Source organism: Sciurus carolinensis, unplaced genomic scaffold (assembly GCF_902686445.1).
Source record: "Sciurus carolinensis unplaced genomic scaffold, mSciCar1.2, whole genome shotgun sequence".
Lineage (NCBI taxonomy): Eukaryota > Metazoa > Chordata > Mammalia > Rodentia > Sciuridae > Sciurus > Sciurus carolinensis.
Window position 1 is genome coordinate 5,820 of NW_025920378.1, and position 72,089 is coordinate 77,908.

Here is a 72,089-nt window from a genome sequence, read left to right on the forward strand (position 1 = left end):
TGCCCCATCAATTTGGGTCCTGATGGGGCTGAAAAACTTTGGATTCCACCCCACTTCCAGACCTCGCCCTTCTTAGGAAGGCATCTCAGGATTCTGGACCCAACTCCTCTTACTTTGAAGAAATACTTAACCAATGGTCTGCTAATCATCAAAATCCCTTCGATTGGCTTACTGTCCTCAAAGCCTGTTTAATTTGCCTGCAATTTTTGCAATGGAAAAACTCCTATGAGGAGGAAGCCAAACAAACAGCACAAAATAATTTGGCTTATAATATCCCCTTAACATTGGACATGCTTGCTGTGCATGGAAATTATGTTAGCCCACAAGACCAGTCGCAAATTGGTAACCTTATGTTTTTTGACCAAGTTAAAAGCTTGACCATGAAAACCATAAAAAAAATTACACTACCAAAAGCAGAGGAACTATTTTGAAATTTAATACAATCCCATAATGAATGGTTTCCTGACTTCTTGTCACGGGTTACAGAGGCCGTAGTGAAGAGAGTTCCATCTGGCCCCGCTCAGGATTCCTTGATAAAACAATTGGCTTGGGAAGGGCAAATGCTGAAACAAAACATGCCATAGCCCTGTCAGGAATGAGGCAATCTCAAAATGGATTTCAGCTACGAAGGAGGAGGTTACTCCTACGGCACGCCCCACACTTGCACTAGTAGCTGCTCAATAAATTGACCCTTCAGCACAGAGAAAAATCCTCACATGACAAGCTGGGGTCTATATGCTGGGACCATAATAAAAAATGACATATAGCAAAATAATAGATAATAGGCTTTCAAACCCCAAAACTCTTGCCCTAAATGTAAACAAGGATATCATTGGGCAAAGGACTGCAAAAGGAACAATTTAAACTTAAAAGGGGGCAACCCTCAGCTCCCCAAGTAAGAGGGACCACCAAACATCCCCAGGTGCATTAGACATTGCCAATCCTGGACACAAAACCTAGAATGACCATCCACTTAGACAGAGTCCCCATTAAGGGTCTAGTGGATACTGGAGCACATATTACCATCATTGACTCTGATACCGCCTCAAAAATGCAATGGAAAATAATAGCTGGCCCTAAAATTCAAGGAATAGGTGGTGTCCAACCCACTCGTCAAGTGTCCTCCTCTATGATTTGGCAAGATCTCCATGGCAGAAAGGGCGCTTTTCATCCCCTAATTGCTGATGTTCCCAACACTTTATGGGAATGAGATATATTAGGAATGATGGATACTATTTTGACAACAGATGATAAGACCTTCTATGATGACATAATAGTACATGACAAAATAGATCTTTCAGGCACACAGCCCCCCGCAATCCTAAAGGCCACTGTTCCACCCCTCCTGAAACCCAAACCCATTCCCATACAGTAGGACTCCCAAGATGACATATGGGTAGAACACTGGCCTATTCTAGAGCCTAAACTCACCATCCTAAAATTGCTAGTGGAAGAACAGTTAAAAATTGGGCAAACAAAGCCTTCCACTAGCCCACATAATACTCCTCACTTGGTCATCCCAAAAGGGTATGGTAAACATAAACTCCTGCAAGACCTTACACCTATTAATAAACATGAGAAAGATGGGATCCTTTCAATCAGGACCCCTCACCCCGCTAGTATTCCAAACAATTATCATGTAATTACCCTTGATATAAAATATTTTTTCTCAATTCCTATTGCACAACAGTACAAACCATATTTTGCCTTTATGGTTTGGGAACCTGATACCGGGATCCCAGCACAAAGGTACCAATGGATAGTACTGACCCAAGGAATGAAGAATAGACCCCCCTCATGTGTCAACACTTTGTTTCACATGCAACCAGGACTGTCATTAAATAATATTTAATAATGCACTATATGAATATCTTACTTGCCCACAGAGATAGCGCCACATTACTAACTTGTCTTAAGCAACTTTTGGCCAACCTCACTACCTTGAGGTTACATGTGGTAACTGACAAGGTTCAGTACCAACCATCCTTTGAGTTCTTAGTATTTAAAATTTCATCAAAACTTAGGCCCCTCAGACCAACTATACTTATAAAACCTAAGTAATCCATAAATGAATTAAAACAGCTTTGTGGACATGTTAATTAACTAAAATCCTTTCTGACCCCCTTATTCGACTTGCTCAGGCAAGACTCCTGCCCTTCAGAGAAAATTACCCTAACTCCACAAGCTCTGGAGTTCATCACATCAATAACTATCCTGCTGACCTCAAAACACAATGTTATGATGAATGTCATCCCCTGCTAGGGATTGTCTTGTTGTCCCCAGGGGCACCCCTTAGTGTCATTTGGCAGCAGGATGGCCCTCTGTTCTGGGTACATCTTGTGTGGAGTCACTGCCACAAAATCACCAGCACACTGGAAAGCATTATTCTTACAGTGCTCAAGGTAAGATATTACTGTAATAATGTCTTCAATGCTGAACCAGATACTCTGGTACTTCCATTAACACAAGTTGAAATCTTACACCTCATACAGAATAGCACTCAATTCCAAACCTTAATCTCTGACTTTCCAGGCAATTAGATAACCATCTTCCTTCTAACAAGATGCTTCAGATGCTACAATTCCTAGACACTTCTCCTCCAAAAAATGCCTTCCCTTCCTCACAACCCATACCCAATGATCCATGTGCATTTACTGATGCCAATAAGGAAAAGTTTGGGGTACTTATAAAAACAGGAAGTGGACCAGACATCACACATCTAGAGAATCATACAGGGTCTGTTCAACTAGGTGAATTGAGGGCTGTAATTCAAGTATTTCTTCTATGCCCAGAAACCCACATTAATATATATTCTGACAGCAAATACACTGTACAAGTGGCAAAAACACTCCCCTTTTCTGTAGATCAACCAATAAACCCATTGACCAAGCCCTCCACACTTTAAAGGAACTTACTGAAAGAAGACAATTTTCACAGTGTATTACCCATGTGCGATCCCACACAAATCTGCCAGGGATCATTGCTCAGGGTAATGATAAAATAGACAAACTCATGTCATGGTACTCCATTTCATTGAGTGCCTTAGAGCAAGCATGCATACTACATATTACGTTTCACATGTCATAAATGTTTTTTTAAAAACAAAGAACAATAACAATTGTCATGAGAGCATGCAAAAGTATAATTCAGAAAAGCAGCAACTCAAAGGAGAAATGGAAAAAATCAGGCAATTTTAATACATAAAACCACACAATTGCAAAATGAACATTAGAGGAAGAAAGAAGAAAGAATTGAAAAACAAAAAAACACAAAAACAATAACCAGGAAAAAATGAACAAAATCACAGAAGTCCTTACCTAACAAAAATAGTCTTGAGAATGAATGATTTAGTATCCTCAATTAAAATGTTTAAACTACCTGCATTAAATGTGAATTAGTGGAAACACTACCTAATGATTTACTACCAATAATAAACTCACTTCCCTGGTAAAGACACAAAGAGACTGAAAGTGAACGTATGAAAAATGATATTCTATGCCAATAGAAACCAAAAGTGATCAGGAGAAGCTATACATGTATCAGATAAAGTAACTCTTAAGTCAAAAATTTTAAAAAGACACAAAAAGCACTATGTAATGGTACAGTGATCAATTCAACAAGAGAAAATAAATATGTATACATCTACTGACAGAGCATCTAATTATGTAAAACAAGAATTATTCAATGTAGAAGGAAGGATGGACACCCATACAGTTATTCTTGGGGATCCCAATAACCTAGTTTCACCAATAGATCTTCCAGACAAAATCAACATAGACTTAGGAATTATATACCATACTAAAGGGCAAATGGACCTAACAGAATCTATAGAACATTTAATGAAAAAAAATGCAGAAAACATATTCTCTTCATAACTGCATGGAAAATTCTTCAGGATACACTCTATGTTAGGCCACACAAAGCATTTTACTGATATTACAAATTGTTATCATGTATCTTCTCTGACCTCAATAGAATAAAATTACAAATCAAAAACAAACACGTATTGGAATACTGTAGCCCAGAAATTGCACAATTATAACTCAAAGTTCAAAATGTTTCTAAAAATCAGACAGAAAAATTTAGAAATTGTACAAATACGTGGAAATTGAACAACATACCTATAAACAATAAATGGATCTATTATCTTTTATTAAAGGATCAAAATGGACCTTTTAAACTTCCTTGAAACAAGAATGGAAACACAACATCTCAAAATCTATGGGCTAAGTCTTTGTTGATTTTGTCTGGAAGATCTATTGGTGAAACTAGGTTATTGGGATCCCCAACAATAACTATATGGGTGTCTATCCTTCCTTCTACATTGAATAATTCTTGTTTTACATAATTAGGTGCTCTGTCAGTAGATGTATACATATTTATTTTCTCTTGTTGAATTGATCACTGTACCATTACATAGTGCTTTTTGTGTCTGTACCCATATCATGGCTTTGTATCAACACAGAATATACTTCATGAGAAAATGATAAATTGCTTCTTCAGTATTTCCTGGTGTAATGGTCAGATATGTGTGCTCCTATGCTATGGACAATATTAATTTGTCTGTTTAACTGCCCCACAGCTTAAAAGATTTTTGCCTTAGCTTGTGTCCAGATGACAATTTTGTTGAAATTATTGCCCACATCCTAGGCCATTTTCCAGAAATGTAAGAGAAGATGAAATTATCTATAGTTCAGAAATTATACTGCCTGGTGTTTCCAGTTGAACAAACTGATCCATGTAACCCAAGTAAATGTCTCATCGTGGAATCTGTTCTTTTCTGTTAATAAGCCCACGGCCAAAACTTGCAATGTCCCTAAGGGAAGTAATAGCCTCCCATGTTTTCACTCACAGATATGTATTGGAGGACAGAAATTCATCTGTTAGGACAGTGGTTCATGACAAGTGTAAAGACACACTGAAATAATCTTTAATTTTAATAAATATGTCCTTTGCCTATGTTCATATCAAAAGCCAAGTTCAACACACATACAAAAGATTTCTAAAAGGCAGGAGTGGTGTATGCAATTTTTGTTTTTAGAACACACATTTAATTTCTTTCAGGGTCTTGTGTGGCAATATGTTGATCTTTCTGAGATCTCAAATGATTTACACACTCCAATAACTCCAATTGATACATACAAAAGGTTTACTTGGTAATAGCCTCAGTTTGGTCCTCTCTCAAAACCCAATATTGAGTGACATCAGCAAGCTGGCAGAATATGAAGCCATGGGTTCCTTTCTCCAGCACACCAATTCCACAATGATTTGTGATTATAATTTTTCCTTTCTGGAAAGGCTAGAAACTAAATGAGAGGGTTCTGTTTCTCAAGCAACTGTGAAATGAGACATCAAATTTATGAGGTAAATTAGCAACACCTTCTCTCTAGTATCCCTACCCCTAGCATAGCAACATATGATTAAGAGGAAACCTTCTTGGTCTTAGATTTTCCAAGAAGGAAAAGAGTTGAGGCATGTGTCCAATGTCCCAACTTTTCTGAGACCCAAAAACTGGATTCTGTCTTGCTTGTCTTGGAGCACTAAGGAACTGGTAGAGTATAGCTTCCTGGGCCCAGTGAAATCCAGACAGCAGTCTAATCTAGCATAGAGTTTGTCACCAGAGAGCCTACCCCAGCACAGCTCTGAGTGGACAGGTGGAAAATGCCATGTCCCAGCCTCTACTTGCTGAATAGTGTCAGACACAGCATCCAAAGATCCAACTCTTGCAGGTGCCACCCAAGGAACTAGCCTCATCTTCCTGTCTCAGAGCACCGATAGGATGCAGCATATACTAGAATCCTGAAGTCTGCTAAGAAGAACGTTGGGTGTGGCAATAACAAGAACCTCAAATGTGAAAGATATTTGGTGCCAGGGAGTATCTGTGCAGACAGTGTAAACTAAAGCTTAAAACTGGCAGAACAGAACTGATGGAAGTTTGACATTGACCATGTTGCCAAAAATTCCTAAGGAAAAGTGAAAAAAATCTCTGGATATTAGAGGTAAGTAAATTCTCATTACACAATCAAAGTTTATTTTTGTCACTGTTTGTATTTGATGTGGAGCAGTTTTTCATTGATATTTGTGGAACCTAACCCAACAAAAGTACTAGAAAAGAATTCAGGTTTTTCAATTGAATTGTAAAGAGTTTTGGAGTTTCCCTACTTATAGCACAGCAAGCAAGAACAAACTGGAAAAACAACTATTCTAAATTCCATTAATAAATCAAGGTCACATAGCAAACCACTACATTTAGACAGTGCCAGGTTCCAGCCCTAGTGTGTTCGGGAGTCCTAGGTGGATGGGAGGCATCGCCATGGTGGAGAAACAGCAGACAGAGACTCCAAGTGTTCTGAGGCTGAATCTGTCTTTATTTTTCTACCAGCCTTTTTACAGATATTTTTCTTTAGTAATGATTATGTCATTTTATGGTTAGTTTAAAATAAGAAAAACCTTCAAAAGTACAATCTATACTTCTTCCCAAAGTACACATTCTCTCGGTATGACAGCCCAGACCAAAACAACATCACTTCCCAACTTAAAACAACCTTGTCTCCCAGCTAAACTGAGGGCACCATGATCTGCCAACCTTCAACCTTCAGAACAAACACATCACTAGATTTTCTGAGAAATCACCCATACCATGAACTCCAATATTTAACAGTGAAAAGTTTTTACTATTCTTAATAAAGGGCAAAGAAATCAACTTATAGTTAATATTTAGCCCATTTTATTTCATATAATGGCAGACTACAATTTCATTTTGATTCTCAAAGAATTAGACTAAACATAGGAAAAACACAAATTATATTAATGACTAACCAAAATATTTTTATTATGTAAAGTATCTCTAGAATCAACTATTGAAACTAGGAAAGCAACAAAGGCTAAACACCACATCCAAGCTCAGTCGAATGCCTTTTTATCCATCTACATTCAGAAATTATTATACTAAAGCAATCACAGGCTCTTTGTAACTCGAGCATAGTTACAATTGTTTATTTTTATATATTTTATCTATGTATTACTACTAAATTTTTATTGTGTACTATTTTGTGTCCCAATACAGTGAAACCTTCCCAATGTATTTCCAATAAGTTTCTAATGGTATAATGATTATTAATATTAAAAAGCAACTACACATAGAGACATGCCATGCCTATGGCCCCCAAGAGGGAGGATGATCAACAGAACTGTGTCAAGTGTTGAGTCCTCTACTCACACAGAACCATGTCAATGTCAGAGTGATAGGAAATAGATGTGGCAAGACAGGAGACAACAGGCTGCAGAAAGTCACAGCAACCAGGAGCAGATGTCCAGAAGAGAAGTCCACTACTCAAGCAGCTCTGTAGAACCAATTTATAACTGAATCAGTAAGTGGGCCTTGTTGTGGGCTAGCTTGACAATCATAAACTCCGGTGGGAGACTGTCTTAGGGAGGGCCCCTTATGTTCTTGGAACACCATCATGTCCTTGCTGTGTAGTTAGAAAAATATTCAGTCTACCTTCCTGCATGTTTCATGGGCAAAATAGCCATTTTAAAAGATGCGAAGAGCCAGAGCATTTATTCTTGGTTTTATTGTCTGTGAGGAAGATAGATTTCAATAGACACTACAGTACAGAGACTTTATCTGACCTGGGGGAGTGAAATTTGCCAACCATAACCTTCCCTAGGATTTATATCTAATTACAGGGAAGAAAGAATAGACCAACACTTCTGAAGATCACACTGAGGGATTCTGGTCATCTTAGTAACACATACGTAGAAATAATATTATGGAATAACTTCTATTTCCAGTATCCTGCCACCACATCAATAGGACCATGGGGAAAAAATGGTGAGTTATCACCAGATATTTTATTTAGCAAGTACTTCAAAGAAATTTGTTAAAACATGCTCAAATAACTTAAGAAATAAAAGTAACAATGACTCATGACAATTCCTGTGAAGATGTAGGTATTCTAAATATTTTCATATGGAAATTTGGGAGTCAAAATGGAAAATAAATGCTGTATAAATTGATGTTCACAACAACAGATATGAATTCGCAGAAAAACAATCAATGTATGAGAACATAGAATAATGCAAGTTATAAAACAGGGAGAATAGGAAAAAATGAAAGAAAAATAAATAGAGCACATAAAACAGACACAGATCATTGTAGAAAAGACTGACAGTTGAATGCTTTCCTATAAAGTTCAGGGTACAGGAATGTCAGCTCTCATGATTTCTATATGAAACTGTGATCTATTTCTATCAGCCAGGCACTATCTGCCTGTTACCACTCAGAACCCCACTCATATTAATCCATCAAATGAATTAAAACACCAATGAAGTTAGAGCTCTCATAAAATAATCATAGCAACTCCGACTATTGCTGTGTTACCTAGCATATGAATATTTGTGGGTACATCTTGGGCCTAACCACAATACTTCACTCTCATTAATTTTACTTGGGATGGTTTTCATGACCTCTGTCATCAAGATTTAGTACTCATCAAGTCAAACATTTTTTCTCACCTTCTCTCATAGAAAATCAAACACTTCAATGAGTATTGCAAACAACATATTCTGTAAAAAATGGCAACACACTTACAGAGATACTCTGATTTGTTTATACAGTATTTAGAGATCAGTGTCCAAAGTTGACTGCAGTTCCTTGCCCACAACAAGAATTTTCACAAAGTAGATCATTAACAGATTTAATTGCAGAAAGCAGTTCACCAAATATCTCCCTCAGTGATTTAAAGAAAAGAGTAACCTACATAACTTCATGATGACTAGGGGATACTAGCTGCATGGACTTGCCAGTCATGAAGAGGGACCATTAAGGAGAAAGTGAGTTCAGGATCAACAGCCTTTGCTCTGTCACAAGGAAAGACAATAGAACACTTTTCTTTGAATTTATCTAGATACAACCACTTTGCCTTCAGTCAGGGAGAGTCATTCAGCCACCATGGCTTTTCAGGACCTCCTAGATCAAGTTGGTGGTATGGGGAGGTTCCAGATAATTCAGATGGCTTTTCTTCTTCTCTGCAATGCCATGGTATTCCCTCATGTTATATTGGAGAACTTCACTGCTGTCATCCTTGGTCATCGCTGCTGGGTCCACATCCTCGACAATGACACAGTCTCTGACAATACCACTGGGACCCTCAGCCAGGACACCCTCCTGAGGATCTCCATTCCACTAGACTCAAACCTGAGGCCAGAGAAGTGCCGGCGCTTTATCCACCCACAATGGCAGTTCCTTCATTGGAATGGGACCTTCTCAAACATGAGTGAGCCAGACACGGAGCCCTGCATGGATGGCTGGGTATATGACCGAAGCTCCATCCTCTCCACCACTGTGACTGAGGTAATAGGCTTCATTTTCCTCTCATGAGTGCTTGACCTGGGTGTGTAGAAACAATGAAAATAATGAACATGCTTTGAGCTGCTGATCACCACATGAGTGCTGGTTTTCCCTTTTTTTTTTTTCTTCCAGTACCTATTGATTCTTTATGCAATATGGGACACATCCTTATTGTAATGATGATAAATAATAAATATGAACTGACTGTCATGGTGCTTTTATTCACGTGAATATCACAATTAAAGCAAGTAAATCACATGTCTTGTTAAAAATGTTAGGCTAAGTCAGTAATACCCTGCCTTGATTGCCAATTGGATATATATGGCGAGGTGATCAGAACCTGAATAACGAGACTGGACTCCTAGAGTAATCCCATGAGAAGGTATGCACTGATGTTCAGCGTTCAGTACATTCTCCAAGGTCCTTGAATGGTGGCCAAATTTGAGAACTTCTCATCATGGGTTGAAAGTGATCATTAATGTAACCCACAGGTAGAAGGTAGTCTCCCTAGATAATATTTTTTAACGGAGGTCTGGATGGTATAATTCAAGTATTTTTGAAGAGGGAAGCTGTAGAAGAGGACAGGGTTCGGATCTATTGAAAACTGCAGGTGGTGTGAAGGTGTTTTGTTATGCTGGTTTCCTTGTCTTCCAGTGGGACCTGGTGTGTGAATCTCAGTCACTGAATTCAGTGGCTAAATTCTTCTTCATAGCTGGAATATTGATGGGAGAGATTGTATGTGGCTATTTGACAGACAGGTGAGTGTCTCTGGTTCCCAACTCTCTCTTCCCATGAGTACTCTCATTGACTGATGAATCATTTCTGCATATGAAAAAAAATTAGTGTCCTAGGGGTACCTTTTCTCCAGGGATCTACAAACACAAATGCTAAATTTCCTTCAGTATGATGAGTGCTACTTTTAAATGTTTGAGTCCTGAGTGCAGATGTGGAGGTGCTTTACTACAGGGTTTCTAAAGAAGATGTCACAGCATGGGATTTGAAAGATCACAGAGTTAACAATGGGAACACAGAGGAAGATGTGTCAGCACATTGGATCCAGCTTGTTTGAGAGTGCTGGTAGGGAGAAGAACATTGTCAGTGTTGCCCAGGAGCATCATGCTCAGTCCCTTGGGGATACTGCACCAAATGCTTCTGGTGGCCTGAGTGGCCAATGCAGGATGGGTGGAGTGTCCCATTCCTTCTGCAGATTCCATAACAATTCAGTTGTGGTGTGTGGGAACTCATGCCAGTCGTCTTCAATTTTGCTTTTGCCAAAACAGTTTTTGAGAGATGACTTTTTCAATCACGTAGTATAATGAAGCTTTTGACAACAGGTGTCACAATTTGCGGTACGAGAATCTTGATCCTGTGCCTTTGAATATCTGTTTTGAAATGACAGCCATTACCCTTATTCTTTATTTTGAAATGAGACAACCATTGCCCTTATTCTTTATTGCCTATTACTTACTTTTCAAGGCTATGAAGTAGTCATTTGTAGCTTTAACTGCCTTGTACTAAGCACTACTATGTAGAATTTCTTTCTTTAAGGAATTAGAAAAAAATTATTGACTATGAAGAATATTCCTGGTGTTTCAATAGTCACTTCTATGTATATTATTAAATCTTTATCATATCCTGAGGTTATACACATCTTATATTTTTAATCTCACATAGAAATTTGACTAGGTTAGTTACTATGCATGTACAATAAATAAAGTTGAAATCCTCAAAATATAATGTTCTCAACAGTAACCCATTATTGCATGAAAGCAAGCACTTGTGGGACTAGAGTCATGTCTTATGTATTCCACACATCCTTTGTCTATATTTTTGCCTAATTTTTTATCCCTTGCCTTATGTTCATAAATATTGGTAAAACACATCTTCAATTTACTTATATACTGACTTTATGAACTGCCTTCATGATAAATTCACAAATAAAGAACCATTTCATAAAGAATAAATTCATGAAAAAGAATAGTAGGAACTTCAAGTTTGAGGAGCTAATAAATAATACAAAATAAAAGTAAATTGAAAAAAGTCACTAGCATGCAAGGTACTTCCAGCACACCAAGTAATTCTCCCACATATGAGCTATAGGAGTCTCAAAAGGAGAAAAGAGAGAGAGTAATGGGCAGAGAGAGTATTCAAAAAGTCTTACCATATACAAATATCAGTGGTTCTAGAAGTTTTATCTTAGATCCCTAACATTTTCTATTACATGGTTGTATCTTCTGCAAATAAGTATGTTTTAACTTATTGATTTTGCATCTTCTGCCTTTGACTCTTTTCTCCACAGCAGCTAGGATCTACAGAACAATACTAAATGACACTTGTAAGAGCTGACATGCTGGATAAATTGATGATCTTTAGTGAATGTACCATGCATTTCCCTCCTGAATATGACATTAACTATATAGAGGTCTAGTAGGTTCCCTTAAGTTTCAGGAAGTCTCCTTTATCTCTAGTTGTTGAGTGCCTTTCTAATGAAAGACTTTGGATTTGATATCCAATCTTCTTTGGAGAATAATGTGTCCTAATCCATTCTGTAGGTCTAGCAAAATACCTGAGACTGGGCAACTTATATATAATTGAATTGTGTTTCTCACAGATCTGGAGACTGGAAAGTCCAAGGACAAGGCACCAGTTCATTGGGTCACTGATAGGGTCTTCCTCTCTGCTGTTTGATGGCTGCTTTTTGCTGTCCCTTCTCATGGCCCAGAAGGCAAGAAGGTGTTCTCATATTGTGAAAGGGGCAATATCTCATTCAAATGGGAAAAAATTATCATAGGAATGATTTCTGATGAAGGTGAGGCATCAGAATTCCTAGACAATCACTCAAATAAGTGTGTCACATATGGAAAAAAAAGAAAGTGGAAAAGGAGATAAAGAAAGGGAGTAAAACAAAATATGGTGAAGTTATCAATAATAAATAGGAATTATACAACAGGAAACAAACAGAAATCTGCAAGTGAAAACTACAATAAATGGAAAAGAATCAATGTATGAATTTGAATAAAGAACAGTAGGAATTATCAGTCTGAGTTGCCAGAAAAAAATACTAAATTATAATTAACAGTAGACTGAAGAAAGTGAATGGAATGCAAGGTCTTTCAGAGCACCATTCAGTGCACCCACATATGCACTATGGGAGTCTCAGAAGGAGAACAAAGAGAATAGGGGTCTGAGGAATGATAGGACAAAAATCTACAAAATACAAATCCAATTGTCTCAATAAAATCTAATCCGTGAACTCAAGGACCTTCACTATGACACATTATAATAAAAATTTTTATCTCAGAGTAAAAGAGAGAATCTCCAATGAAGCAATAAAGGAGTGCTTTTTCACATACAATAGATCTTCCAAAGAATGTTGGATAAATTTCCTTCAGAAAACATGGAAGCATCCCAGCCTCCTCCTCTCACTAAGGGTCATTCTACTGTGTAATCTATGCATCTGCAATTCCATGTTTTACAAAACAAGACAGATGGACTTATGCATCTTAATTTACATTTATCTGTGCTGCCCCTTTCTCTTCTTTCGTTGACTTACCATTAATTTGGGGATACAAGCACATTGCTCTTTGTATTGCTACTTCATATTTCTAATTTCTACATACTGCTCCATGCTGGGGATCCAAAACAGTGTTTGTGAGGCTTCTATGGGGAATGAACAACCAGATTACCGCCGAGTGCATCATTCCAAACCTAAGGAAAAGGTCAACTTTATATGGCTATTTCCTGTGAGAAAATACATGTTATGTTTTTACATATCTATTTGTTGCCCAAGGCCAACAAAGCCAAACTCAGCAGATAGGGACTCTTGCCCAATCCATCAGCAACCTGGATGTACCACATCACAGATGTTCCTATTATGTCATGTTAGCCATAAATTGTAGAGTTCTAGAGTCCCAAGGGCTGATTCAAATTCTTTATACACAACATTGACTCTTCATAACGCTATGTGTATGATTTAGTGCAAGAGATATTTATGATGTGTTAATATCTCTAACACTGCAGCATGACTTATATAGCTTGAATTGGTGTCAAACTACTGGTAACCAATTTAAGAATTCTTGGTCACACAGTACCTATTTAAAAAGAGGGAGATTTGCTTGAGAATATATGCTGCTAATCCTTTATGGATTTTTTTATAGGTGTGAAGTGCCTTCTTTGTCCCAAGTTCTACCAGTTGTTATTGTTCCAAAATCCTATCTTTCCCTTTTCCATAGGTTTGGGAGGAGGTTAGTTATGACATGGAGTCTATTACAGCTGGCCATCGTGGAAACCTGTGCTGTCTTGGCTCCCACCTTCCTGGTTTACTGCTCACTACGCCTCCTGGCTGGCATTTCCACCTCAACCATCCTGACAAATACCGTTCTTCTCAGTAAGTTGGCACTGACTCTTGGACATTAACTAATCTTTGACTTTGACCTTGGTATTCTACCTTTGCTTCAAGTAAACACTCAGTGATGTTTTCTTTCAGTTGTAGAATGGACAACTCCAAAATACCAAGCTACAATAACAACATTGGCAATGTTTTCTGCTAGTATTGGACAGATCATATTGGCAAGCCTAGCTTATGGTATTCGAAACTGGCATGCTCTCCAGCTGGTTATGTCTATACCGATTTTCTTCTTATTTATTTCCTCAAGGTATGAAACAAATTTCCTCTTTCTCTTATAGGTTCATGGAATGGGAATGTGGGTGACATTGGGACATAAACATTCATTTTGTCTTAGTTCTACACCTGAGGATGTGCTCTCAGAACAGGTTTCTATGTGTGATTGAGAAGCAGGGTAAGTAGGACTGTCAGATAAAATTGAGGACGCTGAATAATTTTTCTTTCTTTCTTCAGCAGCTTGGAGAGGAATATATGCTTATAGGGTACAGTGAAGACAGAACAAAGGCTTCTACCCCGGACTAAGTGGGTCTGAGCTAATAAACCTTCTTGAATTATTTGCCTTTGACAGATTTTTTCATAGGAGCAACTTATGCTAAGCAGGGATGATTGACAGATTTTGTGCCTTGCCCATTATCTTATTGCACATGTGCCAAAATCACATTCCTGGATTTTACATTAGACACATGAGATGCAAGTAATATGTTTGGGATCTTAAACAGAAGCTTCCCTTGATTTGGTTACTCTAGTCAAACCTGGGTCTCTGTGCATGTTTCATGGAATGGTTGGGAAATCTTTGAAAAATAGAATCTTACTGTTGATATTTCAGGGAAGATTGCTCGTTAGATAATGCGAGGTGGGGTAAATAAAGAGAGGTCCTTAGGTTCACATGCTCTTTGCTAGAGGAGGAGGGTGGGGTCTCCTGAGTAAGGGTCCCCAATTGTTCCTGCCTAATTCCCCCATGACACACATTGCCCTGAAATTCCTAGAGGAATGATAAGGGCAGAAGTTTAGTCTTTTGAATATTCTTCTTGTGGATTTGGATGTTGTCCCTGCCTAACTTGATGCCTTGACTCTTTTCTATACTAGAATTTTCTTAAGCCCTGAAAATGGATGCCCAAGTGGCCAAGGGATTCAGTCAGTGGTAGGGATGTGAGCAAATTCATGTGGAGTCATCATCTGGGGGAGGATAGTGTATACATGGAAAGAAACAAAACAAAAAGGCAGGCTAAAACACAAGGGGTAACACACAAGGGAAATAAGCAGGAGGGAACCAGGTGTGGGAGGATCCATGAAATTATGCACTGACCCAAGAGAGGCAAAATCAGCAAAAGCACTTGTGGTTAAATTGACAACTTAGGTCATCACTTGGTTATTGCATGGGAGGGCTTGGCATCAGTCTGGAGTATAAGGAAGTATGGGAAGGTTCCTGTTGGGCACAGTGTGAGTATGAAAAACTTCATCCTTGAGGGATGAGGCAAGAATGTGCACACAGATAATAAGGGGAAGCCACAGCAATGTTACTACCCAAAATAAATGGTCTCTAAATTTCTGTGCATCCACACTGATCCAGGAATCTGGATCAGAATCTCTGGGTTGTTTGTGACACAGTGGTTTTAGATCTGCTCACAACTGTAGGATAGAGTGGCTTCTCTTATGGTTGGAGCCAATCCTGGTTTGAGTCTGGACATATGGACCCAAGAGGGCATCTGCCAAGTGTGGATGCATTCAGTGTGGAGAGGAGAGCCAGCCTGCTGGTGCTTTTGCACTGTTGTCTCACCTCCATCTCTGGTAAGTCTTAGAGTGAATTACAGAATATCAGTTAGGGTTCTATGACCAGAAACCAGATAGTAGCATAAAGGTTGTCTGCCAACTGGAGAGCTGGAGAAACCAGGAAATGCTCAGTCCAAGAATCAGGAGCCTCAGAACAAGAGGGGCCAATCACATAGCCCCAGGTCAGAACTGAAGGTCTAGAACTCCCTGGAGAGTCACTGATAAGAGTCCACTTTGGAAAAGAGAAGGAGGTGAATTCTGATATCCTTGGGCAATGGCAACAGTCATCAAAACACCCATTCAAGAATAATTGAGCTTGTATCTGCAGCTGCAGTCTTGTTCTTCCAAATTTTGGTTCATATTTCAAATAAAATAACTAGTAAATACTTGTGCAAAATTATATCTCAAGTGTTGCAAGATATATTATTATACCAAAAGGTATTCTGTTTATGTGAAATTTCTATTTAACCTAGTGTTATACTTACTATATTAGACAAAATGTAAGATATATCATTATATTCATGTTACAGATAAAAAATAACTTTTAAGACTTTGTTTAAAATTTAAATTAACTATGAATACTCAGATTTTATTTTCAAAGACAAGTGACCACAAAAGCAGAATAGGAATAAATTCTAACCTAAATATTCAGGAATTTCCAATTTGTTCTTGCTTGGAAACTTTAATTGGCAGTGTGCAAATAGAATTTTTTCAAACACATTTTCCATTACAGCAGAGGCACTTGAAAATTAGCTTCCACCATGCCATATATTTGTGTGCATGGCTTTGCAAAGAAATTTCCTACAGAGATTTGGGTGATTGTCATTCTTGGAGGTGATAATGGATGAGAGAAAGAAGAAATTTCCCTCCATAACTACTTTTGTGGGTTTGAAGCGCCATTTTTCATTAGAGCATTACTGTTAAAAATAGTAGTTGGGTTTATCCTGACAAAATCCTACATGCATTCCTCCAGAGCTCTTTAATGAAGGAACAGCACTATTTCTTCAGTTGGAGTGTAAATGCAGACTAGAAACCTTACATAGTTGTTCCGGGAATCTCCTTTCTTTCCTCTTTATGAAGACTTAAGACTTAAGACAGGCTTGGATGTTCATCCTCCCAAGAGGCTGGTTCAGAAAGGAGGCCTATTTGGTGAGAAATGACTCAGAGAGATGATTACAGATTAATACAGTGAGATGAGTTCTGGAAGATAAGATGGTGTACCCTCTGGTGCACTTATTCATGATGTCATTCAACCTCATAACAAATCTGCAACCTGGGTAATGTTACTGTTCGCACTACACAGACAAAAGTGTAGAGGTAGATGGAGCTGCTGCTGTATACAGATTCCATCACAGTGGAAGGAGCAGGAGTGCTTCTAGTCTGCATGGACCTTCAGTAAGCAAAAATATTTTGGAGGTGCTTATTTTAGGAAAAGAACATGCTATGAATAAGTATTTCTCATGCCCTTTCAAGGAATTTGAAGATGGTCTGAAGAGCTCAGTGCTTCTCATGCCCCAGTGCTCTGAGCTCCATAGTAATGTGTATCCAACCAAGAGGGGAGTTGATAGGACTCATGTCTGCCTTCCCAGCTGTGCAGGTGCACTGCATGCAGGCATCATTTCCTGTATGCCCCACTGTGGTACCAGGCAACATGACAGTATGTTTCTTGGCTTAACTGAGCAAGTGGTAGGTATTCGATGGAAGGAGAATGAAGGCAATGTGGAAAATACCACGTGAGAGCTGACAACACTTCCATCATCTTTGATCAGGTGGGTGTCAGAGTCAGCTCGGTGGCTAATTATCAACAACAAACCTGAGGAGGGCTTACAGAACCTTAAAAAAGCTGCACAGGTGAATGGAATGGAGACTTCTGCAGACACCCTAACCATGGAGGTGAGCAGGATGGGAGGTGCTTATGAGACAGGGAAGACATAGCCTGACATATTATTAATTGGTTTCCAAAGAGGCAATATGCTGTTGCTGAAAAGCCTGGACATAGACATTTTATTCAGAGGAGAAAAACAGTTGATTTGTTCTTCCATTTACTCTTCAAATTCAATGCATATATCTCCCTCCTCAGGATTTTATTCTTTATATTTGATTACTATATAAATTTACAGATAACACTGTATGTTTTAGTCTTTAAAATGCGATGCTCTGAAGTACATATACAGGGTTGAATGATAGATGCATTACCTAACATATTTTTCCAGAGAGAGCAAATAACATATACTTTACGTTTTTAAAAGACTACAATATATTGTCATTGATCCTACAATAGTTCTGAGAACTTTGACCAACATCTTCTCCCTTTCTTCCTCCCCACCTCAAGCAACCACAGTCTCTGGAAACCATCATTATAGTTTCTTCTTCTATAAGATCAAGTTTCATAGATGCACTTATAAGTGTGATGATATGACATTCATCTTCCTGTTTCTGAATCATTTCACCTCAAATAAAGTCCTCCAGGGTCATCCTGTTGTCATAAACAAGCAACAGGGTTTCATACTTTTCCATGAATGAGTAGTATTTCACCACATGTAGTCAGATCCTCCTCTATATGCTCTGGAGTTCCAACAGCTTTTGATGGTCATTAGCATTTTCTCTTTATAAACTGCAAGCAGGGTAGCTTAATTCCTTTCATCTGATGTATGGCTTTTATTTCTTTCTCTCTCCTGCTAACTCTGAGTACTTTTAGTTCTATGAGAAATAGTACTGGTGGAGTGCCATCCCTGTCTTATCTATACATTACCAAGGAAGATGTCCGCTGCACTGACACCCATAAGTGCAATGTTAGCTGTGGATTTATCACATGTGACTTTTATTGAGTTGAGGAATTAACCTTGCATTCCTAATTAGTTGAGAGTTTTTCTGATGACATGATGTTTAAAATCATGATGTAAAATTATGTCAATTGTACATCAATGACATAATTTGAGAAATAAGAAACAGTTTTTGGTGTCCTCTATGATCACATTCATAAACATCTTCCCAAATCTCAGTTGATTTGTTTTATTTCTCTACTGGCTCTTGAATGTAGCTCTCTCAGTTTCTAGATGCATTCTGCCTTGGGTCTGTGCCTTTTGCCCTCCTTCCCATGTCTTTGTTTCTTCCTTTATGAGCATGTTCCATGACTCCCTGTGACAATTCTTTGACAGATCAAGGATAGAAACTTTAAAAGCTCCTGTCTTCAGAAAGATCACCCACACGGACCAGGTCAGTGGGTTTTATAAAACTGAAACTCCTGAGCAGGGAGCAAAGTGAATCCCAAGGTTGGAAACCTAACCTCGATGTAGGGATGGATGTTCTGAATGCATATTGAATGTTGTAGTGTGTGAAATGTGTCTTTGAGTTTAGGGTAGAACTAGCCATACTTAAATATTCAGGGATATGTTTCTTTGTAGTTGAGTCCAGTCCAAATGGCTTCAGATGGGCAAGGTCAGTGGTGCCCTGGTGAAATGTTTAACTCCAACATTTGAAGATTTTGAAGAATTCTAGAATCCAGAATCGTGGCGATCATTAATTTCTGTGACTTGTTAAACTCCACCAGAGTTTATTTCCACTTAAACTTATGATCTCAACAGGCTCTTAAATCATTTAAAAAGTTAATAAAGAGCTCTTTAAAACATGAATGAAGTAACTACAGGTCTCCTATGTAGCCAAGACTGGAGAGCTGAGACTGCTTCATGCTTTTTCCCAAAGCATGGCATGATGATTGGCATAGAACAGAAGTTATAGAGAAAGATGCATGTGTAAAACATGAAGAACAAGGAAACAACCACTTGAATACATGGTGCTTCCTCCCCAAGTAAGGTTGACCAGGAAGAACACACTAGGAGAGGTCCCAACTGTAGCTATCATCACCCACCTAAATATCTCTGGAAGCTCCACTCATTTCTCTTAGTGCATCAAAACAGAGTTTCTACTACCAAATTAAACCATCATACCCTGATGTTTCCCAGTAATATTGGAAGGGCTTGAAGGCCACTCTTAGGTGTGGTAGCCCTCATCTGACATGGATTTAAGGACTTCTTGGAGGCAATTCTTTTCTAGTAATAACACAGTAAAAATGACCAGTGATCATGAGTTTATATGTGGGATGCAGAGAGCATCTCCAGGAATGCCTCTCTAACACAAGCATAAAACCTGTATTCTGCTGCTGAATCTAGGGCTACAAGCTGTAAGGCCATTCCTAATGGTGTAGGATTCCCCAGGCATGGGAGTAGCTCTAATTTTCAGAATTCCCTTCATCATGGAAGCTTTCTAGTGACAGTTGTAGTATTGTTGCATTTGTAGAGGAGACCTGACAATGGAGTTAATATTTCTGAATAACTGATAAATTAATAAGTAGAAGCATTCTGGTAGAAGTGTTTGATATGCATGTTTATAACCTACTAAGTGGCCTAGAAAATTTTTGAAAGAAATGAACTATTGTGTTGTTTGTTTTCCTACTTCTCCTGAACCTGATTCTTTTATTTCTTCTTCTTCTTTCAATGACAAGGAAATTGAGCTATACCAATATCTGTCACCTTGCCCAGGTATACCACTATTAAGTGGAAAGGCCAATGTAGCATTTCAATAAAAAACCGAGTCTGAGTTTAAATCAAATTAAAGCAAGATCCCCCTGATTCCAAACTCAAGTTAATTCCAGGCTCCTCTTTCATGGAGACACATCATGCAAGGAATTCTACAAAATAGGATGACTCAAAAACAAAAAAGGATGACAAAAAATAAAGAAAAATGAAAAAATAATTTGATGGGAAATGATTCTTCTTCCTGAGACAGTAAATCCATATCCCTACCTTTAGTAACTAGTGGAGAACAAAACTTCATTGCTGACTCTTCTATAGCCCTCTGATATGAATGGGGCTTGGATTGGAATCTCACTACCACATCATCTGGTTCCCTTCCTCATATAAATCTCTAACATACACACTCTTTTCAATGATCTACATTCCTCTCCAGTTCCTGCTTAATATGTCTTCACTGCACAATTTCCCTGAGGTTCCTGTGATAGGTGAGGTTCACATACCACACCACTTGTATGCCTGCCTTTGTTTCAATGTCTGTATTTTTCACTAAATATGATAGTTTTTGAACTTAAGCTCTGTGTGTGCTCAGTGCTTCCACAATACCCATCTGTTTCTGACAACTGAACAAGTTGTTGTCTCTGTTATTATCGAAGGCTGTGAGATCCACCATGAAGGAGGAGCTGAAGGCAGCACAGACAAAACCTTCTCTGTGTGACTTGTTCCACACACCCAACCTATGTAAACGGATCTGTCTCCTGTCCTTGGTCAGGTAGGCTTCACACCATGCACTAGAAAGTAGTGGAGAATGAGTGTATTTCTTATATCAATGTGAACAATATGTGGGGAGCACAGCTTTGGAGACAAAAGGTGAGGAGAATATAAAGAGCATTGTTATGGCTGGGGTATGGGTTATGAACAGACTGACACAGAACCATTGCACAGTGAGGAATTCTGTTCATCATATCACACTGCCAGGTTCACACTGGAGACTGGTGCTGCAAACTTCAGTCCTGTACAACTTTTGTCTCTTATTTTCTTCATTGTTTGCTTTCCTTTTAAAGGTGGTAAAATTTGAAAGAGTGAGTTGCATAAATATATGCAACTCAAGGAGTGTTTACATATGTAAAGATATATGCATTGCTCACACCAAGAACAGAAAATATTCAAAAATCCTAAAGACCCATCCTGTTTTTCCACAATATGCCTCACATCTCCCCAGGCTAAATATCACTGATGGTCTCCATCATCATAAATTTGTTTTAGTATAATTATAAAATAATCTCCTGCAAGCAAATATTCCAAAAAAGAGATATGCCTGTACATTTTAACACCAAGAAATGACTCATCCATACTTATCTGCTGTTACCTTTAAGGGCTAACCCTCATGATGTGTCTTTCCTGTTTGTTTACTACAGATTTGCAATAATTCTGCCCACTTTTGGCCTGATGCTGCACCTGCAGCACCTGGGAATCAATGTTTTCCTGGTCCAGATTCTTCTTGGTGCAGTCAAAATCCCAGTCAATTACATTGTTATTTGGACACTGAATCACAAGGGCCGTCGAATAAGCCTATTCTTTTTCACATTCATGGTGGGAATCATTTTTATGACCATCGTATTTCTGCCTGAAGGTGAGGAAACAGCACAGGGTAAAAAAGGAAATATCTTTCCCACTTTCCTGAGGATTTTTCAGGTTGTGCCTACAGTAATCCAAACAATTGGGTTCAAAGGATTCCCTGAAACCTGTTGGGCTTTTAGGACATTTTGCCATTGAATTGGTAGGAAATCACCCAAAGGTCAGTAAAGTTGACTGAGATATGTGATTGTCCTCATATTGTTCAAGAAGTTCCTTGAAACTGATGCCTCTGAGGTTTGAGTTTCTTTCAATCAGCATACATCATTTCCTCATTGACTAGAACACTTCCCTGCAAACATGTAGATCTAGACTCATCATGAGTTAATACAACCACACTGTATGTCCACTTCCTCTGCATGTCTCTGTCTTATTACTTCACCTTCAGTGATTTATTCCTGTACACTATGTGTCCCCACATGAGTCTCATCTTAGGTCACCAGAAATGCAACCCTGGTATTGGGAGTCACCTTGACGTAAGGAATTAAAATACTCTGTGGTCAAGTAGAGAAGAGGTGTATAGCAGTGGCAACATATCAATCATGCTTTGCTCTGTTCCTTGTGTTGTAATGTGTTTTACAAAATCCCACATTGATGGGCCATACTCTTCTCTCTATATCTCTTTGGTTCCACAGACTTAACCCAGTGGCACTTACAATTGAGCCACATCCCCACCTATTTCATTTTCAGACAAGGTCTTGCTGATTCCTTAGGACCTCTCAAACTTGCTGAGGTTATATATGAACTCTTGGTCCTCCCACCTTAGCCTTCTGAGATGCTGGGATTATAGGTGTGCACAACCACAACTGACATATAGGTTCCACCTCTCTTGAATGTGAAAAATAATGTCAGCTTCCTGCCCTGCAACCAAGTCAACTCCAAGATGTAAAGCTCTAATGAGATTTTTTTTAATTCAGTAGAAAACTGACTTTATGAAAGTTTCCTTCAGTGGTTTCCAAAGTCTGATATATTTTCTATATCAGTAGTACTTATTCTTTTTTTTAAATTCATTTTTATTGTAAACAAATGGGATACATCTTGTTTCTCTGTTTGTACATGAAGTAGAGGCATACCATTTGTGTAATCATACATTTACATAGGGCAATAGTTTTTCATTCATTCTATTATTTTTTTCTCCCCCCCACCTCTCCCACCACTCTTACCCTCTATAGAGTCCCTCCTTCCTCCATTCTTGCCCCCTTCCGACCCCCTATATGTGTCATCATCTGCTTACCAGTGAGATCATTCATCCTTTGGTTTTCTGAGTTTGGCTTATCTCACTTAGCATGATATTTTTCAACTGCATCCATTTGCCTGCAAATGCCATAATTTTATTATTTTTATGGCTGAGTAATATTCCATTGTATGTATATATATATATATATATATATATATATATATATATATACATAATATATATATATGTATACCACAGTTTCTTTATCCATTCATCAATTGAGGGGTATCTAGGTTGGTTCCACAATCTGGTTATTGCGAATTGAGCAGCTATGAACATTGTTGTGGCTGTATCTCTGTAGTATGCTGATTTTAAGTCCTTTGGGTATAGACCAAGGAGTGGGATAGCTGGGTCAAATGGTGGTTCCATTCCAAGTTTTCTAAGGAATCTCCACACTGCTTTCCAGAGTGGCTGCACTAATTAGCAGCCCCCCAGCAATGTATGAGTGTACCTTTTTCCCCACATCCTCTCCAAAACATATTGTTGCTTGTATTCTTGATAATCGCCATTCTAATTGGAGTGAGATGGAATCTTAGGGTAGTTTTGATTTGCATTTCTCTTCTTACTAAAGGTGGTGATCATTTTTTCATGTTTGTTGATTGTTTGTGGATCTTCTTCTGTGAAGTGTCTGTTCATATCCTTAGCCCATTTGTTGATTGGGTTATTCGTATTCTTTGTGTAGTTTTTTGAGTTCTTTATATATTCTGGATATTAGTGCTCTACCTGAAGAAGTACTTATTCTTGAGTCTTGAAACATTGCTCCTGATCAGGCTATTTTACAGCTTGTCCACTAATATGGGATTCCTATTCTTTTATGGCTGTCTTCTATAATCTTCACTCCATGTCAATACTGTTCATGGACCATGGTTGGGAACTCCTTGAGTGCCTGGGTGAGTGAGGAATTACCTCTCAGTAATTCCCACATGACAGTCTTACCTTCCACACGAAGGGTAGAGGAAACACTGGATGAATTAAGAAAGTGAGTTCCTCCTGCATTCAGCATCTTCTCTGCTTTCTTAACCAATCTTGAAGAGGCAAGGTGAATGAATACAATTATTCAGAACCTTTTATTCACCATAAACCAAACTATGCCAGTAAGTCACATCTCTCAGTCACAAATTTCACCTTAGTGCACTTTTTCCACAGTATGTATTATACTGTGAAGATATCCAGTAACGATGTTTTCTGTTTGTAATTTGGGGGATGCAGATTTCATCATCTCAGATTTCCTGACTCTCCTGGATCTTCCTCTTTCCAGAAATGCAGACCATGCGTATGATTTTGACAGCCTTAGGAGGAGGACTTTCTTTTGCCTCTAACACCTGTTGTTCTGCCCATACAAATGAACTGCTCCCCACCGTCATCAGGTACAAAATCTCATAGGTTTCCTGTCAGAGTTAAAACATCCCTTCCCAGCTCAATGACTTATCAAGAGAAAAAAAACAAAAGTAATCAATTGTGATGATAGCAATTATATCCAGTGTTTGCCCAACATTAGCTTTTTGCTGGATACTTTTAGGCATACTAATAAACCACTAATGTAAATCTCATGAATTCTTTGGAGTCACCTAAATTGGACATGCTATTGTGCAACTCACAATAGCCAACTTATGAATCCAGCCCAGGTGCCCATCAACAGATGAACAGATAAAGAGAATACAGTGCATATACACACTGGAGTGTATGCAGAAATAAGTAAGAGTGAAATAATGTCATTTGCAGGTAAATGGATGAAATTGAAGAAAACAATGCTGATTGAAATAAGCCAGGTGCAGGAACAAAATGGTTGAATGTTTTGTCATATGTGGAATCTAGAAAGCTAGAAAGAAGATGAATTTTCATTCAAATAGAAGGGAGTCTTCTAGAGTAGAGAATGAGGATTGGAGTGGAGAAACTGTACAATGAACTTGACCAAATTATGTTCATATACAAATATATCAGAACAAATCCCATTGTTTTGCATAATTGAACCAATACAAATAAAGTGAATGCAAAATAAAATAAAATGAGTAATGAAATGAAATAAAATAATAACATTATTATGAGTAATAACATTTTTAAATGATAAAACATGTCTTAAGAGTCTTTGAACTTGAGAAAATTTGCTAGCCAACCAAACAAAATTCAAAAGCAAGAGCAAGTCATCTCTCTTCATATGACTAAGAACAACTCTTGTTTTCTTCCATAATTAATGCAAAAACCTGACACAAACCCCATGCTCAACCTCCCAAGATTAAGTATGTATTGTGGTTTGTGTTTCAAGGGCAACAGGTTCAGGAATCATTGGAGTTTGCGGAAGCTTGGGGGCAGCCCTGGCGCCCCTGTTGATGATCCTGGAGATGTATTCTGCACCCTTGCCCTGGATCATCTATGGAACCTCCAGCATCCTCACTGGCTTTGCTGTCTTTCTCCTTCCAGAAACCAGGAATCGGCCTCTGCCTGACTCCCTCCAAGATATAGAGAATGAGTGAGTGAACCCTCTCATGGTCCCTTAGAGGACTTATGTGTGTCATAGGTCTGAGTTGGGAAGGCAGATTCCACTGGGGCCACTCAATCTCTGTCAAGTTTAGACCTACACTCTTTCCTGGTAGTCAATGCTTTGGATTTAGTAAAACAGTATCTTTTAACCAGATATCCCCCTGAAGATCTCTAGATCATTCAGACCATATCTACTCAGCCTGTACCAGTAGTTTCCATGGTAAATTGGACAAAATCAAATCTCCCCTGATCACAGTGAGACACAGACCCCTGAAGGTATTTCACATACATGCCCAAATACTAATGCCAACTCTCATCCTCCAAGTTCTATTATCCTGCAACCCACTAAGTGCTGATAAACGGGCACTGTCATTTCTTATAGGTTGAAGCTCTTTCCTGGTCACTGCAGAACCCAGGGGAGAACATGGTCAAAACTAGGGCCCCTGTCACAGGAAACAATGGGATGGAGTCTTTTTGTGTTGCCTGTGAGATTCAGACCATCTGGTGTTCACTAGGAATGAAAGTGTTCACAAAAGAGCAGAATGCAATGGTAAATAAAGGAATTATATAATGATGAAGGATTGGTTTTTAAACTTTGGTATACTTCCCTGGTTTTTCCAAAGACAATTTTAGAGAATGTCATGATATTCAAGGATGACAGTAGAAAATATCAAAGCTGCTTTCCAAATACTCTCAAGAAGGTTTGTCTTTTATTTCACAAGATTTACTCAAATCCTTGGGCAGGTGTCATGTTTTTTAACAAGGTTGGTGGGCAAAGTATCAACTTGTTCTAAAGAATGCAGCATGTACCTTCTTTCTGATTGTATGTATGTCCTTTCATGTTTGTGTTTATTTCATTGTGGTTTTACCATATCTGTTCTAGGGGGAAAGTTTCCAGAAAAAGGAAGCAGGGAGATACCTCCATCAAAGTGACACACTTCTAAGGAATTCCAGGGATTGACTACTGATCTGCTGGGGTCCAGCCCTAGCATCAGTCAGTGGTCCAAGGTGGATGGATGGAAGGTGTCGGCACAGTGGAGAAATAACACACAGAGACACCAAGTGTTCTGAGGCTGAGTCTGAATCTTTATTGTTCACAGAGTCTTTTTATATGTTTTTTCTTTGGTATTGATTACATCATCTTATGGTTAATACAAGGAAATGTTAAGTAAAAAATCTTCAAGAGTATAATTAATGATCTTATTCAAGAAACATGTTTTTACTGTATGATAGCTTAAATAAGAAGAAAAACAGTTCCCAGCAAGGTAAAAGTCACCATGCTCCACTTAGTTTTAATTTCCCTGAAAGAATATTTCATTAAGTGTCTCTAGAAGTTACCCCTTTCAAGAACGCTAATGTGAGTTATTAACAGTGGAATGTTTTTGTTATTACTAACAGAGAATAGAGAAATCAGGTTATAGTTAATATTCATTCTATTTCATGTACTCAATGATGGACTAAAACTCTAACTAGACATAGGAAGAATACAAGTTGTACCAATGATTAATGTATTTATTTATTAAGTGGGAAAAATATCCTTAAACTTAATCATAAACACGAAGAAAGCAATGAAGACCAAACACCACATCAAAGCTCAGAGGAATACACTCTCGTATATAACTTTTAGAGAATTTGTATATTAAAAGAAATCACAGGCTCATTATAAATGTGAGCAAATCATAATTGCTTATTTATGATTTCATCTAAGTATTAATATTAAATTTATTGTATGTTATTTTGTGGCCCAACACCATGAAAGCTCCCCAGTATTCTCTATAATCTGAATCTAAGGATATATTGATTATTAATATTAAAAGTAACTGCACGTGGAGACATGCCACATCTATGGCCCCCAAGAGAGAGAATGATCTTTCAAAAGAATGGTGTCAAGTGTTGAATCCTCTTTTCCAACAGAACCATGTCAAGTGTCAGAGTGGTAGGAAATAAATGTGGCACTGATCAAAGAGCAAGAAGAAGGAATAAAAATCAGGATCACTCTTGGACTCTCAAAAAAATTATTTAAATAAATAAATGCAATAGAAACCATGAATATCATTTATAATTGTGATACTAAATTATCCTATACAATTCTTTATGAATCACAGGAAGTTCAAAGATTCTTTTTCTTTTCTTTTCTATTCTTTTCTTTTTAAACTGTTTCCATGAATGATGCTCTATGCCACAGACCCTATACAAAGCTCAATTCAGCCTTGCAGGTTAGGAATTTTCATTTTGAAAGAGGAAAAATACATCAATAATTTGAACTGATTATAGTAAATATATATAACCAGTTTAGTTACAGACAAACATTTTGAAACTTTTGTTTCACAAATATTTTGCAACTTACTTAGACATTTCACAACTTTTTTCTTCACCACATGAAAGACTTTCTCAATCAGAAGAACTTCCTCTTTCCTTCTATATTCCATATTAAAATATATTTTCATCCCAGAGCCACCACAAGAGACTCCCACATTGGGGAGGCCAAACCCAGGGACACTAGGCTCAGACCAACCTGACCCCAGTCCACAACCTACTGCCTATGCTATTGCTGACCTCCTGTCAACATGTGGAGATGCCTCTGCCCAGTATCAGGGATGATACCCCAGTTGGAGTCCACCATCCCTAGAAGGGCAGCACCTTTCAGGGATACCACATTATCCAGTTCCTTCCAGGTATCAGGCTACTGAAGACTAGGAGGTTTGAACAGGACAATATAGTTTTATTGTAGATTTTTTAGTAGTAATATTATAATTATTCCTATTGTACCTACTATTATTCCTACTTTTCTTTTATTAATATTTTCTCACCCTCTCTATTTTCCTCTTATCTGTCTCCTTGGAGACTCTTTCTCCCTTTTCTCATGCTAACAACCAATTTCTTTTAATTCTACTTTCACTACTCCTATTACATAGTACCTCAATAGACTCATTTCTTATCTCATTAATGTTATACCTACACCCCTCCCCAACCTCTTTGTCCACCATCAGAAATTGTGGTCCTTATTGCAAACCCATTGGCTAAGCTAAAGATAACAATTGAATTCATAATCTCTGTTCATTAAGATGTATGATTAATATCTTAAAAGGGACAATTCGAGTTAAGGATGCATATTGTTTGTATGGTGTGCTGCTAATATTGATCTCTCACTTTAAGGGAAGGTATTGGAAACCAGCAAAGACCCTTTAAGTCTATAGGGGGAAACTGTAATACCCCAGATCTGCACTGGTAGAGGGGAAGATACATGAGCAACATGAGAAAAAAGGAAAGAAAGTGTCCCAAACAAAACCAAATGCTACATCAATAGAATCCAATGTCAGCATGGCATAAGAAATGTCAGAAAGGGATTCAGAATGTACATAATTAAAATGATCACAGAAGCAAATGATGAGATAAGAGAGCAAATGCAGGCAATAAATGATCACACCAATCAACAGTTAAACGAGCAAATGCAGGAAGCAAAAGATGGTTTCAATAAAGAGATAGAGATTCTGAAAAAAACAAACAGAAATCCTTGAAATGAAAAAACAATAAAGCAAATTAAAAACTCAATAGAAAGCAAAACCAACAGGCTATATCACTTGGAAGACGGAACGTCAGACACTGAAGGCAAAATATTTAATCATGAAAACAAATTTGACCAAACAGAGAAGATGGTAAGAAATTATGAACAGACCCTCCAAGAATTATGGGATATCATGAAAAGAGCAAATTTAAGAATTATTGGAATTGAGGAAGGCACAGAGATACAAACCAAAGGAATCGATAATCTATTCAAAGAAATAATATCAGAAAAGTTCCCAAACCTGAAGAATGAAATGGAAAATCAAACACAAGAGGATTACAAGACACTAATAAAAAATTACAACACATCCGCACCAAGGAACAGTATAATGAAAATACCTAACATACAAAATAAAGATAGAATTTTAAAGGCTGTGAGAGAAAAGAATCAAATTACATTCAGGGGGAAACCAATATGGATATCAGCAGATTTCTCAACCCAGATTCTAAAAGCCAGAAGAACCTGGAACAACATATTTCAAGCTCTGAAAGAGCATGGATACCAATCAAGAATCTTATACCCAGCAAAATTTACCTTCAAATTTGATGACGAATTAAAATCATTCCATGTTTAAAAAAAAAAAAAAAGCTAAAAGAATTTACAAATAGAAAGTGCCACTACAGAATCTTCTCAGCAAAATGTTCCAAAGGGAAGAAATGAAAAACAACAATGTAAGCCAGCAAAGGGAGGAACTACCTTAAAGGAAAAACCAATTGAAGGAGAAACCAAGTCAAGTTAAAAACCAAAAATAAACCCAAATGACTGGGAATAGAAATCATATCACAATAATAACCCTCAATGTTACTGACATAAACTCATCAGTCAAAAGACATAGACTGACAGATTGGATTACAAAGAAACACCCAACAAAATGCTGTCTTCAAGAGACTCATTTCATAAAAAAAGTACATCCACATACTAAAGGTGAAAGGATGGGGAAAAAATGACCATGCACATGGACTCAGTAAAAAAGTGCGGGTTTCCATTCTTATAGCAGATAAAGTGGACTTCAAGCCAAAGATAGTCAGAAGGGATAAAGGAGAATATTTCACAATGCTTAAGGGAACCATGTCAGACATAACAATCACAAATATTTATGCCCCAAACATCACATTCATGTAAATTGAACAAATCCTTCTCTATTCCAGGAATCAAATAGAACACAATGAAATATTTCTGGGTGGCTTTAACACACTGCTCTCACCACTAGATAGATCTCACAAACAAAAACTAAAACAAAGAAACCATATAACTCAATAACACAATCAATAACTTAGACTTAACAGACATATATAGAATATTCCACTCATCAAAGAGTGAATATACTTCCTTCTCAGCAGCACATGGATTCATCTCTAAAATAGACCATATGTTATGCCACAAAGCTACTCTCTGCAAATACAAAAAAAATAGAGATACTATCTTGTATTCTATCAGATCATAATGGAAGGAAATTAGAAATCAATGATAAAAAAAAACAGAAACTGCTCCAACACCTGGAGATTAAATAATATGCTATTGAATCATACATGGATAACAGAAGACATCAGGGGGGAAATAAAAAGATTTTTAGAGATAAACAAGAATAAGATGAAACATATCAAAATCTCTGGGACACTATGAAAACAATACTAAGAGGAAAATTCATTGCATGGAGTGCATTCAATAAAAGAATAAAGGTCAACAAATAAATGCCTTAATAATACAGCTCAAAACCCTACAGTGAGAAGATTAGATCAACACCAAAACTAGTAGAAGACAGGAAAATAATTAAAATCAGAACTGAAGTCAATGAAGTTGAAACAAAAGAAACAATATAAAAAATTGACAAAACAAAAAGTTGGTTCTTTGAAAAAATAAACAAAATTCAAAAACCCTTAGCCACACTAATGAAGAGAAGGAGAGAGAATACTCAAATTACTAAAATTTGGGATGAGAAAGAAAATATCATAACAGACACTATTGAAATACAAAACATATTTAGAAGCTATTTTGAAAATCTATACTCCAACAAAATAGAAAATCTCAAAGACATCTGTAGGTTTCTAGAGACATATGATCCACCCAAACTGAATCAGGACGACATACACAATTTAAATAGATCAATTTCAAGCAATGAAATAGAAGAAGTCATCAAAAGCCTACCAACAAAGAAAAGTCTGGGACTAGATGGATTCTCAGTCAAGTTCTATAAAACCTTCAAAGAAGAGCTCATTCCAATACTCCTCAAAGTATTCCATGAAATAGAAAAGGAGGGAACACTTCCAAATTCATCCTATGAAGCTAATATCACCCTGATACCAAAACCAGACAAAGATACACCATGGAAAGAAAATTTTAGACCAATATTCATAAATGAACATAGATGCAAAAATTCTTAACAAAATTTTAGCAAATTGAATAGAAAAGCTTATTAAAAAGATAGTACACCATGATCAAGTGGGTTTCATCCCAGGGATGCAAGGTTGGTTCAATATCTGGAAATCATTAATGTAATTCATCACATCAATAAACTTAAAGTTGAGAATAATATGATTATTTCAATGGATGCAAAAAGCATTTGATGAAACATAGCACCCCTTCATGCTCAAAACACTGGAAAGTATAGGGATAGTAGGAACATTCCTCAACATTGTAAAGGCTATCTAGGCTAAGCCGAAGTCCAACATCATTCTAAATGGAGAAAACTGAAAGAATTTCCCCTAAAAACTGGAACAAGGCAGGGATGCACTCTTTCACCACTTCTATTCAACATCATCCTTGAAACTCTAGTCGGAGCAATTAGACAAACCAAAGAAATTAAGTGGATATGAATAGGGAAAGAAGAACTCCAAATATCCCTATTTGCAGATGACATGATTCTATATTTAGAGGAGCTGAAAAAGTCCACCAGAAAACTTCTAAAAATCATAAACTAATTCAGTAAAGTAGCAGGATATAAAACCAATGCTCATATACTGAATGCATTTCTATTCATAAGTGATGAATCCTCTGAAGGAGAAATTATAAAAACTACCCCCTTCAAAATTGCCTAAAAAAATACTTGGTAATCAATGTAACAAAAGAGGTTGAAGACCTCTGCAATGAGAACTAAACAACACTAAAGAAAGAAATTAAAGAAAACCTTAGAAGATGGAAAGGTCTCCCATGTTCTTGGATAGGCAGAATTAATATTGTCCAAATGAACATACTACCAAAAGTGCTATAACAAATTCAATGCAACTCCAATTAAAAATCCCAATGATATACTCCATAGAAATAGAGAAAGCAATCATGAATTTCATTTGGAAGAATTAAAGACTCAGAATAGCTAGAGCAGTCCTTAGCAGGAAGAATGAAGCACAATATCAGAACTTCAACTATATTACAGAGCAATAATAACAAAAATGAGATGTTATTGGCACCAAAATAGGTAAGTAGATCAATGGTACAGAATAGAGGACACAGAGAAAAACCCACATGAATACACTTTTCTCATCACAGAAAAAAGTGCCAATAACAAAAAATGGAGAAAAGATAGCTTCTTCAACAAAAGGTGCTGGGAAAAGTGGAAATCCATATGCAGCAAAATGAAACTAAACCACTATCTCTCACCCTGCACCTAATAGAAGAAAAAGTAGGTCCAAATCTTCATCATGTTGGCATAGGACCAGAATTCCTTAACATGATTCCCAAAGCACAAGAAATAAAAGTAGGAATCAATAGTTTGGATAAGTTCACATTAAAAAGCTTTTTCTCAGGAAAAGAAGCAATCAACAATGTGAAGAGAGAGCCTACAGAGTAGAAGAAAATCTTTGCCATGCACACTTCTGTTACAGCACTAATCTCTAGAATCCACAAAGAACTCAGAAAAAATAGGACCAAGAATACAAATAACCCAATCAATAAATGAGCTAAGGAAATGAGCAAACACTTCACAGAAGAGGATTGACAAGCAACCAACAGATATATGAAAAAATGTTCAACATCTCTAGTAATAAGAGAAATGCAAATCAAAACTACCCTAAGATTTCATCTCACCACAATTAGAATAGCTATTATCAAAAATACAACCAACAATAGGTGATGGTGAGGATGTGGGGGAAAAGGTACACTCAGACATTGCTGGTGGGGTTTCAAATTAGTGCAGCCACTCTGGAAAGCAGTATGGAGATTCCTAGAAAATTTGGAATGAACCACCACTTGACCCAGCTATCCCACTCCTTGATCTATACCCAAAGGTCTTAAAATCAGCATACTACAGAGATGCAAACACATCAAAGATCATAGCTGCTCAATGCACAATAGCCAGATTGTGGAACCAACCCAGATGTCCTTCAATAGATGAATGGATAAAGAAATTGTGGTATATGAACACAATGGAATATTACTCATTCATAAAGAAGAATAAAATTATGGCATTTGTAGGTAAATGGATGAAGTTGGAGAATATCATGCTAAGTGAGATAAGTCATTCCCCAAAATGAAAAGTCTGAATGATTTCTCTGATAAGTGGTTGATGATACATAACAGGAGGTGGGAGGGAGGCAAGAATGATGAAGGAAGGATTGTATAAAGGAAAAACAGGGGTGGGTAGAGGGTGGGGAGAGGGTGGGGGAAGGAAAAATAACAGAATGAGACAAACATCTTTACCCTATGTACATGTATGATTATGCAAATGGGGTGACTCTACTCTGTGTACAACTAGAGAAACAAAAGTTGTAATCCATTTGTGTACAACGAATCAAAAAAAGAAAAAATAATATATATATTATATATGTATATATATAGATTATATATGTATATATATATAAATATAAATTTATATGCCTAAAATCTTTTAATCTTTTGTAACTGTTGGTCCATTTTTATATTTACATTCTGAAATAATCCTTGTGAAATTTTTGCATTCAGACAAATTATTACATTTTAATAAGAAATTTACAATCTGAAACAATTCTTACAAAATTTCTGAATTTAGAGAAATCACTGAACTTTAAAGAGATATCTTTCTTTTCATAGTACTTTAATCAAAAAATTAAAACCTTTTGTGATCTTTGTACATAAAATTATACTGGAAGGAATCTTAACTCTCAGTAACTGTGTTTTTTAGGAAGACACAGAAACAAAGTAATCTCATAACTTTTCATATACCAATTTATGAAAATACATTAATGAAATATGTAACCTATGGAATTTAAAAAGTCAAGAGTACTTGATTTTATGTTTAGTAAATGATGTTTTTGCAATTTAACTGTATGTTAATCAGATGTCTCCTTAATAGACATATTTATCATCAATACCATTGATGTTGATATTAAATCTAATGTATTCTTCTTTAACTGTAAAACCCCAGATATTAAAAATTTAGTTTACAGTATTCTCCACCCCTTCCCTGCTGAAGAAAAATTCTAGAAGCAAAGCATATTACATTTTGTTGTCTCATGATCTAGAAAAACTTGAGTTAGTAATTTTAAAGTTATCCTTATTTTTATCTGTATTTTAATCTGTGCAGTAACATTGAACCAACTTTTTAAAGTCGCATGAATTGAAAGATATTTGGATCCACTTCTTTTTATCATATTTTCAAAACTATAATTACCCAATGAATAAATAACAACTCTTAAGAGTTGTTAGAGAAAAATGCACCTTATTATTTTAAAGGTGCAAAGCAAGAAATATAAACACATCCACCTTTTAAATAGTTGTATGGCAAGGAAACACCATTTAGAGACATTTTTAGTAATGCCAAATTTGACACCCTGTACATGATAAATGAACAGAAGCACATGCATAGACAAAGTTACAGGGCCCACAGGCGTGCATGCAGACATGAAACAAAGGATCTTGAAACTTTCTGCAAGAGGAGCTCCATAAGTAAGAAGTCACGTTACAGCTGTTTATTTAAGACTCTATTATATTTAAACTGTTAGAAATTAAAATAGCTATCACACTTTTACATTATGACTTAAATATAGGGCAGGCATGTATACTTAGAAATGCCAGGTGTACAATCCAACAGCCATGGTGGACACTGAAATCAAATGTTTCAGTTAGCCAACTCCTTGATATTGATGCTTTTCACATTTATTCCCAACACTGCCACATCCATGTGCCTTTTAGGATTTAGAAACAGGAGATTTTTTTTAATGTATTACATGAGTCAACCCTTGAAACTTTGGTCTCTAAACAAGGACAGAATGTAAAACCCTCTATAGTTAGATAAAATAAGATTGATTACAAAAAGACATTAGTTTAAGTGCACAAGATCAAATGTGAATTTACCATAAAATCATGAACTCAAAAATATAGAATTTTTTTCCTTTTTTTTCTTTTTTTTAATTTTATAATTATTTTATTGTAAACAAATGGGATACATGTTGTTTCTCTGTTTGTACATGGCGTAAAGGCATACCATTTGTGTAATCATAAATTTACATAGGGTAATGTTGTTTGATTCATTGTTATTTTTTCCCTTCCCCCCACCCCACCCACCCCCCTCTTTTCCCTCTATACAGTCCTTACTTCCTCCATTCTTGCCCCCCTCCCTAATCCTAACTCTAACCCTAACACTAACCACTGCCACCCCCATTATGTGTCATCATCCACTTATTAGCGATATCATTCATCCTTTGGATTTTTGAGATTGGCTTATCTCACTTAGCATGTTATTCTCCAATTTCATCCATTTGCTGCAAATGGCATAATTTTATCATTTTTATGGCTGAGTAATATTCCATTGTATATATATATACCACAATTTCTTTATCCATTCATCAACTGAAGGACATCTAGGTTGGTTCCACAATCTGACTATTGTAAACTGAGCAGCTATGAACATTGATGTGGCTGTATCTTTGTAGTATGCTGATTTTAAGTCCTTTGGGTATAGGCCAAGGAGTGGGATAGCTGGGCCAAATGGTGGGTCCATTCCAAGTTTTCTAAGGAGTCTCCACACTGCTTTCCAGAATGGCTGCACTAATTTGCAGCTCCACCAGCAATGGATGAGTGTACCTTTCTCCCCACATCCTCGCCAACACCTGTTGTTGCTTGTATTCTTGATAATCGCCATTCTAATTGGGGTGAGATGGAATCTGAGGGTGGTATTGATTTGCATTTCTCTTATTACTAGAGATGTTGAACATTTTTCCATATGTTTGTTGATTGCTTGTAGATCTTCTTCTGTGAAGTGTCTATTCATTTCCTTAGCCCATTTGTCGATTGGATTATTTGCATTCTTGGCGTAGAGTTTTTTGAGTTCTTTATAGATTCTGGAGATTAGTGCTCTACCTGAAGTATGAGAGGCAAGGATTTTCTGCCATGCTGTAGGCTCTTTCTTCGCATGGCTGATAGTTTCCTTTGCTGAGAGAAAGCTTTTTAGTTTGAATCTATCCCAGTTATTGATTCTTCCTTTATTTTTTGTGCTATGGGAGTCCTGTTGAGAAAGTCTGGTTCTAGGCCGACATGTTGAAGCTCTGGACCTACTTTTTCTTCTATAAGATGCAAGGTCTCTGGTCTGATTCCGAGGTTCTTAATCCATTTTGAGTTTAGTTTCGTGCATGGTGAGAGATATGGGTTTAGTTTCATTCTGTTGCATATGGGTTTCCAATTCTCCCAGCACCATTTGTTGAAGAGGCTATCTTTTCTCCATTGAATATTTTTGGCCCCTTTGTCTAGTATGAAAAAATTGTATTTATTTGGGTTTGTGTTCATGTCCTCTATTCTGTACCATTGATCCACCTTTCTATTTTGGTACCATTACCATGCTGTTTTTGTTACTATTGCTTTGCAGTAGAGTTGAAGATCTGGTATTGCGATAGCCCCTGCTTCACTCTTTCTGCCAAGGATTGCTTTAGCTATTCTGGGTTTTTTATTCTTCCAGATGAATTTCATAATTGCTTCCTCTATTTCTGTAAGGTACATCATTGGGATTTTACTTGGAATTGCATTGAATCTGTATAGCACTTTTGGTAGTATGGCCATTTTGACAATATTAATTCTTCCTTTCCAAGAACATGGGAGATCTTTCCATCTTCTAAGGTTTTCTTTAACTTCTTTCTTTAGTGTTCTGTAGTTCTCATTGTAGAGGTCTTTCACCTCTTTTGTGAGATTGATTCCCAAGTATTTTATTTTTTTCGATGCTATTGTGAATGGGGTAGTTTTCCTAACTTCTCTTTCTGAAGATTCATCACTTATGTATAAAAATGCCTTAGATTTATGTGCATTGATCTTATATCCCGCTACTTTACTGAATTCACTTATGAGATCTAAAAGTTTTCAGGTGGAATTTCCTGGTTCCTCTAAGTATACCATCATATCATCAGCAAATAGGAATAGTTTGAGTTCTTCTTTTCCTATTCGTATCCCTTTAATTTCTTTGGTCTGTCTAATTGCTCTGACTAGAGTTTCAAGGACGATATTGAAAAGAAGTGGTGAAAGAGGGCATCCCTGCCTTGTTCCAGTTTTTAGGGGGAATGCTTTCAGTTTTTCACCATTTAGAATGATATTAGCCATGGGCTTAGTGTAAATGGCCTTTACAATGTTTAGGAATGTTCCCACTATCCCTATTTTTTCTAGTGTTTTGAGCATGAAGGGGTGCTGTATTTTATCAAATGCTTTTCCTGCATCTATTGAAATAATCATGTGATTCTTGACTTTAAGTCTATTGATATGGTGAATGACATTTATTGATTTCCTGATGTTGAACCAACCTTGCATCCCTGGGATGAAATCCACCTGATCATGGTGCACTATCTTTTTAATATGTTTTTGTGTGTGTGTGTGTGTGTGTGTGTTACATAATTATCTTTCTTAGTCTGTAATTTTCCTGATAATTATGTTTCTGTTCTTTCTTGCTCTGTATAGAATCACATGCTTTTCATGATTTTTTTTATTGTAAACAAATGGGATACATGTTGTTTCTCTGTCTGTACATGGCGTAAAGGCATACCATTTGTGTAATCATAAATTCACATAGGGTAATGTTGTTTGATTCATTCTGCCATTTTTTCCCTTCCCCCCTCCCCTCCCACCCTTCCCCTCCATCTATACAGTCCTTCCTTCCTCCATTCCTGCCCCCCTCCCTAAACCCAACTCCAACACCAACACTAACCCTTCCCACCCCCCGTTATGTGTCATCATCCACTTATTAGCGATATCATTCTTCCTTTGTTTTTTGAGATTGGCTTATCTCACTTAGCATGATATTCTCCAGTTTCATTCATTTGCCTGCAAATTCCATAATTTTATCATTCTTTATGCCTGAGTAATATTCCATTGTATATATATACCACATTTTCTTTATCCATTCATCAATTGAAGGACATCTAGGTTGGTTCCACAATCTGGCTATTGTGAACTGAGCAGCTATGAACATTGATGTGGCTGTATCTCTGTAATATGCTGATTTTAAGTCCTTTGGGTATAGGCCAAGGAGTGGGATAGCTGGGTCAAATGGTGTTTCCATTCCAAGTTTTCTAAGGAATCTCCACACTGCTTTCCAGAGTGGCTGCACTAATTTGCAGCCCCACCAGTAATGTAAGAGTGTACCTTTCTCCCCACATCCTTGCCAACACCTGTTGTTGCTTGTATTCTTGATAATTGCCATTCTAATTGGGGTGAGATGGAATCTTAGGGTGGTTTTGATTTGCATTTCTCTTATTACAAGAGATGTTGAACATTTTTTCATATGTTTGTTGATTGCTTGTATATCTTCTTCTGTGAAGTGTCTATTCATTTCCTTAGCCCATTTGTCAGTTGGATTATTTACATTCTTGGTGTACAGTTTTTTGAGTTCTTTATAGATTCTGGAGATTAGCGCTCTATCTGAAGTATGATCTCATAAGTGAATTCAGTAAAGTAGCGGGATATAAGATCAATGCACATAAATCTAACGCATTTTTATACATAAGCGATCAATCTTCAGAAAGAGAAGTTAGGAAAACTACCCCATTCACAATAGCTTCGAAAAAAATAAAGTATTTGGGAATCAATCTCACAAAAGAGGTGAAAGACCTCTACAATGAGAACTACAGAACACTAAAGAAAGAAGTTAAAGAAAACCTTAGAAGATGGAAAGATCTCCCATGTTCTTGGATAGGAAGAATTAATATTGTCAAAATGGCCAATACTACCAAAAGTGCTATACAGATTCAATGCAATTCCAATTAAAATCCCAATGATGTACCTTACAGAAATAGAGCAAGCAATTATGAAATTCATCTGGAAGAATAAAAAACCCAGAATAGCTAAAGCAATCCTTGGCAGAAAGAGTGAAGCAGGGGGTATCGCAATACCAGATCTTCAACTCTACTACAAAGCAATACTAACAAAAACGGCATGGTATTGGTACCAAAATAGAAAGGTGGATCAATGGTACAGAATAGAGGACACGAACACAAACCCAAATAAATACAATTTTCTCATACTAGACAAAGGGGCCAAAAATATGCAATGGAGAAAAGATAGACTCTTCAACAAATGGTGCTGGGAGAATTGGAAATCCATATGCAACAGAATGAAACTAAACCCATATCTCTCACCATGCATGAAACTAAACTCAAAATGGATTAAGGATCTCGGAATCAGACCAGAGACCTTGCATCTTATAGAAGAAAAAGTAGGTCCAGAGCTTCAACATGTCGGCTTAGGACCAGACTTCCTCAAAAGGACTCCCATAGCACAAGAAATAAAAGCAATAATTAATAACTGGGATAGATTCAAACTAAAAAGCTTTCTCTCAGCAAAGGAAACTATCAACAATGCGAAGAAAGAGCCTACAGAGTGGGAGAAAATCTTTAATATGTTTTTGTATGCGATTTGCTAAAATTTTGTCGAGAATTTTTGCATCAATGTTCATTAAGGATATTGGTCTGAAATTTTCTTTCCTTGATGTGTCTCTCTCTGGTTTAGATATCAGGGTAATATTAGCATCATAGAATGAGTTTGGGAGGGTTCCCTCCTCTTCTATTTTATCGAATACTTTGAGAAGTATTGGAATGAGCTCTTTAAAGGTTTTGTAGAACTCGACTGAGAACCCATCTGGTCCTGGACTTTTCTTTGTTGGTAGGCTTTTGATGTCTTCTTCTATTTCATTACTTGAAATTGGTCTATTTAAATTGTGTATGTCCTCCTTGTTCAGTTTAGGCAATTCATATGTCTCTAGACCCCTGTTGATGTCTTCGAAATTTTCTAGTTTGTTGGAGTATAGATTTTCAAAGTAGCTTCTAATTATGTTTTGTATTTCAGTCGTGTCTGTTGTGATATTTCCTGGTTCATTCCAACCAGGAAATATCTGTTGTGATTTGGGTTTTCTCTTGTCTTCTCTGTTAGTGTGGCTAAAGGTTTATCAATTTTGTTTATTTTTTCGAAGAACCAACTATTTATTTTCTCAATTTTTTGTATTGTTTCTTTTGTTTCAATTTCATTGTTTTCAGCTCTGAGTCTAACTATTTCCTGTCTTCTACTACTTTTGGTGTTGGTCTGTTATTTTTCTAGGGCTTTGAGCTGTAGTATTAGGTCATTTATTTGTTGAGTTTTACTTCTTTTATTGAATGCACTCCATAAAATAAATTTTCCTCTAAGTACTGCTTTCATAGTGCCCCAGAGATTTTGATATGATGTTTCTTTGTTCTCATTTACCTCTAAGAATTTTTTAATTTCCTTCCTAATATCTTCTGTTTTCCATTCATCATATAATAGCATATTGTTTAATCTGCAGGTGTTGGAGTAATTTCTGTTTTTTACTCTTTCATTTATTTCTAATTTCAATCCATTATGATCTGATAGAATACAAGGTAGTGTCTCCATCTTCTTGTATTTGCTAACATTAGCTTTGTGGCATAATATATGGTCTATTTTAGAAAAGGATCCATGTGCTGCTGAGAAGAAAGTGTATTCACTCTTGGTTGGATGGTGTATTCTATAAATGTCTGTTAAGTCTAAATTGTTGATTGTGTTATTGAGATCTATAGTTTCTTTGTTCAATTTTTGTTTGGAAGATCTGTCCAGTGGTGAGAGAGGTGTGTTTAAATCTCTTAGTATTATTGTGTTATGGTCTATTTGGTTTCTGAAATTGAGAAGGATTTGTTTGACATACATAGATGAGCCACTGTTTGGGGCATAGATGTTTATGATTGTTATATCTTGCTGATTTATGCTTCCCTTAAGCATTATGAAATGTCCTTCTTTATCCGTTCTGACTAACATTGGCTTGAAGTCCACATTATCTGAAATTAGGATGGATACTCCAGCTTTCTGCTGAGTCCATGCGCATGGTATGTTTTTCCCCATCCTTTCACCTTTAGTCTATGGGTATCTCTTTCTATGAGGTGAGTCTCTTGCAGGCAACATATTGTTAGATCTTTCTTTTTAATCCAATCTGCCACTGTCTTTTGATTGATGAATTCAGGCCATTAACATTCAGGGTTATTATTGAGATATGATTTGTATTCCCGGTCATTTGGTTCGTTTTAAAATTTTTATTTATTTATTTTTTTGACATGACTTGGTTCCTCCTTTATTTGACAATTCTTTAGTTAATTCCTCCTTTTGCTGATCTGCTTCTTTGGTTTTCATCTCTTCCTCATGGAATATTTTGCTGAGAATGTTCTGTAATGCTGGCTTTCCTTTTGTAAATTCTTTTAGCTTTTGTTTATCATGGAATGATTTTATTTCATCGTCAAATTTGAAGGTAAGTTTTGCTGGGTATAAGATTCTTGGTTGGCATCCATTTTCTTTCAGGTCTTGAAAAATGTTGTTTCAGGCCCTTCTAGTTTTTAGGGTCTGGATTGAAAAATCTTCTGATATCCGTATTGGTTTCCCCCTGAATGTAATTTGGTTCTTTTCTCTCACAGCCTTTAAAATTCTGTCTTTATTTTGCATGTTAGGTATTTTCACTATAATGTCCCTTGGTGTGGTTCTGTTGTAATTTTGTGTATTTGGAGTCCTATAAGCCTCTTGAACTTGATTTTCCATTTCATTCTTCAGATTTGGGAAATTTTCTGATATTATTTCATTGAATAGATTTCTCATTCCTTTGGTTTGTTTCTCTAAGCCTTCCTCAATCCCAATAATTCTCAAATTTGTCCTTTTCATGATATCCCATAGTTCTTGGAGAATCTGTTCATGATTTCTTCCATCTTCTCTGTTTGTTCAACTTTGTTTTCAAGGTTAAATATTTTGTCTTCAATATCTGAAGTTCTGTCTTCCAGGTGTTCTATCCTATTGGTTGTGCTTTCTAAGGAGTTCTTAATTTGGTTTATTGTTTCCTTCATTTCAAGGATTTCTGTTTGTTTTTTTTTTCAATATCTCTAACTCTTTATTGAAATGATCTTTTGCTTCCTGTATTTGCTCTTTTAAATGTTGATTGGTGCTATCATTCAATGCCTGCATTTGCTCTTTCATCTCATCATTCAATGCCTGCATTTGCTCTTTCATCAAATCATTCAATGCCTGCATTTGTTCTTTCATCTCATTGTTTGCTTCCCTGATCATTTTAATTATGTACATTCTGAACTCCCTTTCTGTCATTTCTTCTGCCATGCTGTCGTTGGATTTTATTGATGTAACATCTAGATTTGTTTGGGGCATTTTCTTCCCTTGTTTTCTCATATTGTTCAGGAATCAGTGGGTCATTAAGATATTGCAGATTTCCTCTATTGACTTATAATGTCCCTGAAGATTGCTAGTATATCCCCTCTTATCCTTCAGTAGCCTGCAGTCTTGGAGGAAGTTGATAATGCAGTGCTCCACAAGGTAGCTGCCTCTCTAGGGTTGGTGACCCTCAGGTGGGGTATATTCCCTGCTAGTGGGAAGAGGTGCCTCCACTTGTTTACCAATGGTCATCCAAAGGGGAACTAGGCTGCGGGTTGAGGCAAGGCCTGTTTGTGCCTGTGTCTCTGGTTTTACCATCCCTGTGGGAAAACCTCACCCGGCAGGGAAGACTCACCCGATGGGGAGGTCTCGCTGGTCAGTTCCCCTCCTAGAGATTCCCCTCAATGTACAACTACCACCTGGCCTGGGCTATCTTCCTCTGCAACATTCCCAGGGGCCCAGACCTACCTCCTGGGCCTGGGAGCCTCACCCTTCACAGACGAGTCTCCTTAGGCTGCCTCTCCTCAGAGAATCTGCCCACAGTCCTGGAACCTTCGCTCCACCCCTAGGCGTGTCTCTGTGCGGCTCTTCCAGCAAGAAGCCTCCTAGGTCCTGGGACCCTGCTCTGCACCTAATCACCTGGCTATGCAGCCCCTCCTCTGAGCCACCACCTGGAGCCCCGTACAATAGCTCCGAGACCCAGAGACCCGCCACACACCTCTTCCTCTGGACAGCCGCCCGGTGTTCCAATGCAGTCACTAGGAGTCCAAGCAACTCACTTTGCATCTCCTCCTCCCGCCAACCATCCGTAGCCCTAGGCAGTCACTCTGAGTCCAAGTGACCTACCCTGTTCCTCCTCCTCCTTGGGTAGCCCCCCAGGTGTTCAGGAGTGGTCCCTCTGAGACCAAGCGACCCACCACGCTCCTTCTCCAGGCAGGCCACCTGTGTTCAGGAGCGGTCGCTTTGAGTCCAAACAACTCACCACTCGCCTCTCCTCTGGCAACCACCTGTGGCTCTGATGCAGTCACTCCTAGACCAAGCAACCTGCCATGTTCCTCCTCTTCCTTCAGGCAACACCCTGGGTGTTCAGAAGCAGTCGCTGTGAGTCCAAACAGCTCACCACGCAGCTCCTCCTCTGGCAACCGCCTGTAGCTCTGTGCAGTCACTCCTAGACCAAGCAAACCACCGCGCTTCTCCTCTTCCTCCGGGCAGCCCCCCAGTGTTCAAAAGTGGTCGCTCTGAGTCCAAACAGCTCGCCACACAGCTCCTCCTCAGGCAGCCACCCAGAGCCCCAGTGGTTGTTCCAAGTCCAAGTGCTGTGCTGAGCCGCCTCCTCTACAATGATCCCAGTTGTCCGTGTTTACTGCTCCAGCGGGGGGCAGGGGCGTCTCGCTGGGCGACTCTACTTCACAAAGTTCCCTGCGTTCTGGGGCTACCGCCCCATCCAGGACGCCTCCCCAACAGGAGAAACTCACCCGGCGACTTTGAGTTGGTCCCAAGTCTCTCACTATCTCCTCTTTTGAATCCTGCATCCTGGAGCAACATGAAATGCAGCCGCCCTCTAGTCTGCCATCTTGAAAGCCCCAAAATATAGAATTTTTAAAAACAAGTTTTTTTAAATTACACAGCAGTAATACTTTAGTAAAAGAGCATGTGGAATATCTTTATCAGAACCAATTCTACTTTTCGCTTTATTTAGAGTCAGTTTGCATATTAGTAGAATGAGAACCTGTAAAGTGCTCAGAAAATATGCTAAGAAAAACAAATTTGTACATTTGGAATATTTCCACTTTTAACCTGTGCAGTAACATTAGGGAAGAACTCATTAAGAAAACAGCAAGGTAGTGTGAAAAGATAGGCTGCCAATGCAGAAGCAGTTTGGACTTAAAAGTTCAACTTTTTTCCTCCCTGTAAGCCTTGCAAATCTTGCAGGCATCCACAATTCACATTTTAAATGTAAGTGTAGGGGAGATAGAGATATAGCAGAAGTTAAGAAGTGAGAAAATCTGCTACTTTAAGTTTGATATGCAAAATCTCATGCATAGAACATTTTAACCATTTTTTTTCCTTTTGTAAAATTATTCTCTTAAAGCATGGTGCTATACCTTATGATTTCTCTGGAGAGCCCCTTTATTCTTTTTTATTCTTTGAGTCCTAAGTCCATGTCTCTACCTTTACCACTCCCCCCTTTGGGAACAAGTGGCTAATTACAGTAATAAATCTTAAAAACTGCCACAACTGCACCTTCTTTATGGGGCTGTCCCGTGATTTAAGCACGGTCTCAAGCATAGCATACCAACATAGAGCTCTCTTTCTTTGCATACTAGATATACCATGTTTTATGTCCAGCTGTAACCTTGCACTTCTCACCTTCCTTTATCCAACATACATGCTCAGGGGCATTACCTCATCTGAAAATGGAAGTTCCCTGTGTCCAATCCCTGCAAGGGTGCGAACTGAAGCAACCTGAATTGTTGTGAATTCAGTAACTGGTCCGGGGTGGTGGGGGATGGAGAAAAGACAGACAGACACACATAGAGAGGAAGCTGGGGCCAGGTGGGGATTTACCTTCTGATGGAGGGTGAATGACCCAGAGCTAGCTCAGCACATTTATTTTATAGGTTTTAACATCAAAAGGGTTTTCTGTGAGAAAATTTTTGCAAAGCAAGCAGGCTGAAGGATGAAGTCCAATTATGATTTTCTTTTGCACTCATGTTTCTCTACCCTTAGCAGCTGGTGTCTGAACTCAAGGTCATGAATGATAATGGTATGCCTACCTCTGAACCTACTTCAAGTAGGGTGTCACCATAGCAACTGGGCAGTCTTAACCTGAGCCTGTACATAGAAATTTCCGTGCACAGGCACACTTCTGCTGTAGGATAATCAGAGTCCTTGATTCAAATAATGCTCCAAACAGGAATCCCATACCTTCATTCCCAAAGAACTGAACACCAGTCACTTCAGTGAACATTCACTGGGGAAAAATGGAAAACCTGGAATTAATCCTCAATGGGTACTATTAGTAGTCAGGTAATCACTAATTCTTCTTAGTGTGGATGATTTGTGGGAACAGACAATAAAGAATGGCATATCCAAGGCCTGTTCAGAGTGTATCCAAAAGTTCCATGAATCAAAAACTGATTATTTTCTCATCCTCTACATTGATAACAAGATTTAATATAAACCCACATTAACTCCTTGACCAGCAGAGTAATAACAATCAATCCAGAAAAGGCCAAGTGGAAAGTGAGACACTACTAGACACACCTGAAGTATTCTGTCAAATATAATACTGAATTTCTGGTTAATAACAGAAGTTATCCCCCACCTAACCTGCCTCAAGGACATGGGGGCAGTCATTCATTCACAGAGTGTCTTCATTTAATTCATCAGCATGACCCATACTAGAGGAGTTGAAGGATTCTTGAGTACACAATAGATTCTCAGAAATAAAACCAAGCATTAGCCTCAGTGGAGCTGCTGTGCCATCTAACTTTGCAAATTTACAGGGTCGCACATCATGCTGTGTGAAACTATTTATGGAATGTGTTCTTTGCTTTCCTTAAGAATAAAAATGAGAAAGAATGAAGTTCATGTTCACATGGTATGGGCAATAATATACATTTATACTCCTGACCTATCCTCATGATATAGCCCCTAACACCTGGTCTGTGTGCACATTGCTTAGAAATATTACCTTAATTCTCCATACCAGTGACACAATATAGATCGGAGTCATCAATTCTGTTCATACTGCTACCAATGTTTTGTTCTTGACTGGAAATTTATCTCAAAATTGATAGAATCTTTCTCCATAATTCTAACATTTTCTTCCTGAACCTCCATGAGAATCATCTTTTTCACTCATTTTTAGCAACAATATATTCAAGGCAATTTAGGCATTTAATAATCTACACACCAAAACTCTTCCAGCCTGTACTCATCTTGATTCCAAAGGTACATCCACATTTTAAGGAAGGTTAATACATCACCCCAATTCCTGACACCAAAATCTGTACTTGAGCCTTGTACAAGTGATAGCAGAAATTGAGACTCTGCATAGGACCAACAGCATTGGCTCCCACTCTTCAAGTCTGAATCAACCACTGCCTGTGTTGAAAGTCAAGAGGCAAGCAACAGGGACCAGTTCTGGGTTATCAATGTAATACCAATTCTTGAGAAGACTTGGAATCATCCTGAATTAGCCTCCCAAGCCCCTGGGATCACAAGTGTGATTCAGAGTGCCCTTCAAATAGTTTAATTTTGTTGGTTTTTTGGTTGGATTGTGTTTTGTGCTGCTGTGGACTTAACTCAGGACTTCAAGCTTTCCAGGTAAGCACTTCTTTCTGCGAGATATAATCTGAGCCTCCTTCTTCCAACACACTCTTCTTCCATGATGTTCTGCCTCACCTTGGGAGCAGAACAATGTAGTCAGCCATCTACGTACTAAGACTTTTGAAACCATGAGTCCCTGATGAACTTTTCCTCCTCTAAATGTGTTACTGTCAGGTCTTTTGGTCACAATAGCAAAATGTTGAGGAAATCAGAGTGGGAACCTCGGATCTCTCAGAGAATAGGCTACCACTCCTGATATGCTTCTGTTATGGTTTGTGGTAGCAGGGGTTCAGGGAATCTGAGGGGTTGTGTTGTGTTCCTATTCTTGTCCTCTCAGGAGAATGTTTCAAGCAAGACATAAAATATAATAAAAGTTTTGAAAATTTATGGAAGAGAAAGGAAAGATGTTGTGAAGAGAGAGGGTGGATAATCTCAAAGAGAAGGGTGATTATGTGTCCCTCTGTTCCTAGTTTTGTACTGGAATCTTAGGGAAGTTTCTAGACAGTTCTGGTAGGCACTACCTCACAACTTTTGACTGACAGGAGGATTGAAGCAGATTTTTAAGCCCCTCCTATACATGACTTTACCCACTAGAGCCCATGGCAAAACCCATGGCAGGTACTATTATACTGAGATTAAAAGAACAAGCTAAATATTCTCAGTAATGTTCAGGTAGACTCATGCCTATCTGACACCTATCATTTTGGATTGGAATGTCCCCTAAGGGCTCATGTGCTGAAGCCTTGATCTTCAAAGTGTCTTTGTTCAGAGGTGGTGTGTTAGAGAAATGGTTGGATCATGAGGGCTCTGATATCTTCACTGACTGCTTAATGGATTGCTGTAAGTGTTGGAACCTGTAGGCTGGTGGCATGGTTAGAGGAAATAGGTCACTCAGGATGTAATCTTGGGAGTTATTATGGTTTGGTTCTGGAATGTCTCCCTTGAAGTCTACATGTTCATAATATGATCCCCAGGGCAGCAAGAATCAGAGGCAGGACATATTGGAACTGATAATCATGATCGCTTTTTTTTGTTCATGGATCATATATTTTAATGGACTCTTTGGTAGTAATTATAGACATGTGGAACATGACTGGAGGAAGCAGATCACTGGGGGCATGTGTTTGGGACACTGTCTTGTACCTGGTTCTCTCTCTCTCTCTCTCTCTCTCTCTCTCTCTCTCTCTCTCTCTCTCTCTCTCTCTCTCTCTTTCTTCCTCCCTCTCTCTCATGGCTTTCATGTGCCGAGACTTGTCCATATTCCATGAGATTTCTGCATTGGAACCAGATGACCATAATAGGAAACTTTGATCCCAGATTAGTTTTTCCTCCTTGAGTTTGTTTGCATCAGGTATTTTCATCAGAGTAACAAAAAGTTGACTAACAGAGTCTCCTAGACCAGGATGATGAGGAGTATCTCAAACTGATTGTAGCAGAGAATGATGATGAAAGACCCTCCTTCCCCCTGTCCAAGGAAGATCACGCAAAGACACTGGCTGCAATAGCAAGAGGCTGTTTATGGATACACAGGTGCCTGCGGGTGCTCAGCAAAACCTCAGCCGGAGCTTTGGTAAACTGGCACACTGGGCTTTGGGGTACAGGGTTTTTATAGGGTGAGGGGGCAGGTTTCTTGAGCGTGGTAAGCAACAGGTTTCTTATTGGCTATTTTGAATCCAGCACATAGGTCACCTAGGTTGTTTCCTGCTTATCAGTTCCTGTTTCGACTCGATATTCTGTACTTTCCTAACCGCCCTGTTCTTTCTCAGTTCCCGTTTATCAGTGTAACGGCCTCCGGGCAGGGCGTGCTGTTGAGAGCATGGTGGTATCTGTGCTGCTAACTGTCTCCAGGACAAACAGGACCGCTGGGCCCCCGTGCCCACCAAGGTTGCCAAGAGATATTTGTCCGAGGAATGTGCGGTTGCCTGGAGACCTTATCTGTCAAGGACGGGAGCAGGGCTTAGCCCCGACTCAGGGTTCAAGGCATGGAGCTGGGGCCTTTCGATATTTGTCCGAGGAAAGTGCGGTTGCCTGGAGACCTTATCCGTCAAGGACGGGAGCGGGGCTTAGCCCCGACTCAGGGTTCAAGGCATGGAGCTGGGGCCTTTCATTCCCCCCTTTTTCTTTATCATGGATAGAATCCTATATCCATTTGTCCATCCTGCCTCGGTTATGCTGATGTTCTAAAAGTCCCAAGAAGTGAGCGCACCCTACATCTTTTATAGGTTAAAGTCTCTTTTGTTCTCCAATTTTCTTCCCCCTTATCTTTCTCCTTCCTGCCTACCTGACTAGGCCTGGTTTTGCATTACTGAGAAACCATGGGCAGGGGGAGGGCCGAGGTGATTCAGGCAGGTAAGGGCCCAGGGGGCATTAATTAGCAGCTCCATGCTTGCACTCCTTGATAAAGGCAGGTAAATTTGGTAATCAATGGGCTCCAGAGATCCTTGACATTCCATTCTTTCAGGGGCAGTCTCCAATTTCCAAAGGCAGATGGCTTCATGGCTTCATTTCCTCGAATTGACCCGATTCCCTATTTCTACACTAACTACCTGTTCTTAATTCTGGCTTCATTCCCCCCTTTAGCTATAGGAACTCCCAACTGCTTTAAGGAAAAGGGGGCGCCGATCATTCTGGCTGCTTCGAAGCTGAGAGGGGGCAGCGAGGGGTAAGCAGTTTGGAGTTCCTTTTTTTAAAAATCGGGTCAATCGAGGGGTCCAAGGTAGAAGTCTGATTGGGGAAGAGCAGGTTGTAAGTTATCTGGGGTGGGTGCTTCTATGATAGAAGAACAAAAAGACATGAGTACTCAAATGAGATTAGTACAAAGTAAATGTTGCAGCATCTGGAACATTCCACTGAGTATCATGAAAATGACAGAAGTTAATCTCTTACCAGGAGGTGGAAGAACTGAGAAATTGTTCCCATTACTAGGCCTAGCAAAGGCTGGAGAGGACAAGGCCTTTATTTGGGAACTTTAACATTGTCCAGGTTATCAGGAATGTAAACACAACATTTAACTCTTAATGTTATAGATGTTCCAAAAATATAGTTAAGCTACTTAATGTTATTTGATTTTTGTAAAATATCCCTTTATTGGTATAACCTGTGTTTAGTAGAGATCTCTATACTTCTGTTACTTAGGGATAGATAATCATACGAGGAAACATAGATTAAGTCTACCTGTGTAGCTTAGGAAGGTCTGCAGGCCTTAAACTGACTAAAAACTTCTGACTCTGGCACAAGTGTACATTTTAAGTTACATTTAACTATTATTTTTTTTAAATGCCCAAGAATGGTTATATTTTGGTTTTAACTGTTTTGCTGGGTGTCCAAGATCAAGTTGGTCAAATTGACCTGGTTCCTGTCTTGTTAAAGAGTCAGCTGAGTTCCCACAGGGGCCACTTGTAGAGAACTTAAGAGCAGCTTTTGAGCTCCACCAGTGCCATTGGTTAGGCGGGGTCTCCTTGATGAGGTGACTTCCTTTGGAAGCATTAAGGGATGTCTCCCTTTTTCTATGACTCTCCTCTGCAGCATATGCACTGAGTGATTTTTCATCCTCTAGTCTCAACAATCTCCTTGATCAGGAGGTTGTGTGACCCAGAGTTGCAAAGTTCCTTAGAGAAGTCCTCATTCCCTGGGTTCAGGCTGACTGAGGGCAAAAGATCCAAATACTGGTCTATCTTGCCTTCTGTATTTAATTCCAATTTCTAAGTTTGATCTTAACCATCCAGCAAGCCAGTCTTACCAGTCATAAAGTAAGAGTACTGGGCTTTAACTTTAATGTCTATAACTTTACAATTATTTACCTTTTTATTTAACTGGAGTCTGCATTAGTTCTGGAAGTTACCACTATCTGTTCTGGTATCTGTTACCACTATCTGTTAGGTGATGGCTTATTATCACAAGTTACCTAGGTTGCGTGTTCTTGAAGCAGCTACTTCTGCAAACATTAATAGGTAACAGTTTTACAAAATGAAATTAGTAAGAGTAAAAATATATTCTGCTTGTATAATAGCTATCTTGAATTTTGACTGAGAACCACATTATATTCTCTATTTGAGATCATAGTAATTTTACAACAAAAACCAATCTTTTGATTACAACTTTAAATAAGCTAAAGTCTGACTTATTTTGGAGTCACTCTAACATGCAGTAAGGTGGGAGGCAGAGCCTTATCTCAGGTAAGGCGTGACTCTTTACAGATCTTAAGTGTTCTAATTCTACAACTAATTTTTGCCCCTTTTGCCATGACCAGCATGACCAAATTTTTAAGTTCAGTGAGGGTCAAAGGAGTATTAGAAAATAAAGGTTTATAAACACAGATTTTGAAGATTAAGCTGAGATCAGATGGAGCTCTGTTCTCTGATGGAAATGTAGATCTAAAGAGTTATGTTAGCAACATTTATACATGTTTTATTATTAAGTTAAAGTCTATGTAAGCATTATTCTTTGTTTTCAGGAGAGTTACAGAGACTAGACTATCTACATAACTTTTTTTTTTTTCACAACTGCAAAGTGCAATGTTAGGAACTCTGTGTAGCTCTCAAAGAAGTCCACTGTTCAAAGTTACTGTAAGGTGGGCAGGAACTAGAGAAGGGAACTGATGAAACACTGGTTATCTAGCAAAACAATTTCTTTCTGCCCAAGAGCTGTGTGCTTGATATTAATGTAAGAGCTGATAGGACTCCTGTACAGAGCCTCCCCAGGGAGGTTACTGCCACAGCAGTTAGGCATCTTGTGCTCCTACACAGGAACACTTCCAGACACCAGGCATGCTACAGTCATGAAGTTAGGGACCCCAATCTCAGTCATTGTTGTCCCATTTTTGCTATAATGCATTATACTCTTTCTTAAATGTCATTTTAAGAAGTTTATATATATTGATTTCTGAGTCCATATAAACATTAGTTAACACAGTTTAACATTATATCCCAAACAGGAATCAATCAAAGAAAGGCTGAGAGAGCTTTAAACTTTTCTTTTGTGTAGTAAAATGCTTTTACTTTCTACAATATGAACCTTTAAACAAATCAGGCTGTTACTAACTCTTAGATATATATTTACCTTTAAATTTTTATCTCAGTGAAATAAGTAACCAATTTTACATATACCTTACTGATAATATGTCCCATAATAGAACATTAAATGATAGAAACAAATCCCCAATTAAAATTTACTCTTTATAAGTTTAAGATTACCATTACAGACAAGTTTAATCTGGAGAATAGCAGCTTGATAAATTCCCTGCTTTAGAAACTTGTATACCTGGAAAATATGAACACATTTAATATACAACTAGAAACCATTTCACAATTACCTTGACACTTTTTTTCTTACCAAATTTAGTTTTTTTTTTAAGAAAAATGTAGACTCTGTAACACAGTACAATACTCTAACAGTTGTTTAACCATAATTGTATAAACCCCAATTTTTAAGACTAATTGTTCTAAAGAATGAAACTTGATAGACACAAAGTTAAGAGTAAATTAGTGTTTTTAAGAAATCCTTGTTATTTTACCATATAGATTAAACTTTGGTTTATATCAGAACATTAGTATTTCACCTTAGGAAAAACCTTAAATAGCTTTGGCTGTTTCACATACATACAACCAACTTAGTTTCACACAAACATGTTGAAACTTGCCCTTTACTTACACAGACTTTCTTAGCACCTACTTAGACCCTTATGCATTTCATTACACAAGTACTTTTTTACCCAGAAACATTTCCTTTTCCCTTTTACTAAATATATTTCCATACCTAGACCCTTTTATTTTCTTTTTCCTATCTGTTGACCCCTTTTTGTTCACATTCTGAAACAACTCTAACTGAAACACAGTGAAAGGGGAGATGGTAACTTTAAATTCAAATCTAAGAGCTCCTTGGAGCTTTGCAGAACTGGAGGGGAAGCAGGAGGAAGTGGTAAGGGAGCAGATGGAACGCTCACCCTCCGAGTTGAGGTTTTATCTGTTAGAATATAACTCTTAATAACCTTGTTTTTAGTTTAGTGATGACACAAAGCAAGTTTAAACCCTTTTTATTTACCAACCTATGAAAACACCAATAATGTTCAAGTATGATACTCCATGGAATTTAAGGAGTTAAGAGTACTTGATGTTATTTAACAATTAGCATTTTAACTTTGCAAATTAATCAGATGTCTCTACAAACACATTTGAGTAATCTCATATATGTTAACTCTAATTCACTTATTCTGTAAAAACCAAGAAAGCAGGCAGGTGTTCTGAACAGTATTTGCTGTCTCTTTCCTGTTGAAGAAAAGTCCTAGAAACAATTGATATTAGACATTGTTTAACATCAACATTTCATTAGTTTGACCACCTAGAGACTTGTGAGTTATTTTTAAAGACATTTTACTTTCATTAGTTTACCCAATTTGAATTGAACCTTTAAATCATGTGAATTAAAAGTATTTGGATCCATTTTTAAATTTTAATTTTAAGAGCGCTCAGTTTTGATACAGACAAAACATGACACCAGACAGCAAGACATATAAATAACACAAAATTAAAAGGCCTTGTAACTTTATAGGTGAATCTCCATTGCAATGTAACAGATGTTCAAGAACTCTAGTTGAATAAAAATTAGAACTGATCAAAAAGAAAAAAAATCATTAACCTAGGTATGCAGGATCAAAATTATGAGCTCAAAAATACAGCATTAAAGAAAAACAAAACAAACGAAGAATCCTAGAAAATGAGTTAGTTCTGTGTAGAAGTTTAAAACAGACACCTTTTTTTTCCCTTGGGTTTGAGACCGGTCTGCTACTGAGCCTTTAGGCTTCTTTTATTTACATTTTAATGTAAGCCTTGACTGAGATCTGGAAGGATCTAACAGGTTTTAATAGAAACTTTGTGCCTAAGGCACTTTAACCATTTCATCAGGACAGGTTGGACGTCAAAGAAAATTATGAGACCTTATATTCTATTACTTTTGAGAATAAAGCTACTTTGCTAAGTTCCTCACTGAGATATGCCATTGGTTATTGAGTTGCCTATGGCTGTCTATCCAGGATTTATTTTCCCCTTTGTGACAAACAGGTTAAATCTTGCTTCATAGGTAAGCTGAGGACAGGAGCTTGAAGTAAGATCCCTTCCTGGGGCAGAATACTGTTCTATGGTGGCTATTTCCTGTAGTAATGAACCTGTTGATGATGTAATTAAGCTTTATTTTTTTTGAGATCTTTTAATTCCTATTAGCTAAGAAGTTTAGGAGTTCTGCAATGGCCTTTTGATGTTCCTCCTGGGTGGAGGCACATAAAGGATGTTATTTACTTACTGGAGAACAATCACAGAATGTTTTATCTCTGAATTTCATTAAGTCCTTAGCTAAGGTTTGTCCAGAACAGGTGAGGACCATTTAAATTCTGAGGCAATACTGTCTAGGTTAGTTAAGATACAGTATCTGGTTCCTCAAAGGCAAACAAATTGCCATTCAGAGTCTAGCATAGACAGGAAAAGTCATCTTTTAAATCTAACTTAGTAAACCAAGCAGCAGTTGGAATCCAAGATAAAAGTGTATGAATTAAGAACTACAGGATGGGGGAAATTACTGCTTCATTATTCTAAGGTCTTGGACTAGGCAGTTTGCTTTTTAACTTCTAAAATGGGCAAATTGCATGGACTATTGCAAGGCATTAAAAGTTTCTATTAGTTTGAATGACCTTTAATAAGTCTTTTTTCTTGCCTATATGTTCCCTTTTTTTTTTCTTTTTGATGTCTATTAAAAACGGAAGATGCAAGCTAGAGAAGATCATCTGAGGATTGATCAGGGCCACGTGCTAATTTTGAAATTTCCTCTAAATATTTGGGGCTGACTAAATGATAAATTTATACTTTAAAAGTAGGTGGCCCTTTATGGATTCAGGATTCAGAGTGGTGTGCTTTCTTATTGCTTTCCTAAGTCTCCCCATGAAAATAGCAGGACTTTCCTGAAGGCTGCATAATAGTTTTTTTTTTAGGCATCCTACTCATTATTTGAATTCCAGTTAGGATGGTTTCTGGGAACTGCCTGTTCTCTAGATGGTTAATAGCATAATTTTCCAGGTGAGGTCAAATACCTGGCATAAGTTTTGAAACATTTCAATATTTATTAGGATCCTCCAAAAGCCTCCTTAAATTTATTTTTGCCTATCTTAAGTTGGGAGGGTTCCCTCAATTTTCCTCCCTTAGTGGGCGATTCCTTAAGGTTTTCTCCTCTCATGGTAGAGATTATTGCTGTCAAGCATGGTAACATATGAAAGGTACTTTTCTTGATCACTTGCAATTTAGCAGTATGCAGGCTAGTGGTGAACCTGGCAATACTGTTGAGAGAGAAGCTCCCTTCTGAGTTAGAAGTATTAGGGATGTCTCCCTAACTGAGCTTCCTTACGGTCCAGAAAAACCCATTTTTCACTACCTGGCTTTGCCAAAGTTATTTCTGGCCTTCTTCAGCAAAGTGCGAGGGTCCTAGTTTGCCCTGTGCTAGAGATCCTGGGAGGATTCAGACTTAAGGGCATTACCGCTTTCCTCCTGCCACTATAAACTCCTAATTATGAAAAATGATGACAAAAGTAAAAAGTGTGCCTTTTACCTATCTTCTTGCCCTGTAGACTAAAGGAGTCTCCGGAGGGTGAGGGGACACCTATTGGTTGTTAGGCGTATAACGCCCTTTGCTTGGAGGGTCTCATGGGAGGGGTTTTTAAATGCCTCCCTCTTGCAGCTTAAAGAGAACACTGTGAGCACATTTAAGCACAGGAACAGTAATGGGGAGACTTTAGTGTCTAGACTAGTGAAGGCTAACTGTGAGAACAAAGGGAACCCGGGCATTTTCATATTATCCCAGGCCTTCATCCCACAGCTTGAATTCCTAATGTCTGACCGGCAAGGGAAGGGGAGCATCCAGGAGGGAGTGGATTTGCGGGAGTGTTGTGCACTGTATGGCCCATACTGAGGCAAAGGTGATTGGCGCTTTCCCTCAGTGCCATTGTCTACCGATCACCCTGGATACCCTTCAGGGCTATTGGGGGGGGGGGGCGTGGGAGAGAGAAGCTTACTTACCTTGGCGTAAATTTTTCCCCGGCATCTCCACCAAGATGAAAGACCCTCCTTTGGGCCAGCCTACGTTGAAGGTTGGCCATTCAGAGGTGCAGAGGGTTACCCACTTCTTCTTTCTGACCTCGACCGACAAGTTGCTGGCACGGTTTCGGACGTTTTGCCAATGGTCGAGGGTGAGACTCAGGGGGGTTACCATGGATTGCCCCATTTCAGTCTTGCTAGTGGAAAGGAAGTTAAGGAACAGGCACAAGAGAACAAAGACAAGACAACAGATCACAAATTACAAACGCTGCGCGTCTTCGGCACAAACCGAAAGTACCAAACCGAAAGTACCAAGTGGTGTCGGAGAGCGTAAGTCCCTCCGGCCAAAAAACAAATCCCGAAGAATCGGGTACTAGGTCCCCTGGGACGTCTCCCAGGGTGACAGGGGAGAAGTTTGAGTTCGTCAACTCCTTCTCGGGCTGCCCAAAGTACAAAGTGACCACGTGTGATCATACTAACGCTGCGCTCAAGAGACGTGGAAACAGACATGCAGAGATTCAAGAAATACGACAACACGACAAGGAGCTCGAGTTGGCCAGCTTACCTCCCAGTAGGTCTTCCAGAAGTTCCTTGGGCAGGGATTTGGGGCAGCAAGAACACCTGTCTCGGTGGAACCTCCAAATGAAAGACCCTCCATCCCCCTGTCCAAGGAAGATCACGCAAAGACACTGGCTGCAATAGCAAGAGGCTGTTTATGGATACACAGGCGCCTGCGGGTGCTCAGCAAAACCTCAGCCGGAGCTTTGGTAAACTGGCACACTGGGCTTTGGGGTACAGGGTTTTTATAGAGTGAGGGTGAGGGTGAGCGCGGTAAGCAACAGGTTTCTTATTGGCTATTTTGAATCCAGCACATAGGTCACCTAGGTTGTTTCCTGCTTATCAGTTCCTGTTTCGACTCGATATTCTGTACTTTCCTAACCGCCCTGTTCTTTCTCAGTTCCCGTTTATCAGTGTAACGGCCTCCGGGCAGGGCGTGCTGTTGAGAGCATGGTGGTATCTGTGCTGCTAACTGTCTCCAGGACAAACAGGACCACTGGGCCCCCGTGCCCACCAAGGTTGCCAAGAGATATTTGTCCGAGGAATGTGCGGTTGCCTGGAGACCTTATCCGTCAAGGACGGGAGCGGGGCTTAGCCCCGACTCAGGGTTCAAGGCATGGAGCTGGGGCCTTTCAATGAGTAACAATTACAGACTTAACTTCCACCTCAGTAGTGAGATCAGTAGTTCATGCCACAAATTCCTCATGAAAATTTTTCCTGAAGGAGCCATTCCCTACTGAATTGAACTTTCTATACAAAGAAAATGCATGTGTTCGGTATGAGGCATAAACTATATGGGGATCGATGAAGAACCACCTCATCCCCCAAATGCTAGGGAAGGATGGCCCCTCCCTGCTCTTTGCCTTCTTGTCCCACCATGTGACCTCTTCCTCTGGTGTGTGGTCTCACTATGATGACATCTGCATGAAGAGGCACTGCGTGAGGGATACTCACCAGAGCTGGAACCATTCAGTTTGGATTCTCATCCTCCAAAACCATGAACCAAATAAACCCCCTTTCCTTTTAAGTTATATAGCCTCAGACATTTTGTTATAACAATGGAAAATAACTAATACCCTTTGGTGACCCAAGGCCCAAATTATACACCATCACTTTTAATAGGCAAGATACTCTGAAGGGGTATATCTTCCATAAGGCTGTAACAGGGCTGTCCTTCATTTGGAATGGGAAGGATTTCAGAATCCCAAACCACTGCATTAACAATTTACTATACAACATTAAAACCCAAATATTATTTATTCATTTGTTGTTGAGACCATATCATGTCAGAAAATGCTATAAGTTTGATTCTGATTTTTATCATGGTGATGAAGATATATTTAATAGGTAGAACTAACTAATTTTGTTTGAGTGAATTTTGAGTGAATGAAAGAAAGTTAAGGGTTAAACTCTAAGTTTTTATTTGGGCAACTAGGTAAATGAGTACAATTAATAAAGATATCAAGAAAATCGAGTAATAATAAAGGGCAGGGCTTCAAAAGAAGATAAAATTATTGATGATTCTCTTGAAGTGTTCTTTTTGTCACACACACATGTGCACAAAAGTATATGTGTGCACACATTAAAATAATCAAAGTATACTTATTTATGTACCTCCCTCTTACTGAACTTGAGAGGTCTTCACATCTTCCAGAGTTGTCTTTGATTGCTTTATTCAGGTTTCTGTAATGTTCATTGTAGACATCTGTCATCACCTTGGGTAAGTTTACGACTATGTATTTTTTTAAGCTATTGTGAATGGAATTGTTTTCCTGATTTCTTTTTCAGTGGGTTTGGTATTGTAGTATAGAAAAATTATTGGTTTTTTATATGTTCATTTGTTTTCTGCTGCTTGGTAGAATTTGCTTATCAGATCTAAAATCGTCTGTGGAGTTTTTAGGTCTTTTAAATAAAGGAGAATATCATCTTCGAATAGGGACAAATTCTGACTTTTCTATTTGTATCCATTTTATTTCTTTTTCTTCTCTGATTGCTCTGGCAAATGTTACCAATTCTGTATTGAATATGTATGTGAGAGAGAATACCCTTGTTTCATTTCTGATTTTAGGGGAAATTCTTTCAGTTTTTTTCTCCATTCATTAAAATATTGGCTGTGGGTTTATCATATATAGCCCTGAGTGATATATTAAATTTATTGATTTGCCCACGTTGAACCAACTGTGCATCAGTGTAATGAAGCCAATTTCTCCATGGTGTATGTTGTATACTTTTGATTTGAAGTTGAGTTTTATTTGCAAGAATTTTTTTGAGGATTTTTACATGTATATTCATCAAGAATACTAGTTTGTAATTTTCTTTCTTATTGTTGTGTCTTTATCAGATTTTGGCTTCACATAATGAATTTGGAAGAGTTTCTTCCCTTTCTATTTTATGGAATATTTTGATGAGAATCGGTACTACTTCTTTAAAAGTTTTATAAATGGTTTGGGGCTTTTCTTTCTTGGGGAGACATTTTTATTTATGACCCATTTATTTGCCTTTTATTGATCTTGTTAAAATTTTTACATCCAGGACACAAATATCCAAGCCAGAGTGGCATCTCTTTTAACTTCTTCTGAGCAGGAAAGAAGAAAGTAACCAGCACAGATTGTGGTGGGGGAGCCACAGGAACCAAGTGATCCATCAGTTCAGGTTATGGTGATCATAGACCTGGCCCACATGGGAATGCATGCATGCTAGTCTCAATTCCCACCAGAGAGGAAAGAACTGCTCATTTTAAATGGAGTGTCTTCAGCCTCCCTCCACTTTGCACACTGGACTTCCTATTTCATAGAGTCCTCAGCAGATTTGGGTCAAACTCACTTCACTGTACTGAAACTATCACTTGGATCAGGGATCCCAGTGATCAGTGAAAAGAGGAGGCAATTAGATCTTGAGATACAAAATTTTAGGGACTTCTTTTTTTTAATTGGCTTAATTTTTCCCCATTATTTTTATTGGCTTAACTTTTATTCACTTTTTTATTTTTACACACAGCATTTTGATTCATTGTACACAAATGGGGTACAACTTTTTGTTTCTATGGTTGTACACAATGTAGATTCAAACCATTTGTGTAATCATACATGTACCTAGGGTGTTGATGTCTGTCTCATTCCACTATCTTTACTTCCCCTGCCCCCTCACCCTCCCATTTCCCTCTACACAATCCAAAGTTCCTCCATTCATCTCTCCCCCACATCCTGCCACTCCCGTTATGTATCATCATCCACTTATCAGGGAAAACATTCAGTCTTTGGTTTTTCAGGATTGGCTTATTTCACTTAGCATGATATTCTCCAATTCCATCCATTTCCCTGAAAATGACAAATTTTACTATTTTTTGTCTGAATCATATCCCATTGTGTGTATGTACCACAGTGTCTTTATCCATTCATCTATTGAAGTGCATCTAGATTGGTTCCACATTCGAGCTATTGTGAATTGAGCTGCTATAAACATTGATGTGACTGTTACTCTAGTATACTGATTTTAAGTCCTTTGGGTATAATCCAAGGAGTGGGCTAAGTGGGCCAGAAGGTAGGTCCATTCTAAGTTTTCTGAGGAATCCCCATACTGCTTTCTAGAATGGCTGCACCAATTTGCAACTTCACAAGCAATGTACAAGGGTGTCTTTTTCCCCACATCCACACCAACACCTATTATTACTTCTGATCTTGATAATGGTTATTCTAATTGGAGTTAGATGAAATGTTTGGGTGGTTTTAATTTGCATTTCTCTAATTACTAGAGATGTGAGTTAATCGCCTATATATCTTCTATGAAATATCTGCCCAGTTCCTTAGCCCATCTATTTATTGGGTTATTTGTATCTGGGGTGTAAATTTTTTAAGTTCTTTATACATTTTGGAGATTTGTGCTCTATCTGAAGTGCAGGTGGTAAAGATTTTCTTCCTCCCTGGGGGTTCTCTTCACATTATTGATTGTTTCCTTTGCTTAGAAATACCTTTTTAGTTTGAATCTATCCCATTTATTGAACCTTGCTTTCATTTCTTGCACTTTATGATTCTTGTTAAGGAAGTCTGAATCTAAGTCAACATGATGAAGATTCAGGCTTACTTTTCTATTTGTTGCAGTGTCTCTCATGTAATTCCTAGATCTTTGATCCATTTTGAGTTGAGTTGTATACATGATGATAGATAGGGGTTTAATTTCATTTTTGCTGCATATGGATTTCCAGTTTTCCCAGCACCATTTGTTGAAGAGACTATCTTTTCTCCATTGTATGTTTTTGCACCTTCACCTAGTATGAGTTAACTGTATTTATGTGGGTTTGTCTCTGTGTCTTCTATTATGTACCATTGGTCTACCTGTCTATTTTGGTGCCATACCATGCCATTTTTTTACTGTTCCTCTGTAGTATAGTTTAAAGTTTGATATTGTGATACCTCCTACTTCAGTCTTCCTGCTCAGGATAACTTTTGCTATTCTGGGTCTCTTCTTCTTCCATATGAATTTCATAATCACTTTCTCTATTTCCATAAGGAAATAGGGTCATTGGGGTTTTAATTGGAATTGCATTGAATCTGTATAGCACCTTTGGTAGTATGGCCATTTTGACAATATTAATTCTGCCTATCCAAGAACATGGGAGATCTTTCCATCTTCTAAGGTTTTCTTTAATTTCTTTCTTTAGTGTTGTGTAGTTTTCATTATAGAGGTCTTTCACTTGTTTTGTTAGATTGATTCCCAAGTATTTTATTTTATTTTATATTTTTTGAGATTATTGTGAATGGGGTGGTTTCCCTAATTTCTCTTTCAGAGGTTTCATCACTTATGAATAGAAATGCATTCGATTTGTGTGTTGATTTTAAATCCTGCTATTTTGTTCAATTCATTTGTTAGTTCTAGAAGTTTTCTGGTGGAGGTTTTTGGATTCTCTAAATACAGAATCACATCATCAGCAAATAGTGATATCTTGAGTTCTTCTTTTCCTATTTGTATCCCTTTAATTTCTTTGGTCTATCTGATTGCCGTGGCTAGTGTTTCCAGGATGGTGTTGAATAGAAGTGGTGAAAGAGGGACTCCCTGCCTTGTTCCAATTTTTAGAGGGAATACTTTCAGTTTTTCTCCATTAAGAATGATATTGGCTGTGAGCTTAGCATAGATAGCCTTTACAATGTTGAGGTATGTTCCTATCCTTAGTTTTTCTAGTGTTTTGAGCATGAAGGGGTGCTGTGTTTTATCAAATACTTTTTCAGGATCTATTGAAAAAAAATCACATGATTCTTATCTTTAAGTTTACTGATGTGATGAATTAGGTTTATTGATTATAGGATATTGAACCAACCTTACATCCATGGGATAAACCCCACTTGATCATGGTGCACTATCTTTTTAATATGTTTTTATGTAATTTGCCAGAATTTTGTTAAGGATTTTTGCATCTATGTTCATCAGGGATATTTGTCCAATATTTTCTTTCCTTGATGTGTCTTTGTCTGGTGTTGGTATCAGAGTGACACTAACTTCATAAACTGAGTTTGGAAGGGTTCCCTCCTTTTCTATTTCATGGAATACTTTGAGGAGTATTGGTATTAGTTTTTCTTTGAAGGTCTTGTAGTAGTCAGCTTGGAATCCATCTGTTCCTGGACTTTTCTTGGTTGGTAGACTTTTGATGGTTTCTTCTATTTCATTGCTTGAAATCTATCTGTTTAAATTGTGTATGTCCTCCTGATTCAGTTTGGGAGAATCATATGCCTCTAAAAAATTGTCAATATCTTTGATATTTTCTATTGTGTTGGAGTATAGGTTTTCAAAGTAGCTTCTAATTATGTTATGTATTTCAATGGTGTCTGTAATGAACTTTCCGTTTTCATCAGGAATTCTCATAGTTTGAGTTTTCTCTCTCCTTTTAGTTACTGTGTCTATGAGTATATCGATTTTGTTTACTTTTTCAAAGAGTCAACTTTTTGTTTTGTCAATTTTTTGAATTGCTTCTTTTGTTTCAATTTCATTTATTTCAGCTCTGATTTTAATTATTTCCTGTCTTCTACTACTTTTGGTGTTGATCTGTTCTTCTTTTTCTAGGGCTTTGAGATGTAATATTAGGTCATTTAGTTGTTGACTTTTTATTATTTTAATGTATGAATTCAATGCAATGAACTTTCCTCTTAGTACTACTTTCATAGTGTCCCAGAGATTTTGATATGTTGCATCATTGTTCTCATTTACCTCTAAGAATTTTTTTTATCTCCTCCCTGATGTCTTCTGTTATCATTGCATCATTCAATAGCATATTATTTAGTCTCAAGGTGTTGGAGTATTTTCTGTTTTTTCATTTTGTCATTGATTTCTAATTTCATTCCATTACGATCTGATAGAGTACAAGGTAGTATCTCTATTTTTTGTATTTACTAGTGGCTGCTTTGTGCCATGACATATGGTCTATATTAGAAAAGGATTCATGAGAGGCTGAGAAGAAAGTGTATTCACTCTATGATGGATGAAATACTCTATATATGTCCATTAAGTCTAAATTGTTGATTGTATCATTTAACTCTATAGTTTCTTTGTTCAGCATTTGTTTGGAATATCTAACCAGTGGTGAGAGTGGTATGTTAAAGTCACCCAGAATTATTGTGTTGTGGTTTATTTGTTCCCTGGAATAGAGAAGGATTTCTTTGATGTATATGGATGTGTCATTGTTTGGGGCAAAAATATTTACAATCATTATGTCTTGCTGATTTATGGTTCCCTTAAGCAGGATGAAATGCCCTTCCTTATCCCTTCTGACTATCTTAGCATTGAAGTTCACTTTATCTGATATGAGGATGGAGACCCCTGCTTTTTTACTGAGTTCATGTGGATGGTATGTTTTTCTCCATTCTTTCACCTTTAGTCTGTGAACGTCTTTTTCTATGAGAAGAGTCTCTTGGAGGCATCATATTGTTGGGTCGTTTTTGTAGTCCAATCTGCCCGTCTATGTTTTTTGATTAATAAGTTTAGGCCATTAACATTCAGAGTTATTACTGAGATATGATTTTTATTCCTGGTTATTTTGGCTTATTTTCAGTTTTTAACTTGATTTGGTTACTCCTTTGATTGTCTTTCCTTTAGGGTAGTTCCACCCTTTAGTGACTTGCATTGTTGGTTTTCACTTCCTCCTCATGGAATATTTTGCTGAGAATATTCTGTTTTGTAGGCTTTCTATTTGTAAATTCTTTTAATGTTTGTTTATCATGGAAAGATTTTATTTCATCATCAATCCAAGGTTAGTTTGGCAGGATTAAGATTCTTGTTTGGCATCCATTTTCATTCAGAGCTTGAAATATGTTGTTCCAGGTCCTTCTAGTTTTTACAGTCTGGACTCAGAAATCTGCTAATATCCATATTGGTTTCCCCCTATATGTAATCTGCTGCTTTTCTCTCACAACCTTTAAAAACCTAACTTTATTTTGTATGTTAGGTTTCTTCATTATAATGTGCGTTGGTGTGGTTCTGTTGTAATTTTGTGCATTTGGTGTTCTGTAATCCTCCTGTGTTTGATTTTCCTTTTCATTCTTCAGGTTGGGGAAATTTTTGGATAGTATTCCATTGAAAAGGTTGTTCAATTCTATGGTTTCTATCTCTGTACCTTCCTCAATCCTGATATTTGGTCTTTTGATAATGTCCCATAATTCTTGGTGGTTCTGTTTATGATTTTGTACCATCCTCTCCATTTAGTCAACTTTATTTTCAAGATTAAATATTTTGTGTTCATGGTCTGGGATTCTCTCTTCCAAGTGATCTATTTGTTGGTGATGCTTTCTATCGAGTTTTTAATTTGGTTTATTGTTTCCTTCATTTCAAGGATTTCTGTTTGATTTTTTTTCAGAACCTTTATCTCTTTAGTGAAATAATCTTTTGCTTCCTGCATTTGCTCTGTTAACTGTTTTGCTCTCTTATCTCATCCTTTTCTTCATGGATCATTATAATTATGTACATTCTAAACTCATTTTTTGACATTTCTACTGCCATACCATCATTGTATTCTATTAATGCAGCATCTTGGTTTGTTTGAGACACTTTCTTCCCTTGTTTTTTCATGTTGTTTCTCTATCTTCCCCTCTAGCAGAGAGGATCTGAGGTATTGCTATTTCCCCCTGTAGGCTTATTGTGACCCTGCAGGTTTCCAGTACCTCACCCTGAAGTGAGAGATCAATATTAGCAGTATCCAATACAAACAATATGCAGCCCTAAGCCAGATAGCCCGTATGAAGACATTAACAGTATTGTAATAAACAGATAGGTTGAGTTTGATTATTATATACAGTATAGTCAATAGCCTTGCAATAAGATCTACAATTTTTAATGGTGGACAAACAGGATGGGGAGGGGTGTAGAATGTAACTGTTAATGGGATAAGGTGTGAGTATATAGAGGTACTAGATCATGGGAAGAGTGAGAGTGGGATCAAAAGAAGTTGGTTGTTAGCATGAAAAAAGGGAGAAAGAGACTGAGGAAACAGGTAAATAAAAGGAAAATGGAGTGACAAAAAATAAATTTAAAAATTTTTTAAATCTACAGTATAACGGGCATTTAGTATTCAACTTCCCAGTCTTCAGGACCCTGATGCAAGAGAGGTACCTGACAAAGAGATTCCAGTCTCCAGCAGGCATCTTAGGATGGGCGTGGCCCCACCTAAAGATGGTGACTTCCCCTTCAGGGATAATCCAAGATGGCTGCACTGGCTTGTGAACACATCAATAAATGTGAGCTGCAGCACAGGCTGAGGTTCAGATGCAGGGCATGTTCTCAGGTGGGCTGGGATCTGGAAGTGGCTTTTAGGGACTTCTGATCCACCAAGCATTAAACTCAGATGATGGGACTCTTATTAAGAGGGCACCTCATTAATATGCTGAGAAATGAGAATTTCTTCTCCAGTGTCAGAATGCTGCAGAGTTCCCAGGTCTCCTGTCTGCTTCAATTGTTTGTGTTCAAGATTCCAGATCCTATACTTGTTGGGATTGCCAGGACTTTCTGTATTCCACTGTGGGGGTACTTCCCCTCCACATACTGAACTGCAAAGCACCCAGTGTTGGGGTTCTCCATTTTTCTTACAGCAATAGTGACCAAGATTTCTGGACTTCTTCTGGCCACTGACTCTCTACTACTGACCTCCAGTCATTTCCTACAGTCTTCTACATTAACATGAAGATACACACTGATTGTTTTGACTCAATCTCATGGAGAAGCAGGTGAGTGCTGTGAGCCTCTAATTTGCCATCTCTCTTTCAAGAAGCTGCCCAATTTCCAGTGGTAGCGTGTGAACTCAAGCAGGAAATCAGCAAAATGTTACACTCTATGTTTTAGTAAGCTTTCCATACTTTGACCAAAATACCTGAAAAGAACAGCATAAAGAGGACCAGAAACTTATTTGGGGCTCACAGTTTCAGAGGTTTAGTCCATGATTGGTCAGTTCTATTGCTCTGACCCTAGTATGAGACAGAATCTTGTAGAAGAAAACCATGGCAATGGCATTTGCAGACAAATGGTTGGAGTTGGAGAATATCATGCTAAGTGAGATAAGCCAATCCCAAAAAATAAAGACTGAATGTTTCCTCCGATGAGTGGATTATGATACATATGGGGGTGGAGGAGGTAAGGGAAGAATGGAGGAAGGATGGATTGCATAGAGAGAAATGAAGGGTGAGAAGGGGGTGGGGGAAGGAGAGATAATGGGAATGAGACAAACATCATTACCCTATGTACATGTATGATTACACAAATGGTGTGAATCTACTTCGAATACAACCAGAGAATTGAAAAGTTATACCCTATAAGTGTACAATGAATCAAAACATAATAAAAAAGGAAAAAATACACATATGATTATATCAATATAAGTGCCACCTAAAAAAAAGAAAACTATGATAAAGAAAGCCTCTCAACTGTGGCAACCAGGAAAGAGAGAGAGAGAAAGAGAGAGAGATTGAGAGAGAGAGAGAGAGAGAGAGAGAGAGAGAGAGAGAGAGAATGGAGAGAATGTGCTAAGAGCCAGGGAAAAGATGTGATCCTCAAGTAATCTAATAATCAGTAATCAGTCATCTAATTCTTCCATCAAAGTCCTATCTGCCTAGGTTACCACCCAATTGCCAGTCATACTATTATTCCAGCAAGTGAATTAACCCTGTAATGAGGTTAGAGCTCTCACAATGTAATCATAACACCTTTGATAATTTTTGCATCGCCTAACTTCTGAACTATTTTGGGGACATCTTTACCCATACCATAGCACTTCACTTGCACTAATTTTACTTGGGATGATTTTCACAACCTCTGTCAATCAAGATTTAGTACTAATCAAATCTAAAATTACCTCTTACCTCTCATAGAAAAATAAAACACTTCAATGAGTATTGCAAATGACACACTCTAAAAACTTGCAAAGCAGGTACCAAAGTTACTCTGGTTTGTTTATAGAGTATTTGCAAATCAACATCCAAAATTGACTACAGTTCATTGCCCACAAGAATTTTCACAAAGTAGACCAATAACTGATTTAAATGCAGAAAGCAGTTCCGCCAGATATCACTCCCAGTAATTTAAAGAAAACAACCACCCAAATAACCTGATGATGACTCTGGGATATTAGCTGCATGGACTTGCCACAGACATGAAGAGGGGACCATTAAGGAGAAAGTGAGGTCAGGATCAACAGCCTTTGCTGTGTCACAGGGAAAGACAATAGAACATTTTCTTTGAACTTATCTAGATACAACTACTTTGCCTTCAGTCAGGGAGAGTCATTCAGCCACCATGGCTTTTCAGGACCTCCTAGATCAAGTTGGTGGTGTGGGAAGTTTCCAGATAATTCAGATGACTTTTCTTCTTCTCTGCAATGCCATGGTGTTCCCTCATGTTATATTGGAGAACTTCACTGCTGTCATCCTTGGTCATCGCTGCTGGGTCCACATCCTCGACATTGTCAGAGACAATGCCCTGGGACCCTCAACCAGGACAACCTCCTGAGGATCTCCATCCCACTAGACTCAAACCTGAGGCCAGAGAAGTGCCAGCACTTCATCCACCCACAATGGCAGCTCCTTCAGAATGGAAATTTTCAAAAATACAAGCCATAATATATGTTAGCAAGGATGTGGGGGGAAAGGCACACTCATACATTGTTAGGGGAACTGCAGGTTGGTGCAGCAATTTTGGAAAGCAGTATGGAGATTCCTCACAAAACTTGAAATGAATGTACCATTTGGCCAAGCCATCCCATTCCTTGGCCTATACTCTAAGGACTTAAAATCAGCATACTACAATGACACAGTCACATCAATGTTTATATCAGCTCAATCACAATAGCTAGATTGTGGAACCAACCTAGATGCTCTTCAATAGATGACTGGATAAAGAAACTGTGGTGTATATACACAATGGAATATTACTCAGGCATAAAGAAAAATAAAATTATGGCCTTTGCAAGTAAATGGATGGAGTTGGAGAATATCATGCTAAGTTAAATAACTCAAACCTAAAACAACAAAGGCCAAAGTTGTCTGTGATCAGTGGAGGCTGATACACAATTGTTCTGTCCAGCGGAACTGGCGCAGAGAAAGGAGACATCACTAATCTTTAGTTGACGAGATTTATTGCATCCTCCCTGTTTTCCTGTCTTCTTTGTTCTCCCCCTCTCTTCCTTCTCCCTCTCTCTCCCTCTCTCCTCCCCCAGGCTCCTAGCTTATCAGCCAATTATAGCAAAGCTTTCTCTCATGCAGGAGAGCATGCAGAGGAATGTCAGCATAGTACTATATGAATCACGAGTTGTCCATGCGCAGCATGATATTAGATAGCCAATCCTAGAACCTGGCATTAACACGTCATAAGTCTCCAAGGAACTAGTAAGCAAGCAGCCCTTTTGGGTATGTCCTTATTTTGGTAGCCAGCGCCCTTTGACTCACTGCCAGGTGCCATCTTGTCCAAGATGGCCCTCCACACACAATGGAGTGGGTAAAGGAAGAAAAGAGGACCATTAGATTGTGTAGAGGGAATTAAGGGGAGGGAAGAGAGCAGGGGGAAGGAAAGATGGTGGAATGAGACAAACATCATTACCCTATGTAACATGTATGATTACATGAATTGTGTAACTCTAGATCATATACAACCAGAGTAATGAGAAGTTGTGCTCCATTTGCATACAATGAATCAAAATGCATTCTGCTGTCAGGTATAACTAAATAGAACAAACAATAAAAAAAGAGAAAAAAAAAAGAATCTTGATCCTCTGCCTTTAAATGTCTGTTTTGAAAAGACAGGCAACCATTACCCACATTTTTTATTGCCAATTACTTACTTTTCAAGGCTAAGACATAGTCTTTTGTGACTTTAATTGCCTTGTACTAGTCACTGTTATGTAGATTTTCTTTTTTAAGCAATTAGTAAAACACAGTTATTGAATATGTAGAGTATTCTTGGCATTTTAATAGTCACTCTTTCATGTATCTCATTAGATCTTTATCATATCCTGAGGTTATAAGCATCATATATTTTTAATCTCACAAATGAAATTTGACTTAGGTCAGTTTCTATGCATGTACAATAAATAAGGTTGCAACCTTCAAAATAAAATGTTATCAAAAGTGGCACATTATTGCATATAAGTAAGCACTTTTGTGATTAGAACCATTTCTTATGGACCCCAAGCATTCTTTGTCTATATTTTCACCTAATTTTTTATTCCTTGCCTTATGTTAATAAACACTGTTAAAATAGGCAATTTACTTATATACTGACTTCATGAACTGCCTTCATGATGAATTCATAAAGGAAGAACAATTTCATTAATAAAGAACAAATTCATGAATAAAGAATACTATGAATTATTATTTACAGAGCTAAAAAATAAAATAAAATAGATTGAAAACAGTCACAGCATGCAAGTTACTTTTGGAGCACCAAGCAGTTCACCCACAATAGAACTATGGGAGTCTCAGAAGGAGAAGAGAGAGAGTAATGGGCTGAGAGATTATTTGAAAAGGTCTATCAAGAAACAAATAGTAGTTCTAGAAGTTTTACTTTAGATCTCTAAAATTTTCTATATTATTATCATATCATCTGCAGATAAGATTGTTTAACCTTGTTTTGCATCTTCTGCCTTTGACTCTTTTCTCCACAGTAGCTAGGACATACACTATAATGCTAAGTGAAACTTGTGAGCACTGACATCCTGGATTTCTTAATCATCTTCAGTGATTGTACTGTTATTTTCCCTCCTGAGTGAGACATTAACTAAATAGAGATCTGGTAGGTTCCCTTCATAATTTTCAGGAAGTTCCCTTTTATTTCTAATTGTCTGAGTGCTTTTGTTTTTGCTTTTATTTTTTAAATTTTTAAAATTTGTTCTAATTAGTTATCCATGACAGTAGAATGCATTTTTGCATTTTGAGAAATCATACATAAATGGAGTTTAATTTCTCATTTTTCTGATTGTACATGTTGTAGGAGCACATCATTCATGGAGTCACATATATACATGAGGTAATAATGTCTGTTTCACTCTTCTATCTTTCTTAGCCCCATATATCTTCCCACACTTCACTCCCTTCTGTCAAATATAAAATAACTCTATTCTTCCCTAGCACTCTCCCCTTATTGTGAATTAGCATCTGCATGTCAGAGAACACTTTCATCCTTTGGTTTTTGGGGGTTGGCTTATTTCACTTAGCAAGATTGTCTCCAACTCCTTCCATTTACCAGCAAATACCATAATTTCATTATTCTTTAAAGTTGAGCAATATTCTGTCATATATATCTACCACATTTTCTTTATCCATTCATCTATTGAGGGACACCTAGGTTGGTTCAGCCATTGTGAATTGAGTGACTATAAACATTGATGTGGCTACATCACTGTGGTATACTGATTTTAAGTCCTTTGAGTATAAACTGGGAAGTGGGATAGCTGAGCCAAACGGTGGTTCCATTCCAAGTTTTCTGAGGAATCTCCACACTGCTTTCCATAATGGTTGCACCAAATTGCAGACCTACTAGCAATGTATAAGTGGACCTTTTCCTCCACATCCTTGCCAACCACAATTTATTATTGCTTGTACTCTTGAAATTGTATTCTGATTGGAGCAAGAGGAAATCTTAGAGTAGTCTCAACTTTAATTTCTCTACTTGCTGGAGATGTTGAACATTTTTTCATGTATTTGCTTATTGATTGTATACCTTTTTCTGAGAAGTGTCTTTTCATTTCCTTAGTCCATTTAGTGATTGAGTTATTTGTTATATTTCTACATCTGTTTTGTTGCTCAAGGCTAACAAGGCCAAACTCAGCAGATAGGGATTCTAATAAAACCCATCAGCAACTTGAATGTACCCCTTCACAGATGACTCTATTATATCATGTTAGCCATAACCTGTGCAGTTCTAGAGTCCCAAAGACTGATTTAATACATCATACATGACATCAACTCTCCACGATGCTATTTGTATGGTTTAGTGCAAGAGCTATTTATGATGTGTTAATATCTCTAACACCGCCGCATGTCTTATATAGCTTGAATTGGTGTCAAAGTACTGATAACAAATTAAAGAAGTATTGGTCACACAGTACCTATTTAAAAAGGGGGAGATTTGCTTTTGAGAATATCTGCTATTATTTCTTTGTGGATTTTTTTTTGCATTTTAAATATGTTTTTTCTTTTAAATTATATTTTCACAAAAGTCACTGAAATTTTCTTCAAAATTACATTTTTGTACTTGACAATTTGAAATTGTTGATAGACCAATCAATTCTTTTCTCAATTAAAATTATGGTCTAGAGTTAGGGAAGTACAGTGAATCTGAAGCTTTCTTAAATGTTTTAATACTCTGCAAATTTAGCAAGGTTTTGTTTTTTTAATTCATTTTTATTGTAAACAAATGGGATACATGTTGTTTCTGTTTGTACATGAAATAAAGGCATACCATTTGTGTAATCATACATTTACGTAGGGTAATGGCATTTGATTCATTCTGTTATTTTTTCCTTCCCCACACCCCTCCCACCCCTTGTTTTCCTCTATACAGTCCCTCCTTCCTCCATTCTTGCTGCCCTCCCACCCCCCATTATGTGTAATCATCTGCTTATCAGCAAGATCATTCGTCCTTTGGATTTTTGAGATTATCTCACTTAGCATGATATTCTCCAATTTCATCCATTGCCTCAAATGCCATAATGTTATTATTCTTTATGGCTGAGTAATATTCCATTGTGTATATATATATATATATATATATATATATATATATATATATACACACACACACAAAAGTTTCTTTATCCATTCATCGACTGAAGGACATCTAGGTTGGTTCCACAATTTGGTTATTGTGAATTGAGCAGCTATGAACATTGATGTGACTGTATCTCTGTAGTGTGCTGATTTTAAGTCCTTTGGATAGAGGCCAAGGAGTGGGATAGCTGGGTCAAAAGGTGGGTCCATTCAAAGTTTTCTAAGGAATCTCCACACTGCTTTCCAGAGTGGTTGCACTAATTTGCATCCCCACCAGCACAGTATGAGGGTACATTTTTCCCCACATCCTCACTGACACATATTGTTGTTTGTATTCTTGATAATCACCATTCTA

At 37.8% G+C, this 72,089-nt stretch overlaps 1 protein-coding gene across 1 annotated transcript; it reads left to right on the top strand.

The window, feature by feature from the left end:
* Positions 1-8,953: 8,953 nt before the first annotated feature.
* On the top strand, positions 8,954-26,379 carry LOC124975664 (solute carrier family 22 member 9-like). The gene is made up of 10 exons (XM_047538256.1): positions 8,954-9,355; positions 10,007-10,110; positions 13,585-13,739; positions 13,839-14,007; positions 17,297-17,420; positions 20,713-20,828; positions 21,475-21,689; positions 24,187-24,295; positions 25,192-25,395; positions 26,290-26,379. The coding sequence occupies exons 1-10, from the start codon at positions 8,954-8,956 to the stop codon at positions 26,348-26,350; spliced, it is 1,659 nt and encodes a 552-aa protein (XP_047394212.1). The 3' UTR covers positions 26,351-26,379.
* The last annotated feature ends 45,710 nt before the right edge of the window (positions 26,380-72,089 follow it).

What these genes read in the sequence shown, in the direction of transcription:
- LOC124975664 (XM_047538256.1), top strand. Translation starts at nt 8,954, where the DNA reads ATGGCTTTTCAGGACCTCCTAGATCAAGTTGGTGGTATGGGGAGGTTC. An exon ending in CAGACACCCTAACCATGGAG is followed by an intron (nt 17,421 to 20,712) that starts GTGAGCAGGATG and finishes TTATTATCGAAG; the next exon opens with GCTGTGAGATCCACCATGAA. An exon ending in CTGCTCCCCACCGTCATCAG is followed by an intron (nt 24,296 to 25,191) that starts GTACAAAATCTC and finishes TTGTGTTTCAAG; the next exon opens with GGCAACAGGTTCAGGAATCA.